The sequence below is a fragment of the Colius striatus genome, chromosome 3 (assembly GCF_028858725.1).
Source record: "Colius striatus isolate bColStr4 chromosome 3, bColStr4.1.hap1, whole genome shotgun sequence".
NCBI classification, from domain to species: domain Eukaryota; kingdom Metazoa; phylum Chordata; class Aves; order Coliiformes; family Coliidae; genus Colius; species Colius striatus.
In genome coordinates this window covers 93,552,662-93,621,905 of record NC_084761.1, presented here as the reverse complement: position 1 = coordinate 93,621,905, position 69,244 = coordinate 93,552,662, and the positions used below count along the sequence as shown (strand labels likewise).

The window sequence follows — 69,244 nt, the reverse complement described above, 5'->3', positions numbered from 1 at the left end:
CAGTTTCACCTGTGATTTGGAGGAGACCCTCACTAGCTCTGTGGAGCGTGGGCCATGGTTCCTCGTCAGGGTGTTTTGAGAGTCCTGGTGAGCACCACCAAACAGGTGACAAAGTGATGGTAAACATTATAGTGAACTTTTTTCCTCTCAGCTACTTTTCCAAACCTGAACATTTTGATGGAAGGTTGAGGCAGCTTAAGGCAAATCTAGCATCTATAGTTGTATGCCTGTATTTGCCTACATGCCTAGCACAGTGGTACCTACACGTTCATAAGAAGGTGGGATATGGGACTAGAAAGGATCACCTGGATGCAAGCTGTGACTCTTTGTGTTTCAAGCTGCAGTGATGTACAGCTTCAGTAATTGAGTCAGAGTCATCTGACAGAAAATGCACTTTGTGTCCTATAGTCCTTAGTGGAAGGTTGTTCCAGGCTAGAGCTTCTCACAGGGTTGTCTTCTCTCTCTAATTTATTCCTGGCCTCTTCATGCCCGTTTGTTCCTGTGCCAACATTGTCTCTTAGGTTCAATAGCTCACCTGCTTCCCTGGTGCTTGCCCCTGATGTATTTCTAGACAGCAAGCATGTCTTCTCTCAGCTTTCAGTCAGTGGCCTAAATGAGCTTTTTTAGGAGATGACTACCTAGGGAATGGAGATGTGTAAGACACATCTCAGCTGGTCTGACAGTGGCTGTCACCTGTGTCAGCCCTGGGTTTCAGGGCAGAGTGGGCTGTGCAGTCACAATGAAGAGCTGCTGGGCAATGTGGGCAGCTGATGTGCCTACCAGCATGTGGCAGCACATGGGTGTGATGATGCCCAAGGCATCGAGCCTGTGTGATGTTACCTGGTGCAGTCACGCTGCCTTTGTGCTACATCCAAAAGGATGCTGAGAAACTGCTAACAACTCAGGAAGGAGCTGTGACAGTGCTTCAGGAACAGCACATAACCCATTGCTGAGAGGCCCCAAAGTCAATTGTTTCACTTTTTCCCTGAGAAGTTTAAGAAGTGGTGCGAGCACGAGTTCAAACTGTGACCTTTCCATTCAGAGATGCCTCTTTCTACCCCCAGTCACTCAGCTGGAGAGGTAGTGCCTTCTCTATCTCTGGATGGCTTTAAAAATATACACTAAAGCCCATCCTACTGTCTCCAACCATCATGGAGCATATGGATAAAGATGCACATGTTGTGGGAGTGAGAGGTTGCTGCCCATCTCTGGCTCATTCTGCTGTCTACACATAGGTCTCCAGACAGTGTGTGAAGGGATGAAGAACATGGCCTTGCCATGGATGTGTTAAGTAGCCCTGTGGCAGCTATCCACCTTTCTTTACTTTCTCATCATCTCTTTGGCCTGCAAGCCATTGCAGGGACCACATGAACTCAGCACAAAGCCCATAGCACTGCAGAGTAACCTCTCAGGAGTTTCCAGGAGCTTCTCCAGCAATGCCAGCAATCACTTCCTGCGTTGTTTATTGTTCCCCTCCATCTCTGTCCCAGCTGCTCACATTGCAGCATTTACAAGGGTTGATGGTGTTCCACAGGAAGGAAGTATAGCTGCATTTTAGCTGTTATCTGTGTGATTCTCCTGCTTCACCTATGCTTAGGGCTTCTGCAGGGTCTGTCACCACTCAGCAGAAAGGAAGGAAACAGCGGGACTTTGCCTCAAAGCGATTTTTCTCTTGCAGAAACTTTTCATGGAAACAAAAGTCTTTGTGTGTCTGTCAAAACAGGACAAAAAACTGTTGCAGCTGAAAGTGGTGGTGGTAATTTTCCCAACCTTGTTTGGTTTTGACACTTGATTGCCCTTCCTGATCTGTCCTTTTTGGTTACAAGCTGTTCTCATGGCACAGTCTGTCTGTGCCTCCCAACCTTGCAGAAAGTGGAAGCCCCAGGAGAAAAGCACATCTCCTAGAACACACTGTGTTGCTCTCTTTAAGTCCTAATGGTCAAAAAAAATCCATCATAACCCCAAAGTTTTCTGGGGGAGAATGAAAACAACATCAATGGATGTAGACAAGGTAATCCCCCTTGGTTATGTGCACCCAGCACTTGCTGTTGTACTGTAAGAGTATTGGATGCCTACACTTTGTGTGATGTGCTGCTTTGGGTGTTGTCTGTGCCCAAACACAAGCTGTACATTCAGGAGATATTACAGAGTGAAGGTAGGTGCTCACACACAAGAAATATCACAGTGAGCTAAGGAATATCACAGTGAGAACGAACTATAGACAGAGCTGGCATCCAGTGCAGGGTTTTTACTAAGCAGAAGTACTTGGTGAAGATGATTTCCCCTTTTCACCCATCTCTCTTGTCTCTTGCTTTGGTAGCCAGTCCCAATATCATCACCCAATTCTCAACCAAATGAAAAGTCTTCAGTTTTGCCTTTCATGCCCTGACCAGGTTAGCAAACATCTTTCCCACAGACAAATTCAGTGAGATTCCCATTTTTTTCCTCTTTGGCAGCAGGACAAACTCCAGAAACACTTTTTACAAGTGGAGGAAGGGCAGGGATCAAGATCAGTTTGATCAGCTTGTCACAGAGATGGGGGATACGCTGATTTGGCTCATGAGGGTCTGGGAATAGACATCATTGTACCCTGAGGATGTGAGCTGCAAACAGCCACGCTGCTGGGGTCTGCTGTGACCTGTGGGGTCCTGTAGTGTCACTGCTGAGGCAAAAGCATGTGGCATCAGCTGGGAAAGGGCTGGGGACTGTGTCCCACTGCAGCCACAGGAGGGTTTCCAAGCAGAAAGCAATTTCTCCAATCGTTGTGCTTACTTTCTCTCAACCTGTGTGACTGACAGCAGATTGCTTAGGCCAGAAACCCCCACCCCACAAAGTCCTCACAAAGGGGAACTGAGATTACAGCCTTCTTGCTTGCAAGAGGGGCTGTAAAACAGCATTTGAGGGAAGCATTTGGTCCTTCCCATGGTGAAGCTGCCTATGCTCACTCAGATTTTCAGTGTCTGAAAGTATGTGCTAGAGGGAGTTGACCATCACATTTTTGTCAGCTCCTTCCTCAAAGGCAGAACTTGACGTCCTGCTTCTCTTTTTCTCTTATTTGTCTCCCCCTCTCTGCCTCCCCCATTCCCCTGTCATGGCAGTCATAAAAATATAATGGAAACAGTATGGGAATAGTCCTGGCTAGAGCAGCTTCCTTCTGGATGAGAGCCACGTGCAGAAGCCGGGGAGACTGTGAGATCCCTTTAGAAAGCCACTGAGGGTGGGTCACGGTGTCCATGTTTCCAAAACCAGTGCTGTGCTGGGACTGTACTGGTGGAGGAGGGCCAGCTGGCCACCAGGCACTGGGCATCACACTGGTGGACAGGAAACCCCAAGATGAGGTTATTATGTTTGGGTTTTATTTTGGTATCGAAAGGTTCTTTGGGGTAAGGCTGTGCAACCATCAGAGGGTGCTAAAGGCATCCTGAATCCTCTCATCATGCTTGCCCTTGGGGCTGAGCAGGAGCTGCTGTGGATGTGCCTGTTGACTGTAACCCACTGTTGCAGTCAGGAAGGACAATATGCTGATTGCAGAATCCGGTTTAATTACTCACAGCACACGCCATTCAAAGGAATTGGCTCAGCTTTCTCAGGAGCAACACGTCTGAGCCGGCTCACCTTCAGAAAACTTGGCTCACGCACTAATTAGATGGCTTGGCTTAAAAAGCTTGAGCCCTTATTCTACCACCAGCTTGCAGGACCCAGTGTTATTTAAAGATCCTGACTTTCCTTATATAAGAGTTCAATTGTTGTGTGTGGTTTCTTTTTTTCAACAGAAGTTAAAAGACCCAAAAAAGAAAAGAAAGAAGAAAAAAAACCCACCCCACCCCAGCCTTTAAACAGAATATAAATTTATACATCATTGAGTTCTTAATTTTCATGGAATTTCTCTCCCCCTCACAGACAGAAGTTGTATATACAGGATTTTAGTATTTCCTCTCCGGCTCCAGCCCCAATTTGAAGGACTGTAAAAGCTTGAACCCATTCCAATAGCGCGCGGTTTGCATGGCCTGCGCCGCGCTGCCGACTCAAAACAGCCCACACAGTCACAGACGTGCAGTAAATCTTGTGAGGAGTGTTTCCTTTCTTCACACACACACACACACACATACAGAGAGGGCTGAAATTCGATTACAGCTTTAAAATGATACTGAAATTTGGAAGCAGGAGATAAAGAAGCCGACGGGGAGCCCGGCTGGGTTTGAAGCGCGGTCGGGTTTCACCCAGCTCCTCCGGGCTGTTGATAACGTGTTCTGTGGTTTGCAAACACAAACTCATTATTACTGAATAATCACAACAGTTAATTGTCTTTGGAGAGAGATTTAGAGTCCCCTCACACTGTGGGGTTGGCTTTGTTTGCCTACCCCATGTAGTTTTTCAGCTGCTGGGAGACCTGCGTGTGCTACGAAGACACAAAATCCTTCCTTCTCCTCTGCTTTTTCTCCCTTGTACGTGTTCAAAACAAAGGAAGAGAGCAGCAGGCTGTGTGCCAAATGTACCCATGTTTCCTTTTTTGTCTTTCCTTCCATGGGGCTTTTGCCTAGTCCTATCATGGTGCCTGCAGGAGAGGGGCCGTGGCGCGGAATCCTGGTACCATCAGATGTTTCTCATGTGAGCCAGGATGGATCTGACTTCCTCCATCAAGGAGGCTGAGGTATGACTTTGGAGAGCAGAGCAGCCCTTTTCTGGGAACCTCTGCTGTTTGCCATGCAGGAATGAGCCCAGAGACCAGGTGTAAAGGCTTTCCTTTCTCTCCCAGGTGGAGAAAGGCCCTGAAAAGGACCCAGCTGCGAGATGAATGTGAGAACTGTAGGGGAGAGATTGGAGTGGGGAAGGAGAAGCAGCAAGAAGGTAAAACCAAGGAAAGGAAAACACAGAGACCTATGTATCTGAAACATTTCCCACTCTGAGCTTTGGGGTTTGAGCTTTGCCTTGGAACTGGTTTCATGATCATGTGGACAATCTGTGGGAATTACACCTTTACTCACTCACCTCTGGGCATCAGCATGGGTGTTTCAAAGGTATTTCAAGGGGCAGCTCAAGTCCTCCTTTCCCCATGGAAACATGGAGTGATTTCTTGCTTACAGGTGATCAGCTGCTCAGCAAACCCCCAAAACCCAGAGGAATTGGGCTGTGGAGACTCGAGGTGCACCCACAGAGGTTCACAAGTGCCTTTGGTTGATGCATTTCTGGAGCATCCAGAGAGTTAGCCAGGGGAAGGGAGTGGATGAGGCATAATAAGCAGCATCTCCACCCACCATGAGAGGGTTGCACTTCTGATTGAAGCAGCCTAGCTGAAATCTATGCTACCCATTATTTCCAAAGCCTGGCCCTGATTTCCAGTGCCTGTACTAACAGACATTGGGTTTGGACTTGTAGCTGAGAAAAGTTCAAGCCTACATCTCTTGAAGCTGAGATACAGCAGGTGAGAGGGTTGGTGTATGTCAGTGAATTCTCAATGAGATGTATCTCTGCCTGCAGTCTGCAATCTCAAGTCACACTTGAGACTGGTTTAACTGGTCACCAACACAAAGCCCAAGGATCTTTCCAAGTATCTTGGACATGTTTTGTTCCACCTTTGGTCCTTTCCTCAGCTGCCTCTCTGCTGTCCAGGTACCTGTGCCTGAATCACTTGAGTTTGACAAAGACAATGTGGTTTCATAGATGGTTTGTTTTTTTCAGTGCATTGGTGTAAATCCATGGGAGGGAGAAAAGGGACCTGGATTATGCCCCCAGGATGAGGCCACAGCTCCCTCACTGCTGGGCAGCACATAGGGCACCACTAGCTACATCTTTCCCAACCTGGGACAGTGTGAATATGTTGTAGGGGAAAAGCCTTCAGGAAAGCAGGCTTCATTAGATTTGCCACTCCTGTTTTTCAGTCTGTGCACTTCAAAATCCATTGTTTTGGTGCATTTAAAAACATATCTGTTTGGAGAGTTGCTTTCCTTTTTTTCATGTGCTCTGTTGAATGCTCCTTTGAAGGACTCCAAAAGGTGCCTTTCTCAATCTGCTGAGGTATAACCCAAGGTGTGACTCTCCTCTAAGTCCATGTTACCTAATACACTGCTACACTTGGGTTCACTGACTCATGACAGTGTACAGCAGCTTGTATTTGATAGCCCATATTTTGGGTGTTTGGAGGAACATCTTCTCTAACCCCACTGGAGGTGATACACAGGAGAGATGGATCTGCACCAAAATGTCTGAACTTTTACTGTTGCACCCAGCTTGCTGTCACTAACTTACCCAAACATTTAGATCATGAATACCATGATTGGAAAAACACTGACCCAAAATTTTTGCCCAGTTCATTCACCTATTTGGGAGTGAAAGTGCTTATATAGGCTGGTTTCCATGGACCCCTCATCTGTGAGAATCCCAATGGCTATGTAATTGTCTGAGCCAGTTTGGGTCACCAAACAGACAGGTTATTTCAGTCACTGCAAATTAAACTTCTGGGAGCCTCTACACTGAGGGTTTGCTGTCACGTAAAACTGGTGTGGGATGAGCTTGGGAGCCAGGATTTGGTAATATTTCATCAGAGCACTTGCAAGTAAGGACACAAAAGCCATTAGGGGTTTTTGGAACAGTCAGGAACCAGAATGATGAGGAAAACAAGTCCCTTTGCTATGAATGAGCTTTATTTTTGTTTCCTACTCAAAATGATGCCTCTAAGATGTTGCCTGGGGCCAGCAGTTCTCATCTACCACATGGACAACACAGGTGAGCAGGGCTCTGCTGTTCAAGCTCTATTTAAATATACTTTGATGCCTCACAGGGAGGGATAAAATAGCTTAATCTTGCCAGCTCTTAGTGTATTTGGTTGATTGGTTTGGTTTTTTTGACCCAGGAGGCTTTAGTGCTTGTCCACAGGTGTGATCTGGGCACTTTGGTGAGTGATTTGGGCAACTCACCTACTCCTCAGAGGGACTGTACTGGATGGCAGCTGGAGACTTATTTTCTAAAGAGAATTTATTGCCTATTAGACCCCTACAAGTGACCTGCTGGAGCTGAAGTGCAGCATCATAGCCTCTCCTTTTGCTTCCTGTCGAGTTAAAATAAGGTCTGGCTGCAGGTACAATGAGTTTCACTATTACAAATCTTGTCATAAACTGCCACTTTAAGGTGCAAAATAGATTTTTGTTCCAGAAACACGGGCTTCTTGTCATTAGGAGGAATTTCTTCTAGTAGCTTTTAAGCTAAGCAGAGGTCCAACCATGCAAACCACCAAAGGTGACATCTCATACCCACTGAAAACCAGGGGTTTGGAGAAAGATCTTTTATTGGAAGCTGAGCCATGAGAAACAGATTTTTGTTTGTTTCTTTGTTTGTGTGCCTTAGAGAACCAAACATTTGTAAAAAATGTAGGTTTTGCTCTAGCCAAGCTTAAAATTTTTAGCTTTCTTTCAATAAGCCATGAAATGAAAAAACATTCCTGTGTTGAGCCAAATGTTCTTTGGGTTTAGAGGAAAACATTTTATTTTCAGGTCTTTGTACAAAAAGCAAACAACCAAATAGCTGGGTGGGAGTGGTAGCTTTATATCCAAAGGCCCATCATTTTGGGCATTTACCCACAGTGAAGGGAAACTTAAATGCAGTTTCCTCTCCCAGTGGTGAAGGGTCCATCTCCACAACTCAGCCTTTAAGCCAACTGGTCTCACCACAAAACGATGTGATATTCAGCAGAGGATGTTCAGTAAGAGAAAATGAAGAATCCCATATAACAAAGTCTATAACAAGGTGACTCAGGTGGCACATTGCAGACCTAATCTAGACTGGAAGTACATTTTGCCCAGAGCTCCACAAATCATGATGCTTCCCACATTTCTGCAGGTGGTTTTGTGCCTCCTACAGGTCAGCTTCTCTTAGAGGGCAGCTGAAGCTGGGTGCTGCCATCCCCAGCAGCTGGAGGAGATGCATGGTCTCCAGCTGGCCCGTGGGACAGCACGCTGCTTCTGCAGAGCTGACCTCAATGACACAACCCACTGGGATTTGGTAATAATTGTGCAGCTCTGTCCTGTGGTCTGGTGGTTTGGGGTAGGAAGATGGGAGATGTCCAGATCGCCCCAGGAAGAGGAGGAAATTGAAGCAAGGTCCCTCATGGTCTCAGTGAATGTACTACCCATGAAGCTATTAGATGAAAGAAAGGGGTGTTGATGTGTGTAAAGGAGAAACAATCCTAAGTGCATTGTTTTTGGTAAATTTACTCTCCACTAAAAAGAAAGAATCTGGCCTTCTCTGCTAAGAAGTCAGTCTCCCATTCAAGTCTTTGGGTTCTCTGTTCACAGAATGACTTCTAATTGTGTTAAAGACTCTGCAAATCTGTGTTTTGGGGAGAGCAGTAGCCAGAATGGAATGGCTCCTTACATAAAGCTGAGAGACATGAAGAGTTGAAGGCAGCCACAGGGATTAATGCTTTGCAGAGCAGCTCTTTGTCTTGGGCCATGGAAAGGACTGGTATTTGGCATTGTGTTTTGTTGCATATTTTATGGTCTGGAAGAGGTCTTCACATCTTTTACAATGCAGTCACTCCACAATGGCTCACTTCAGCGGGGCTGAGAACTCATTGGTAGGGCTGAAGGAAAACGTGCTCTGTTTTACTTCTAGTCTGGGTGTATGGAACAGGATGCTCTCACCAAGGAATTCTTTCCAGGTAGAGGGTAAAGGACTCGCTTCTAGGATCTGAGGTTTCAAAGGTGCTGAGATTTGGGGTGGAGCTGTGAGTTTTGGCAAGATGACACATGTTTTTGGTTTGGTTTCTGCTTTCAGAATGGGAACATGCTGATGTAGTGAGCCATTGGCACGTGGCACTGGGGTCTGAGACCATGACCAATGCTCTGTGATGTCAGGCATGGGGATACCAAGACTACCCTTAGCAGACATGAGCTCAAGATATTCAGCAGTAAGATCTCTCACTTGTGATAAAGGAGATGATCTTGAGACTTGCAGGATGATTTCACCTGTAAGGCCAACTGCTGCTGCTAAGCCCTTGTGCTGCCTTTTAGGCTCAGACATCTTGGCCATACATCTGACCAGCAGAAACTTGCTACTGTACCAGTTATTATTCCAAAGTTCCTTCATTCTACTCCTTTCTTGCAGTGTGTTTCTTCTTTCTAACACATGTTTGCTTTCCACTCCTTTGTTACAACGGCATTTCCCTCTTCTGTCCCAACCTCTGTTTCCTAAAAGCTTGTGGCATGTCTGGCCACTGTTATGGAGTTGGAGGGACAAATCAGATGCACCCACCTTCTAGGCTGTAGGAAATCTGTAGGCATGTGGTTCCGTTTTAACATCTTGTGGAGGGGAAATGCACGTTCTGTGAGATCATCTGCTGTGATATCTGCTGGGAGGAACTAGAGATGCCATGAGCAGTGCTCAGCTTACCCAAACCCTGTCTGACAGGAAAAGGAATTCCTGTGTAATAAAAATTAAGATAATTGCCCATGAAGAAAGATTTCATTGTGGAGAGTATTTTCAACACATTAGTGGACGAGAGGTCAAAGTCACAGAACATAAGATCAAGCCCTGGGAGAGATGACTTTTTTTTTCTTCAATATTTTGACTTCTTTTTTTCCCCCAGAGATGCTGCTGGGTTCTGGGGTAAGTCCCCACTTACCTGTCTAGGGAAAGTTTGAAAGTCCTAAAAACTGTGGCAGCTCTGAGCAAACAGAGTGTCACTGTTCTCTCCACCTCTTCTGTATCTATTGAGGAAGCTGTTCCGTATATATGGAGAAAGAAAGCACCTTTTTTTTTCTGGCATCTCAAAGCACAAAGCTGAGTAGATCACCTTACCTCATCTGACCCCCTCAGAACCTGGGCAGGGTCAGATCTGCTCAATTCTGAACGTGAAGGTACTAAGAAGATGGAGTTTAAAGGAGTTACAGCTGGTTGTGGAGAAGTATCTGGTCCCTTACCCTTTAACTGTTCTGATCCTACCTGACCAAATGTCAGGTCAAGGGCAAGGAATGGTCAAAGAAAAGCATTATTTTCTTGTTAAAGACGTGAAAAATCAAGGAGAAAAATGCAGGAGGGATGAAAACTGTGATAAATGCAAGATCTTGGGTAAGGGAGAGTGGATGGAGGATGAGAACAGAGCTGTGCAGAGACTATTTTACTCTCAGTCTTCCACTTCTCTAGAAACACGTGAAAGCTCAGGACTATTTGGGTTAGATTCATAGTGAATGTTGCTAGGGGAGGTAGTAGGTCTAAGGAAGAAAAGAAAGTATGAGAAGATGATTTCAAAATATTCAGAATGAGGGGAGATGCTCTTGCTCTTGTGTTGGCTGTGGACTTGGAAGACCTTGTCTCTGTCCTGATGTCAACCATAAGGCATCATGCAAAGGTTTCAGCTCATACATTTACTTTGCAGTTGTAAGAGGCTGGGAGCATGTACACTCAGCTGTCAGCTCAAACACTAAGCCCATCACTGTGTTTGTTTATGGGTGACTGTACATCTCCATGGACTTCCAGTCCAACACCACCTCATGGTGGGGATCCACATAGGATTAGCAGAAGCCCAGATCTGAGCTTCCAGGCAACTTATTGCTGGCAAACAGGCCTCCCAAACACTTGGACTCATTCAGATTTTGATCTCTGCTTGTTTTATGTAGTAGTCCAAGAGGCTCTTGAAAGATGATGCTTCACTGCTCTGCCTTTCCAGAGAGACCTCATGTCAGTGTGATATGAAGGGGCCTTGGACCCAAGTGCTGTCTGAACAGCAGGGATTTCTTATCTGCTCATCTCCTTCAGCATCCTTCAGGATGGGTTTCTTTTTCTCTTTGTCTCCTACTTACTATTATCTCCTCCTGTTTGTCCTTGATTTTATCAGCTCAGAATGTGCCTATGTGTTGTCTACAACAAATTTTTGAAGTGCCCTTTAGGCAGCTGATACTGTTGGCACTTTGGTGCAGTCTGGTAAGAAGAAAGAAGAAGGAATTGGATTCTGGACTCCAGAAAACGAAGCTACCTCATTTTTCATCCCCTTTGATTAATTTGCTGGTTTATTTGCCTGTAACAATGACAAATGACCCCACCAGCTGATGCTATCACATTTGGCAGAATCAGCCTGGTTTTGAACTCTGCAATTAAAACTCTACATGGGACAGATTTATGGTAATGTTTCACAAGCTTTTTGGGGAAAAAATATCTTTGACAGATACAAGCTAAGTAGGAATCTGAAAGATTCTTAACAGCATGAAGAAACAGTTATTTTATGTCCTATCTGTTTATTCTGAGCTACTAATATCCACTAATGCTGCTCACTATCACGATGGTAGGACATCTGTGTTTTACTCTCATTGTTTTTTCATCTGTTTTACTGTGGGTCTAATCCTGCTCTTATTTACACCAATGTAAATTGGGAGCAATTCCATGGAAATTAACTGTGCCAGCTTTACAGTAGTACCAGCTCCAGAGAGGCTTAAAATGCCTCATCCAAGCAGCTGAGAGCAGGTGGTTGCTTGCTGAAAGAGAAATCTCTCACTTCAAATCTGCTTATCGCCTCCATGGCTTTTAGGGGAGAGTCTGTGAATGCAGAGGGCTCAGATCAAGAAAGCAAATTAAAACTCCAAATGTGTTCTTTCCCTCCTGTTACTGTTAGCTGAGAGGTGGCTGGGAAGGTGCCTTGTGGTCGGTGAGCTTTCAGGTCAGATATTGCTGTATGTCAGGGCTTTGCAAGGAAGTGGCTCCACACCACACTTGCATCTTTTACTGCCAACAACAGTTTTGTGCACGGAGATGCTCTGCATATGGGATGGACCCAAACCTATTCCTTTTCTGAATCACACATCTGATTTATTTTACAGCTGGTGAACACATCCAATCCCCCTGAACTACTTGAAGTGCTACATTAGGGGTCTATGAGTCTCACCTAGTGCTCTAAAGCCCAGTTTAATCCCTGTCATGGCTATAGCAAGTATGGTCAAACTTGGACACTGCAAGCACTGTACCCAAATCATAGAATCAATCAGTATGGTTAGAAAAGACCTTTAAGATCATCAAGTCCAACCAAGCCGAGGCCATCACTAAATTAGACCATGTTCCTCAGCATCTCATCTATGCATCTTTTGAATATCTCTAGGGATTGGGATCCAACAGCCTCCTCAGCAGCTTGTGCCTGTGTTTAACAACCCTCTCAGGGAAAAAGTTCTTCCTAATCTCCAATCTAAACCTCCCTTGGTGCAACTTGAACCCATTTCCTCTTGTCCTGTCATTCAATACCGGAGAGAAGAGATCTACCCCCACCTCACTACCCTTTGTGGTAGTTGTAGAAAGTCATCCTGAATCCTCATGCACTTATGAGCTACAACACATAGCCCAAGTCTGGGAAGATGGGAGAGGAAGAAGTCTCCAGGAGAAGCTCCAGGTGTAGGAAGGTAGAGGGTTTCCATGAAGCACTGGGAACAAGAAGATCACTGGGACATTTTCATGCCCACTCAGTCACAGAGGAGTGGAGGGTCGTTGTGTTCAGATCCACTTTGCTGGGAAACAGCACTACTAGAATAACAGAACAGAATAACAACAACAACTACCATGATAACAGTAATAGCAGGGATGTGATCACCTGTGCCTGCTGGTGTGAGGAGGATGAGTGAATACCAACATACATACATAGTGGAGTCTCCTCTGGAGATATTCCAAACCCAGCTGGATGAGTTCCTGTGTGACCTACTCTAGGTGGTGCTGCTCTGGCAGGGGGGTTGCACTGGATGAGCTTTCGAGGTCCCTTCCAGCGCTTGTGATTCTGTGATACCTGGTCCTCCCTTTGCTGTGAAGCCTAAGCTCATGGATTCCAGGCAAAGGCAGCAAAATGAGAGGCTGTGTTGCAAGCCTGACCTGTAAAATGCACTCACCCATCTCTCCCCTCCCACAGTGCTGTTAGTGATTCATCCAGCACATCTGCTAATGCTCCTTGTCTCTCTTTGCTGCCCATGGCTTTTGTTTGAACGTTAATACCGCATGTGCTACCTTTTATCTGGAGATGAAGATGGATTACTGTGTCAGCCTGGATTTAAATTCATTTTGCTGTTAAAAATTTGTAATTATATTGAAAGGTTGTACGAAGTCCAAGACCTCTCTGGGCTACTGTGGTTAATTAGCTGCTACAGATATTGTGCATTCAATCAAATCGCTCTGACTGCATTAAATTAAGTTATTAAACATTTGAAATAGTTGAGATATTAGCAATGCTTGATGGCTGGAAGGTCACACACTTCGTTACTCATCTAGGCCAAGTGCTGTCTGTCGGGCAATTTAAGTGCAAATGGATTTGCAGGTTGAAGAGCCCTCTGAGAAGGCATTTGCTAATGGTTGGCAGATTTGCACAGACACTGAGAATGTAGTTAGAGGCTGGGACCTTCCTGAAAGCAATGAGTTCTTCGTGCAGCAGATGAGTGAGATCTGTCCCTGCTTATAGGCTCCACCAAGCAAGCAGTGTTCATGAGGGACCTATTGAAAAGGTCCTGTCTGGCTGTTTGGAGGAATGCAGATGATTGCCACAAATAAATTCACATGGCAGTGAAGAGATACCTTTGGATGGTGCTATGAAATTGGAATTGGGTAGGGAACTATGAGATGTAAATGGCAATAGATGTCTTTGTACTGTTACTCTGCAGAATGCTGGGGTTTGTCCTTGTCCTTCTTTTCCAAGGACTTTGTCTCTCACACCATCCCTCATGCCAGGAGATCCAGGTGGGTCCTGTGCCCAGTCCTGGCCATTGCCATGTGCTGGATGTATGACTCATGCCGAGTTCCTCACAGACACATCTATTCCATGCTGCAATGTGCTGGGACACCTTTGTATATGAAATAGCCAGGGCAACACACTCTACATACACAGGTCAGCAGCACCTGGCAGGTAGCTCGCAGGGTGGAAGCAACTCTGTGCTACTGGTGGTGATGTATTTCCCAGCTGCACCCTCATTCCTTAACTGGTTTTTGTCCTGCTACACCACTAAATGCATTGCTGATCCATGACAAGGAGCTATTCTAGATTAACTCTAGTTCCTCTCCCACACATGCTGGCAGCCCAATTTGTTGCTTCTGGGTTTGGCTCCCAGCTCCCTCCTGTGCAGCAGCATCTCTGCTGGCAGGTAGCTCATTGCAGCTTTGGAGATGCAAATGGCCATTTGACATGCAATCAAAAGCCTTGTGACTACAGACAGGGAAAACATCTCTTGAAGGTGAATCTGGTGGCCTAGGCAGAAGAAAGCCCCCGAGCTGTGGCCTGGGCTCTGCTCACTTTGTTTGAAGGCATCACACAATGTGGCTGAGACAACAATGAGGTTGCTGACACAGATGTCATCACTTTAGAGATGGGGAAACTAAGGCAGGTTAGTCAAGGTCACGAACAAGAGACCTAATTTCAGGGAACAAACCCAAAGTTTTCCATCACTCAAAGTCCACTTCAGTGCCTTCTTGGGGATATTAAAGACAGCCCTCAGTCCCTCTCTACAGGGATGGTGCAGCAGCATGGGCTCCATATTTCAAAGCGATGTAACAGATCCTCCCTCCTCTACAGCTTCTCACTTGTCATCTCCGTGTCCCTAGGTGAGGGAGGCAGCAGTGAGTGTTCAATTCTCCCAGAGAGCCATATTGTACCCCTTACTCTTATTCCAGGTGTTCCCCAGAAATCAATATTGCTATCTGCTCCTCTGCAGGAATGTGGCGTGCTCCTCTTCATTGCTCTGTCTTTGGGAAAGAGACAGAGGAGAAGATGTAACTGTTTCTCTGTCTGCTGGACATGTGCTATCTCCCAGACCTGCAGCCTGCAGCTGGTTTTCTTTGTCAAATGATTTTGGCTTAGCTGCCATGATAATTGCACAGCTGGGCAGTGGGAAATCCCTCCCAGTAGCTGCCGCCTGCCTAATCGCCTCTGGTTGTGCTCGGAGACAGGGAGACCTGCTGTAATAACACCACTGCTTAATTAGGCTTTTCCTGAGTAATGGCTTTGGAAAGCAAAAGAATAACAGCTTCCTATATCCTCTCAACTATGTGAGTACACAATGGGGGAAAACAGTCCTGATAAAGGACCATGAAGGGAGCTTATGCAGCTAGATGTCAAACCTTAGCCCTGCCTCAGTTTCCCCTCCTTGGGTTTCTCATTGCCCGATGTTGAGAATCCAGATAACATCCATTTCTGGGGCATGGTTTATGATGGTTTATTATGGTTTAAATGTCAGAATAAATCAATGTAAATATTTCCTTCTCTCCCAGGGCTGGCATTTCACCCACCTCTGCATTTGTGAGGCTTTCATCACGGGCAGCCCCAGCTCACCTTCCAGGGTAACGGCTCCATTTAAAGGCCTCTAAAACCACACTGTGCTGGTATTTTAGCTTGTTTCTCGGTTTACATTGATGACAGAGTGTCTCTTCTTCATTTGGAGAATTCAGGTTTAACAGTGAGCTGAACTGCAGTAATTTACTGTGCCTGTGCTTTCACCCTGTAGCAACTGGGAAACCTTTTGTGGAGATTTAAACTCATTTATTCCCCTTGCCTTGCTTGCCTTGGGCTTAGGGGACGGCACTGTTAGCTATGGCTCAGCTCACAGGCAGTGTTGCACTGTGTCAAGGCTTAAATAAACTTTGCTGAAACTCAGATTAAAAATAGTGCAACTCTGTTATCCAAATGTAGAAAGAAAAAAAGAAAAGCAAAACCTCATTTGCTTCTCTTCCCTACCAACCACCCAGCCCTCTTAATCCTTCATTGCTCCCATCTTTTCACTTGCCCCATGAGAACCAACCACTCAGACCCTCATCCTTCTCCCTGACCTGTCCCCAAATCCTGACAGATACAACTGTCCTTGTAACCAAGCCCTGACCTGATTCCTCCTCACCCACCTGTTCTTTATTCCTTCTCTTCTCCAGTCCATCCCAAACCCTGTCTTGACTGACCTCTCCAAATCTCTTTGTCAAAGTCCTCCAAATTGGGATTTTTGATGCATGGTAGTGCCATTTTTAGCTAAATTTGAGACCCTTCACCTCTCCTTTCCCTCCTAACATACTCTCCCACTTGCCATTGACATGTGTGGTTGCCCTCCCTGTGTCGGCCTTCCTTCTCCTGGGCTTCCTCATGGAAGTCCTAGCTTTGGAAGGGTCATAAAATACTTAGTTTAGTGCCCCAAACAAAGAAAATATCCCAACAAACCTTGAAAGCAAGAAAAGAGGATATCTCCAGGAAAAAAAGCAGCCATAAGATGTGTCTGCTTTGTTAGAAACACTCCAATATTCCTTAGCTTTGACTGGGCAAAGAACGGCTCATTCAATGGCCATTTAATGGTCAATTGGTTAGAAGAGTGAGATTCAAAACCCAGTCCAAATTCACATTCACAGAATCTCAGCAAGTTGAGATTTGTTATTGCAGTTGGGATCTGCTTTGTGAAAGTGCAGTCTTAAACTCTGGCACTCAGACTCCAAACTTCCCTCACTTCTGCTCAGTTTTAGGTTTCAGTATTGAGTCAGATCAAAGTTATCCCCGGAGACAAGAGTGCAAACACCTTCTCAGTTCTGGGTTCACTCTTCAGCTGAGTGCAGACTTCAGCTGAGTGCACACTTCACTCTGAGTGCAGTGCAAAGGGTAGAAAAGCCTGAAAGTTCTTCATTTTCTCATTAGTTCCTAGCATGGTGTTTGTGTCAGAAGTCCATCATAGCTAATTTTCCCTGTTCATTTTCCACATCCACGTCTCCTGTGCCAAACCTTTACTAATCACGCAGAGTGTATCAGCCACATACTTTGTGGAGCTTATGGTGGACCCAGAGGGAGCAGCTTTAACAAACCTGTGGGTAAATGACATGTAGACACTTTGGAGGACAGGTAACAGCACCTTCATCTCCCAAAACCACAGGCACAAATGTAATCCAAGTACAAGAACAGCTGAATCCAGGTACCAGAACCTTATTTTCCCTTGCTACGTTTCTGAACTTCCACAGAGATGGTTGGTATTTCATAGCCAAAGCTCAAGCCATTCCCACCTCAGAGCTGTTTGTGCACAGGAGTTACAGCATGACTGCTCCCCAGCTGTAAACTTTGGCCATGTGGTGGTCAAAACCAAACCACGATCACACCCTGGGTCTTGTGGGTGAGAAAAGTGAGCTGGAAAGAAGAGATAAAAGTGAGGGTGTGTTGGTCTCATCAAGGGATCTGCTAACAGAGCTGGAGGAAATTGTTCATTCAAAACATTCTTTTGGTCAAAAATGCCTTTTTTTTTTTTAAAGAAAAAGAAAAATGCTGTGGGAAAAGTCCAGTTTCAACATCAAATTTTAGGGTTTTCATTGAGAAAGGAAAAACTTGAAAAATGTGCAGTCTTTTGGCAAAAGAAAGCTCAGGAGTTTGGCAAAACCCCAAAACAAAACCAAAACCCAGAAACCCCAAATTGTTTGGGTTTGTGGCCAAAAATGTTCAAGTTTTTGATTGCCATAAACCAAACAGCTTTCAGTTGTTGCTTTTTGAATGAAAACTCCCGAGCTTCTGCAGAAAAATGTTAAGATAAGCTTTTGTTTTCACTGATTGTTTCATAGGAACAGAAACAGTTCCTGCCTTTACCCTTTTCCCTCTGTGGATGGATATGTGTGCGACCATGGGACATGATGGCCTGTTTGGGAGCTCCCTTTGCGTGTCAACTTGAGCTGCAACAACTCCTCTTCCTGGCTTAGCTCCTCCAGGCCTGGCTGCCTTCCCATTGCTGGCTGTCTATGAGCAGGTTTGAGCATCTTCTGCAAAATACTTTGGACCTTCAGCTTCCAGGGATGTCAGTGGTATTTGAGTGGCTGGGTATCACGCAGGATCTGTCTCTCAATAAAACTACCTTAATTTTGTTGGGAAAGTCTGGATTACACAACACATCTTGGCCTCTTAATTGTCATTTTCCAGCCTTGCTTCCCACCCACTGTGCTTGGGATTACACTTGTCTTACTGTGCATGTTCTGCATCACTGTGTTCCACCTTGGATCCATTCCCTTACAAACAATTACTTCATGTGGCAGGTCTAGTTAACACCACTTTGCAGCTCTCGAGCTGCTTCTGACCCTGCAGATGCTAAGTGTTAGCAGTTGTGGTCTAGTTGCTGTAATTCTCATTACCTCACTGTAGACAAGACCTGTTTGTGCCTTGAAAGCTTCAAAATCTTTTAGAGGGATCAACTGTGGAGGGTCTGGTGGTGGTGGTGGCTGGGTTTTTTTCTTTCCAGTGACACTGAGTGCCTGTATGTGCCAATTGCTTCATTGGAGCTATGTGAGATGGGCACCCGTGGAAGCTCAGCCAACTTTTTGCCCTTTACCATCCCACTGAAGTCTTCGCCAAATATAAAGCCAGGCCTGTGTGGATTTTCTTCTCAGTTTCAGATGTGAAGGTGACCAGCTGTTGACTGAGCATTGCAGAGATCTTTGGAGAACAGTATGCATTTGGCTTGGAGAGGAAGGGAGAAGTTCAGACCTTTTGTGTTCTTGGCATTGTGCTCGTCCTCATCATCCCTGTGTTTGCTTTAGAGGTCTGACTAGCTGGCATGTCCCAGCTACTGGCTAACGTGGATTGATTCTGGCTCTCTTCAGGCTTCAAGGAAACAGATTGTGGAGGGGGTTTTCATCACAAAGGGAATTAAAGAAGCTAGCTAAGTATCTTAACCCGAAGCACATCACCTATTGCTTTCAATCAGGAAGGAGGACAGATGAGATTAACCTCAAAACCGCCTCGGCTTCCTTGTGGAGGCTGTAAACCACAGTGCCAAGGGAGAGAGGAATGCAGGAAGATGATCATTTTTATGTGGACATGTAAGGAACTGGGCTTAGACCACCAAGCCCATTCCACATTGGCCACTGAACAGTCATCAGAGGGTGTTGACTTTTGACCACTACTGTTTTTCTTAACAGGGAAAATAAAACCATATGTTGCCTAAGTAGATGCACAAAACTTTTCTCCAAATCCCTACAGACAAACTGTCAGCAGCAAAAGTATTTACTTTGGTAATGCAGCTGGGCTTAATCCCAGCCCCATTGTGTTTGTGCATGCCTTTTCACCACTGAGCTCAATAACATGCTGTTTGCGAAGAGGGTGAATGAATGCGTGCAGTATGATTTCAGTTATTAGGGCTATCGGTTACAGCCCAAGACAAAAGGCTGGAGTCAACAATGGTAGCACTACATAGGCCCTGCTCATGCTTTAAGTTAGGCTAAATGGGAATCTTAGTCATCAGTCACGTCAACTAGCCATCAGCTTGAGGTAGGCCAGCGGGACTTGGCCTGGTGGCGCGGATCCTCAGCTGGCTTAAATCAGCGTAAATCCAGTGTAGTCCAAGCAGCCACAGCTGAGGGTTCTGGCGCCTACTGTCTATTTGTGAGTTTAGTGGTTGCTGAATACTTAATTCTCCGGGCTGCAGGCTCCCGCAGCTGAGCCGTGGATGTGTTTGCAGGCTGCTTCTTCCCAGCCAGGAAGCTGCTTCTTCCCTGGCTGGGATCTCTGCAGGTACCAGCCTTCATCTGAGGGTTGGAGTCATGGGTGACTGCTCCTCCTCTCCCTCCTGCTGTCCTGGGGAAAGTGGTGTCTCTGTGCTGAACAAACTGGTTGAGATGTTGCAAGGGCTGAGGATGAGTATGGTGGTTGGGTGGGTATGGTAGCTGAGTGGGTATGGTAGTTAGGTGTGCAGGGGTTGGGTACTTGTGTTTTTGGGCTCCTCAGTTCAAGAGTAACAGAGAACTTCAGGAGGGAGTCTGGCACAGGGCTACCAAGATGCTGAGGGGACTGGAACATCTCTGCAAGGAAAGGCTGCGAGACCTGGGGCTGTTTAGCCTGGAGAAGAGACACTGAGGAGTGATCTTATCAATGCTTATAAATACCCAAAGGGCAGGTGGATGGGGCCAATCTTTCTTCTATAGTGGCCAGTGATAGGACAAGGGGTGATGGGTACAAACTGGAACACAAGAAGTTCCACTGGAACAGAAGGAGAAAGTTTCTCTGTGTAAAATTTCTCATTGTAAAGCAAATAAAAGAACTTCTTTTCTCTGGGTAAAGGCTCATAGAGAAACCAGATCTCAGCTAAGAGAAGATCTGCAGCCTCTTCCATGAAGCTGCAACTATTTTTGTCTGATGTTCTATGATAAACTTGAACAGATTGCTGATAGGCCTTTGCAACACATCATTTAGACCAGCAAACAAACCCATGACAACATGGATGAAATATCCTTTGTAGAGCTGCATAGAAAGGGAAAACACCTGATAAAATGTAAATATAGTCCCTAAAGGACACTTGTTTTAGGGCTTTCTGACACACACAATGTTGAAAAGTGTTACAATGCCACCAATTATTTCCATAACATCAGACCTTTGGGATAAGAAGTAGATGTGTTTTAGGGGAGTGACAGAGCAAGATAAGGAGCACAGGATGGTGCAGGGAAATTAAATCCCAGCACCTTTGACAAGCTCTGGTAGCACACATGTTCAGCATCTCAAAGCTATGGCTGTACCAGACTAATGCCATCTGCAATAGAATCTAATTAAAAAACTGGCCCAGAGTGTGCTGGGAGCTACATGAGAGAGAAAGCTGTCCTGTCCTGGAGAGGCTGTGCTGAAGCTTTGCAGTGAGGCAAAGGCAGGGCTGGGAGGCTCTGCAGAAGGAACAACAAAGTTGAAGACAATGAGGCAACCATTAAAAATCATATTTTAATGATTTTTTTTCCCTATTTTTCTGGGGAGTGGCAAAATGACTATTTTTTTGGTGAAAGAATTTCAGCTTTCAGCAGAGAAAATGATCCTTTTGATATTTTCCCCCCAAACCCTTTTCCCCCTCCTTTTTTTCTATTTAGGCTGGAGACTGCTTTTGACACAGAATCTTTAGTTTTTAGTCAACATTTCCTATGGGGTGGGAGATTGGGAACCATCCTAAAGAACTGCTTCTACACAGAAATTCTAAACCTCTCAACGTTGCCTCATGCTGCTGCTCCTAGTCACCCAGAAGACAGTCCCTCCTTGAGTCTTCTCCTCGAGCAAAGCCGCTTTAAGAGAATCCCTAGCCCCAAATGTTGTCCTGCTGTTGCTTGGCAGTTTGCTGTGCCAAAACAATTGCTTCTGGATTATGCTGTGAGTGGGGTCTGTGCACTTTTAAACATCTCAATTAATTTATTTCCCTCCTTGGCCTTGAATGTTTTCTTCCACTGACCTGGTTTACAGATGGTCGTATGGGTCTGAAGGATTCAGGGACCTCTCTAGCTGGCTTTGTCTCTGGAAAAGTGTCCCCTGGAAGATGTTAGAGGAGCACTCCCTGGCCGGGGCCAAGTGTTATTGAAGTGATCAGTTCGAGGTCAGCCCCTGGGGAACATGGTTTCCTCTGCTGACCTTGGTGCTGCATCTTCATATGCCAATTACCTCCAGTTAGTTAACCTCTGAGCAGCACACAACAGGGTAGGTATTGTGTGGTGTGCAGTACTGTTTGGGAAAGGACATGAACACAAGCACTCCCTGAATGGTCATGTGTTAGGTAATGTCTTCTCTTGTCCCTGGTGACCAGAGAGGGCTGTGGCAGGAGAGAGGATTGAACCACAGGAAAATGATGAGTGAGTTAAAATGTTCATGGCTTCCTCAAGCCAGCTAGGATGCTATTTAAAGGAATGTATTATTCCCCCCTGTATCTTCTGGCCTGCACAGGGAGCTTTCATTAGAACAGCTGGCAGAGAGAGAGAGAGATAGTGCCTTGGAGAGCTCACGTGGCTTTCCACAACTTCTCGGCTTGAAAGAGCCTTTGACTGTGCATCTTGCAAAGTGTTTTCCCTGAGCTGTCAAAATATGCATCAGTCAAACCAAAGGGGTCTGGAATGTGTTACGTGCACGTCCTGCACCGGTACCAGCAGAGCTGTAGCCGTGTGGGAGGGGGCCACGGCGGGTGCTCCCCAAAGCCGTGCAAAGGCATCGTGGTCCTTGGGGGATGTCTGAGGTCCTGGGGAGTACCTCTGCCTCTGTCATGGTGGGGACAGGCCTCAGATCTGTAGAGGGTGGGGTGGGCAGTTCTCCCCCAAGGAGACAGATCTTTCAAACTTCATTGGGTTTGAGAGCAAGCAAGCAACATTTTGCTACCCCATCTCTCAAAGAAGGGCAGGTCCTTTGGCTTTCTTCTCTTCCAAAGAGTGAGATCACATATATTGAGCATCTCAGCAGGGGATGGGAGAGTACATAGGAGAAACAGAGAGTCATGTGTCACAGCACATCATTACAGCCTCTACAAGGACCATCTGAGCTGGGAGGTGATGTAGCTTCCAGATTGTGTGGTCCTGTTTTGCCCCAGAAAACATGGCTTGTGGATCAGAGACCAACTAGCCCCAGTGTGTCTGACCACTGAAGCTGAGGAGCAGGAGGCCAACAATCACACAGCCTTGCAAACATGTGAGGTGCTGTCGTGATTTGGGAGTCAACTGACAGGAGCTCATTTTGTGTGTGACAGAGCTGTCAGGACTTGAAAGGTGTTGGAAAGGGCTGGAGAATAACAACATCCAAATTTTGCTAAGGAAAGTACACCACAAAGCAAACTCTGGTGACACAAAGATGGACAAGCAGGCAAGCTGCTTTTAGTGAAACTCCTGAGCATGTCTCTGGGGCCTGTGGAAAGCTGCTTGAAGGCACTTCAAGAGGAGATTTTGGTGCCTGTGTTGTCCCAAAACATCCCAGTGTGGCCTTGAGCATGGCCAGAGGGTGTCCTTCAGAGCATGTGGGATCTCATGCTCTTGGCCAGGCTTGGTGGCTCGCTGTGCTGCTGGGGCCATCCCAAGGGTGCCAGGCTGACGGCTCGGATGGTGCCAGCCACGTCCTCTGGGCAGCCCCAGGAGCAGGCTCCTCCTGGGCTGCTCGCAAAGGGGAATGCAGGCATAGTGTTTCCATGACTAAGCCTCACTTGCAGGGGTGCATGTTTGCAGGATGAGGCCATGGAGCAATTTAGTGAGCTCCCAGCCCATTGCAGAGCTGCTGAGGTACATGTGGTGTGGAGATGGCCATGTGCACGCTCGAGAGCTTTTAATTTCACGCTCCCTGAGCAAGCACACTATTCTCTGTAAAAGCTGCAAGGCTCTGAGTGCTTTAATCTCTGTATTAAATTTAGCACTTCTTTAAATGTAGAAAAGGCTAAAACTGGAGGTGAGAGCAGATTTGCCTGTGAGTTGAGGCAAGAGAATTCTTTCTGGTTTGCACTTAAAATGTGCACAAGCCAGCGTGGTCCTGTCCCGTGCACCTGAGACAGTGCGTGTCACAAAATGCTCACAGATACACAGTACAAACATTGAGGTGTTAGAGCATGTTCAGAGATGGGCAACAGAGTTGGGCAATGGTCTGGAGCACAAGTCTGATGAGGAGCAGCTGAGGGAACTTAGTGTGTTTACTCTGGAGAAGGGAAGGCTGAGAGGAGACATGATCACTCTCTACTATTCTGAAGGAATGTTGTAGTGAGGTAGGAGTTGGTCTCTCGTCCCAAGTAGCGAGTGATAGGACAAGAGGAAATGGCCTCAAGTTGCATCAGGGGAGATTTAGATTGGAGATTAAGAACTTTCTCCCTGAGAGCTTTGTCAGACACTGTCCCAGGCTGCCCAGGGAGGTTGTGGGGTCCCCAGCCCTGGAGATCTTTCAAAGCTGTGTAGCTGAGGTGTTGAGGGACGTGGGTTAGTGATGGGCTTGGCAGTGTGAGGTGAGTGGTTGGACTTGATGATCTTAAAGATCTTTTCCAACAGAAACAATTCTATGATCTTGCTTAGGTTGATCTCTGGCTGTTCCCTTCTAAGCACAGTGGATAACAGATGAGGTGTGAGGCAGGGCTGTGTTAGGTGTCCCCAAGCAAAGTCAGCAAGGATTAGTACACCCAAATGGCAGGTCGCCATTCAGATCCTGATCATAGTCTCCTGTCATGTTAACACTGCAACACCAGAGCTGATATGCCCCTGCAAGGACTAATTAGTCTTGATTTTGGAGAATCCTGCTGTGGCTAGACTATTTCCAGGTCTGAGGCCACCTCTGGGGTCTGTGCACCATGCTTTGTGTTGCTGTGCTCCCAGATGTGCACAAAGGCACTTCTTCACTATTTCATAAAGTGCAAGGAAGGAAAGACAGTAGTGAATGTAGCAAAACTGTTGGCTTTGCTTCAGCTAAATGTAATGGTTTTTTTCATTTTCCTTTTCTCTAACTCACTCCCTGCTCTATCACCCTAAACACAACCCTGGGTCTTCAAATCCTCACCAGGTTTACAGTCCTTACCTGGTTTATAATCCTTTAAACCCATTTCCCCCCATCTAGTAGATAGCAATGGAAAACTTTGGGTTCAGGATCATTCTCCCCACACGGATGTGAGTGGAGTCCAAGCAAATAAATCCTGAGTGCGAGCATTCATACATGAAGAACTTCACACTTGGAAACATGACCACACTAAATTGCTGCCAGAGTTTTAAAGGCAGCTTTTGAAAATATTGGCCCTACCTCTTGTATTTCTGGAGCAAATGATTTGATTCATTAGGGAAACATCAGCTAACTGCACATAGCACTGCATCCTGGGGATGCAGGGAGGAGAGATGTTGGGATGAAGACAGCTCTCTGCTTGGACATAAATACAACCTGGGCTGATTAGCTACCAGAGGAAAAGGAAAACTTTATGATTACTGTCTTTATTTTCCATGTCTCTGCGATTTAAAAGAGTTGATATAGAAGAGTATCTTTCAAGCATATAAAGCATACGCTCCCCAGAAACATTCAGCAGCAATGCTTTTGGCTCCTGTAACTAATGCAAGCACAAGGTTCAATTTCCTGACCGTCAGCACCAGTTTTTATTGCAAATGAACATTTGCCCTTTATTTTTCCCCCAGTTCCTAAAGCATTATTGATAGCTGATTATTACTATTTTATGTCAGGTCACTGCAATTAGGTTTGAGTTGTAGACATGCAAACGTGCTCTCTGTAAAACTCAGCTGTGTTGGAGTGCAAAGGTTGTATATACCTATAAATTGCACTGAGGCTATGAACTCCATCACAGAGAAGTTAAGAGATTCCAGAAAGGAGGTTTTATCTCCCATTTTATTTACCTTTCACGAGCCTATATCTCATGAAGCTCTCCTGACCATTAGAGAGTATTTTTTTGTGCAGTACCTTCTCCATTCAGCTCGCTGTCAAGGAACACACACTCAATATTTCACTGGCAGCCTTGTGGTTGTTCCAACATGTGCTACTGATGAGGTAGAGGTCCCAGTCCATCCCAGCTGCCCCTGCACCAGCCTTGGCTGCTCAGGGCCTTGCTCACCCCATAGTCCCACTCTGCTGAGTCCTCAATCAGGAGCTCAAACCTGTTCATGAGTCTTGCCAACTTATCTCACTTTCACCCCTCTCAGGCTTTGTCCAAAAAAGCTCCTTTGCTGTCATCTGCACAGCAACCTCAGGAGTGATTTATGGTGTAATTCATGAGTTATATACTATTATAATGTATAACATAGAGCAATGCAATCTGCTTCATTGCAAAGACCTCTATACCTAAGCCCATGTTTTACACTCTCTTACGTACACAGGACAGGGCCAAACCTAGTCTTCTCTTTTAATGCAAAGTGTCAAATGAGAGGGAACACACTCATGGGAATAGGAACTTATTTTTAATAAGTTTTAATATTTGCTACCAATATTTGAAGCTAATGTGATCTTTCTGTGCACAAATCCCATCCCTGTTGCTGAGCCACCGAGGCACCAAACTGATTGCCTGTGCTTAATGCTACGAGATATCCCCATAACTTCAGGAAGGCCACAGATGGATGCCCCCAAATCAGATATGTCAATATCAATATGAAAGGACACATTTATAAGTTGTTTGTATCTTGTGGGTCAAAACTTCTAAAACAGTGTCTTTGTCAAGCTTATTGTGTGTGTAACTTATGGTTAGATTTTATACCCCCCCCTTGCCGAGCCCTTTTGTTTTATAACACATTTTGTCTCAATCAGCATTTGCTTGAATTCACAAGGTTATATCTGACAGCAGGGTTTGTCCTTCTCTCTGTTGCTAAGCTTAGTTACACTTAACATGAAGGGATGTTAGGATTCTTGAAGGAAAAGGTACAACTAATAACAGTAAAATTCAATTCCCAAACGTTTGTCATTGAGAAAGTGTTGTGGCAACTGTTTTGATCTGGACAGAACACTTTACACAGAATGAAATATTGTCTGATATCTAGGGCTTTTCATAAGCAAGTGGAAACAAATGTTAATTATGACAGGCAGAGGGAAAAAAATTGCTTTGAAAATTAGCCTTTTTGGTGGTGTTTTTCCTGGCTGAGACAGTTTGACAACATTTTATTGACTATTTTGATCTGCTTGAAATCGTCTCTCTGCTTCTCACTCATCTTTTTTCTTTTTAACCAAAAAGATGTATTTCTGGCTGAATTTTTTTTCCTGAATCCAGAAAGGGAAATTGTTCTGTCAAGGGTATTGTGAAAAGCCCTGTGTTTCATTGCCTTTTAATGGAACCTTAATAGAAGTTGGCAGTATAGATGACGACACTGGAAGGCTGCAGCGAAATTAAAATGATCAGAAGCTGCTCTGAGGTTCATGACCATGAGAAAGCCCTCAAAGCCCAGAACTACTCACTCAGCCATAAAAATGGCTGCTCTCATTTCTTCCCATCACGTCCCATCCTTGGGAGGAACGCTCAGGACTGCAAGGAGCCCACTGGGGACCGCGATATCGTTATTGATTTTAGATGTGCAGATACTGCAGTGAGAAGGGGATGGATCAGCTTCACCAAAATAAGCGTATTGAAATCTGGAAGAGCTCTTGACTCTGGGAAGTTTTAATCAATGTCAATGTTTCCAGTCGATTTAGAAAAGCCTGACTATGAATTAAGCTGTAATGACCTCTGGCAGACTTTTAATCTGGGTGAAGGTATTATAACTTTTTCAGTGATGAACACGGCTTCTAAATCCTTTGAAACAGTTGCATCTGAATAGGTTTGTGCTCACTGGAGCTTACGTTGCACCCACTGGAGGCTCCTCAGATATTTTTGCTGGAGCATTGCTGAAATCAGAGTTAGAAGAAAACGTTCCTCAGGGACAGCACGACCTGGATTGGTACTTCTCTTGCTCCCCTGAGCTGGTAATTTCTCTCCCTAATATACCCACATGCTCTTTCATTTTCCCTATCAGTATTGCTATATATTCAGACAGCTTTTGGCTTTCAGTCTATTGATTTGTTTATTGCAGAGCCTTTAATAACGGTTATTTCCTGGTAGTGAATGCTCAGCTTGGTCTAGGGGGACCTGTTTGTAGCATAGTTTTCTGTAATTACCCAAAATTTACACAGCAATTCCAGGCCTATTACATAGGGCAGAGTATGTAATTACAGGCATAACATATTAGGTCCTAATAACAGCAAATATATCATTACACAAATCATTCATGTTGCTGTGCTGATATTTTTATATGCAATAAGTGAATACAATTACTAATAATTACAATACACATCTTACAGCTGCAGTGTAGCTGGTGCCACTGTGACATGTAATGGGAAGGGGCAGGAATAAGGAAACTCCCACTGAAATACAGTTGAGTTTGTGAAATATCACATCCAAAAATCAAGATGGAAACGCCCTCTGTATAGTTTTGTGTGTAGGCATGTGCATACATGACAACTGTATTTATCAAAGCAGCCATCTAGGAAGAGGGATCCACATTTTCTTGCTTAGATGATGGATCTCCTAGTTAGTTATGGGAGGGGGAGATGATTCTCGAGCCCCCCAGGGCTGTAAAGGGAGAGAATAAATCCTATAAAGGCAGCAGCAAGTGGAGTTGGGCCAGCAGGTCGCCAGGCAAGCTGTGCAAATGGTGTGTCTCACATTCCAGTTCGGAAGAGCTGAGCTCAGCCCAAGATTTGTAATAAAAGTGCTTTGAGACACTTTAAACCTTCACTGAAAGGTGGCTGCTGATCCCTGCCAAAAGTAGGTAGCTTGTAGGGAAAAGGTGTTAGCACTGGCATCTGTCAGGCAGTGCTGGGCATGGATTAAGGGCACAGAAAGGGTGAAGGGCCAGTCTTTACGTGCAGCTTTACGAGTGATTTGGGTTGATGCACATTGGTTAATGGGTTGACTTAGACACTGCCATCCTGGCACTCCAAGATGCATCGTCTCAGTCCTCGGCATGAAGGGCTGCAGGGAGAAGCATAGATGCAACAGGGACCTCTTTTCCCTCTACTATTATATCAAAAAGTTCAGGCAGTGACTTGTTTCAACAGCTACCTATTTATATCTACTGCATGGTTTAGGCTGAAATCTCTCTCCTTTGCTGACAGGTTAACCTGCTGTTTGGGCTCTGCCTACAGCAACTCGTTATCACCTTGATGACACTAACCTGGATATGTAAAGTTGAACCCCCTTTATCCACAGCAGCAGGATGAGAGTCAGCCATCCCTTACCCAGGGCAATGGGAATTTTGTTCACCTCTCCAGAGCACCTCAAAGTGACTATATGAGGAAAACATGTAGGCTGGGGGCTGTCCTGGGGCATATCCTCAGGGGAACCTGGTTGGAAGTTCTCAACAGGACCTGGTCTGCACGTGCTCAGGTTGGTTTCTGCCTTGCCTTGCCTGTGCCATGTTTTTTTCTTATGGTTAGAGCAGAGGTGATGAATGGGAACCATAGGGGCCAGCAGTAGCCTGACAAAGCCATTTCACCTGGCCATGGAACTACTGACAGGCCAGCCTGAGTTGGAGTATTTCTGCTGATGTGGGGCAGAGGGAGATGGAGGTGCTCACCTGACTCTGGTGAGAGTTGTTGTGCAAATGTAGTTGCATTGGTCTATGATGAGCTACTTCCAATAAAAAGGGCCAGGATGAGTTTGTATCAGGCTAAAGCCAAAATAATCCCATGTTCCTCAATTAACACACACACACACCAGAGCATGAGCCACTTCACAGTAGAACACACACAAGTGTGGTGGCCAGGGATTCCTATCCCAGGTTGACACAGCCTTTTGGAGTCCATTCTGTCTTGCTTTTGGCCTGGGTTTTGTCTAGTGATAGCTGGGATTCAAGCTGGGGCAGCACCAATGTGGGAGTCTGTGCCTGGAGGAGGCTGGTCCTTCATGCAGGGCTCTGCACTGATCAGTCACCCTGTGCTTTATCACCTCACAGAATCACAGCCTCAATGCTTAACGAGACAGAGAGGCTGGGAAGTGGGAGCTATTGATTTATGTGAAGTGGTCAGGGATGTTTTCAGAGGCCCAGGCACCTAGTGAGCTGTGTCCTTTTGCAGCGTGACTGTTCTTGTGGCATTTTCATGCTCAGCATTCCAGGGTAGAAATGGTTCTGCTGCTCTGCTGATCCCACCACCCCTGAGCAACAGAAAACTCTTGAAAGAAAGAAGAATCTGGCTTTAAGGGGCAGGTTATTACATATAGTATTTTTGAAACTGTAGAAAACCTTTCAACCCCTGGCAGCTTAAGCTGCTGTAAAACCTGGCTTGAAGATGTTTGGATTTAGAGGTGTCTGTGCAGGGCATGGCTCCTCATGCAAGAAGGGCTTGGCAGCAGTGAGGACATTAATTTGACAAGCAGGTAGATGGTGACTGCTGCTGTGAATCCTGTGCAATACTTTGAAGAAGTCTGGAGATGTTTGTAAGATGATCCTCACCTTGGTCCTCGCCAGCACTGTGCCCGGATGGCCAAGAAGGCCAATGGCATCCTGGCCTGGATCAGAAATAGTGTGGCCAGTAGAACCAGGGAAGTGATTATGTCCTAATACTCAGCACTGATGAGGCTGAATCTCGAATAGGGTGTTCAGTTTTGAGCCCCTCGCTGCAAGAGGGACACTGAGGTGCTAGAGTGTGTCCAGAGACGGGGAGCTGGGAAGATGGGCAATGAAGCACAAGTGTGATGAGGAGCAGCTGAGGAAACTGGGGGTATTCATTCTGGAGAAGAGAAGGCTGAGGGGAGACATGGTCACTCTCCACAACTACCTGAAAGGAGGCTGTAGTGAGCTGGATGCTGGTCTCCTCCCAAGTAATGACTGATAGGAGAAGAGGAAATGGGCTCAAGTTGCACCAGGGGAGATTTACATTGGAGATTAGAAAGAACTTTCTCCCTGAGAAGGCTGTCAGACACTGTACCAGGCTGCCCAGGGAGATGGAGATATTTCAAAGCCTCAGAGGTGCTGAGGAACATGAGTTAGTGATGGGCCCAGCAGTGTGAGTGGTTGGACTTGATGATCTTAAAGATCTTTTCCAACCAAGATGATTACCTGATTCTTTGGTATCTCCTTGGCTGCTAAATTCCCTCAGCAACTGTGAGATCAGCATAAGGGGAGATGTTAATGTCCTTCACCCCAGCAGCTGCCACTTGAGCAGCAGACGTGGTGTGAGCTTTATGTCCAGGCAATGTTGTTGGTTTGGTGTGTGACTTGTGGTTTAAGGCAGCTTCTGGGAAAACAAAAATAAATCCCTCTGGCCATTCAGCATCCCCTTTGCCTAATGAACATCAAATTCCCTCTGTCCCTTGGTGGGTCATGGGCAGCAGATCTCTTCCAAATCATCCTATGCAGGGGCTGTTACAAGGCCTTCTGTGCCCTCCCATCCAAGCCATGGAGATGAGGGGCTGGTGCCAACTGGGAGTAAAGGCTTTGGCTCTGCTGAGCCTGGGGAGGTGACAGCACAAGGGCAGTTTTGCTTTTCCAGAATGATAGCAAACACCATTACCTTGTTATTATCACAGGAGGGCCATCGCTTGGTGTGTTTGCTGGGGAGATGAGGCAAGGTCAGCTCCGTATCATGGCTGACATGGACTGCATGCTTGGCCAGGAAAGCTGAGTGTCACCTCTGCTAGGGCATTCAAACTCACATGTTTGCTACACTTTGGTAAAAAATTTACCCTTGTTGTCAGAATTGTCTGGTGGATCTGGGCTGGGCAGCACAGGGCAGTGGCAGGGGTAGCTATTGATGTCTCTCTAATCTCGCCTGACCTCCCTCTGGGCTGCAAAAGCATCCATGCAGCATCTTAAAACCAAAGAATGATTTTGGTTGGAAAAAGCCTTTAAGATCATCAAGTCCAACTACTCACCTAACGTTGCCAAGCCCATCACTAACCCATGTCCCTCAGCACCTCAGCTACACGGCTTTGAAACATCTCCAGGTATGGCGACTCCATCACCATCCTGGGCAGCCTGGGACAGTGTCTGACAACCCTCTTGATGAAAAAGTTTTTCCTACTATCTAATGTAAATTCTTCCTAGTCTCCAGTCTAAATCTGCCCTGATGCAACTTGAGGCCACTTCACCTTGTCCTACCATTTGTTAGGAGAAGAGACACCCACCTCATCACAACTTCTTTTCAGGTAGTTGTAGAGAGTGATCACATCTCCTCTCAGCCTCCTCTTCTCCAGGCTAAACACTCCCAGTTCCCTCAGCTGCTCCCCATTAGACTTGTGCTTCAGACCCTTCCTCAGCTCCTGTTCCTGTGTCTTTCTTGTAGTGAGGGGCCCAGAACTGCACACAGCACTCGAGGTGCAGCCTCACCAGTGTTGAGTACAGGTGGACAATCCCTGCCCTGGCCCTGCTGGTCTCAGTATCCCTGGTACAAGCCAGGATGGCATTGGCCTTCTTGGCCACCTGGGCACACTGCTGGCTCATGTTCAGCTGCTGTTGATTAACACCCCCAGGTCCTTTTCTGCCAGACAGCTTTCCAGACCCCTCTGCCCAAAGCCTGTAGCATTGCCTGGGGTTGTTGTGGCCCAAGTGCAGGACCCAGCACTTGGCCTCGTTGAACCTCATGCAATTGGCCTCAGCCCATTGCTCAGGTCTCCTTGCAGAGGCTTGTTCACTTAAACCAAGGAAAACATTAAAAAAAACCCCACTTTTAAGGGCTATCCTTCTGCCTGCACTTACTGGGGAGCAGAAGTACAATAGGAATAGCAGGGAATGTTTAAGGAAATGAAAGTTGGGAATTTGTAAATTAAGCAACTTGATTCCAAGAGTTAACATTTCCCTAATCAGGAGGACAAACAATATTGCACAACCTAAAGCCCCAGTTGTAACCTGATGATGCCACCCAGCTTGTGACTGACGTATTTTCAGCAGATTCCTTATCTATCAACAGGAATTGAAAGGAAAATAGAAAAGGTAAATAAAGAATATCATCAGCATTGTACCACCGACTTTCCCTGCAGACCTTGCTTTACTGATAATTATTAACTCTCAGAAACTAAGAGCCACTGCAGAGCTCATGACCCAAAATACAAATGCTTGGTAAATTTTGGACGCTGCTTGAAGACAGAAACATCTACAGGGCTTTCTTGGACTGTGGCTACACAGTGTAGCCTGTGTGTGCCGGGCTGGGGACAGCCCCAGATTGTCCTCATCACTCTTGCTCCAAACCCAGCTGGGAGAATTGCTGCATAGCCTTGCACAAAACCTGCAGTTCCTCTTCAGGGTCATCTTGTGACGCTGGTTTTTTGTTTGTTTTTTTGTTTTACTGCCTTCCAGTTCCCTTTCTCTCACTGTTTTCTGTGGTTGAGCCACATGCAGAAGGTCCAGCCACTTGCTGCTTCGTGAACACAAATGCACTCTAAACCAAATCCTTTAGCATGGGTGCAAACATCCCTGGAGAGTTTCCTGCTTTCCAGGACCTACCTCCTTGTCATAAGCTAAAAAGCTGGCCTTAATGTATATAATAACAGACAGGGTTAAAAAGTGTGCTTTAATAAAGAAATACAACTGACAATCTAAAAAACGTATTTTATTGGGCTACTAATAATGACCGGCGGTGAGGGCAGAGGGTTGAGCAGTGTAGTGAGCCCCTGGGAGGGGCCTTGGACACAGCTGTCCCTCATGTGTCCCACAATCAGGTAGAAGACATCTCAAGCATCCTCACCAGCAGCTTGCCCGTGCTTGCCTGGGCCAGGAGACTTGGCAGTGAGCAGATCGTCACTGTGTAGCCCAGCACCAGACCCAGACCCTGCTTAGGGAGCTCAGGTCTTGCACTCCAGCTCCCCTGTTCCATGTTCATCTGCCAGTTGCTCAGCTTGGGAAATACAGGGGCAGGCACTGAGGAGCTCAAGTCTTGTACTCAGGCAGTAAACCAGAGGCTTTTCCCTTCCCTTGCCCGCTGATGTTTGCTCACCCAGCCCCTCGCCTTCCCCAGCGCCCAGCAATGCCTGGCTGGATCCAAACTGGAGTAAGCCAGACACTTGGGAACCTCATTCACACTGACATAGCCAGGATGTGAACCTGGCCTCACAAAGAACCTTTTCCCTTCAGTGGCAAACAAAATCCATCCATTTCCTTGGTTTGCAAACCCTATTGGTGTTTTACTTGACCACAGAGCTGTGTGCCCCCATCATTCACAGATGTCTTGCATACGAACTGCATTACCTATAAAGTCTGCTTACTCCAAGAGAGTGTTTCTCAAGGTTTTTTCCTTTTTTCTCTTCTTTTTTTTTTCCTTTTTTTTTTTTACTTCAATTTGAAGTGAAAGGTACAGTATGGGATTCAAATGCCTTTTGCATTATGTGAGTTTCTGACCACTTGAACAACCCCACGGAAAGAAAACGACTTCACAAACCCGCTGAATCGTTTTGCTCCGTTTCACTCTGCCTAGCTGAACCTTCATTTGTTTTGCCTTTGTTTCTTTGCTTTACATGGCACTTAGCTTCCCCTAACTTAATCTTATTTATTTATTTAAACAAATGAACCACAAGTCCTCTTCCAACTCTTACTTGGTGTCAGTATTTCTACCCTGTGGATGTGTCGCGCAGGTGGGAACGTCAGGAAATTGCCCAAAAGGGACAAAACAAACTGGAACGCCGAAGCATGATTTGGTGTTGTCCTGGCTCTTGCCCAAACTGAATGCTGGCTCCAGGGCTGCAGGCAGGAGGAATCAAGAGGTGACTCACAGAAGGATTCAGAAATTCAGGTTTGTCACCGACAGCAGGCTCGCCACCCTCTGAATGGCACCTCTGACTTTTCTTTGGCTCAAAGATTTAACATTAAGGCAAAAATAAGACACAGTGTAGAAGCTCCATCAAATCTTTGGCACGACAGCAACAACAACAACAATGAAAAATTACTGTACACATGAGCTGAGAGGGTAACATTTCCCAGTTAAGCAAAGGGAAAAGTGCTAAACAAATTGCACGTACTAAAAGGTGGCTGGCTTAACAACAATAAGAAGCATCCCTGTCCCTTTTTTTTCCCTTTTCCTTTCTTCTTTTCTGTTCCAAAGATTAAGAAAGTTCCTTGCCCAATTGTCATCTCAAAAAGGGGTTTCTGCAAAAAAAGATGCTTGCAGTCCTCATCTGGATCGTGCAACCTTTGCCAAGAACAGATGTAACTCTGTCTGGAAGCTCTTCTGAATCCTCCCTTCCTGGTTCTTACTCCTGGAAAGAGAAAGAGGCACCATCAGAACAGCAAACACGTGGTGTCCCAGTGTCTCCTTGCATGAATCACTGTCGTTGACACATACTGGGGTGTCCTCTGGGACTGTCAGCCATGGAGATCTTTAAGAGTTGTGCTTACGGTGCAACTACATGTAGGTGCAACAATGGTGGCCAAAGCCCACACAGAACAGAGGGACTGGCAGAGAGGGGATGAGGAAGGTTTTGGGAGGAAACACAATGAGGAAATTAGGTGTTGGCTCCAGGTCCTGCCACAGAATAAATGGAAAATGGTGGCAAATACTTGCTTTTAATAAGCCCTGTGGCTTTTCTGGAGTCTATTTAAGTTTCAGAGGCTTATGTAAGAAAGCAAAGGCATTGCAACAATCTGGATTTGTGCAGGAGATGGGGTTTATTTCTGTATTTCGGTGATTGCATTTACTTTTCTGTGCACGCAGCTTCCCAGCCTGCAGGACTGCAACCTCTCCCTGGGGCCTGCACATCCCCCTGCCAGTCACGCCTGTGGCAGATGTACTCGGGTAATTGCATTTGGCTACAGAGTGTTACGGCCAAGTCCACTGGAAAACACACAGCTCCCAAAGCACAGCTGCTTCAGATGGGGGAAACCTCACCTAACCCTCCTCTGAACATTAGCATAGGCCCCAGGAATATCCCCCAACAATTGTCAGTATAGTTCAAAACAGAGTAAAGTCCTCAGGGCCTGCTCTTTCCTGAGATCACATCTCTGTTGTCCAAGCTGCCTTCATCACATGGGCTCTGAAATCCTCCTTTAAGAAACTTAGGAATTAGAAACTTGGAAATGAGATCCCATTTACTGAGTCCAACCACCGTTTCTTGCCTTTTGCTCGTGGGTTTAAGAGCCCTTCAGGGTGCAGTACGGCCTCTAAAGGTCCTTTGGACACGGTCATCAATTCCTTAGACAGATCAGCTCTCTCTCTGACAGTCCTAAAACATCAATCTCCTTAAAGCTTGGCCTGAAAAACATTTTTTCCTCAACTTGTTATGTTTCTGTACTGCCTCCCCTTTTCTGTTACTGCATATTGTAACATTAAGGTGTGAAATATTGCTAAGATACTGATGGCTTGGTTTATTTTCTTGTATTTTAATCTATTACTACGATTAGAGGAGCTACTTGTGAGACCAACCAGCTGAGCAGTCACACCAGGCTAAGGTACAGGGAGACCCAAAATTTAACCTGCCACCCTCTCCTGCACAGAAGAGACCCTGGGAAGTACAGGATTGCCCCAGCACCATCAGGATTACCCTTGAGAAGAGGATTTCACTGAAAGGACCCTCCTGCATAAGCACAACAACAAACTTCACATCTAGCACACACCAAGTCTGAAAGCAGAGCTCATTATTGCAATTCTTATCAATAAGGAGGTGCCTCTGCTGACTTTAAGACACTACCTGGTGCTGCTTTGAGCAGGGGAATGTAGAAACTATCATCCTAACTCAAGGCCTGGGGTTTGGAATTTTGGGTAAATGAGGTTTAGGTGGGGGAATGACAAATAGGCCTGTGTATCACAATGTTTCTGTTGAGAACCCCCTGAAATTATTTTCCAACGATAAATGATATATATTAATAACTTGTAATAGAAAAGGTGGATGTTTAATTTATCCCACATGGAAAGAAACTGTAAAAGAAGAAAAAGGAGGGAAGCAATGACTGCTCTCATTAATATTAAACGACAGTAGAAAGACAAATCCCCCCTGTTCCCATCTGGAACAGCAGTCTTAGCAAGCAGAAGCTTTTCCACTGCAGGAATGAATTACCCAGCAACAGCAGCCTCATGCCCTCAGCCAAAGCTGTGGAGTCACAGGGCCCACGGTCCCCTCCCTTGTGCCTCTAGTGCTCTTTAAAGTGCTGAAAAAATAGGACCTGAGATTGCAGTTAACACCTCTTGCATTTGTCAGAGAGACCCTACCCTGAAGGGTCTGCTGAAACTCAGGGTGCTTGGTGCTGATTAAAAGCATTGGTGGGTTTTGGCAAGCACGGTGGTTTTAGAAAGAGGAGCCTCAGCATCAGGTCTCTGCTCGGATGTCCTGGAGGGAGGATTAGCCTTGGGGGAGCCAGAGCAATTACGTAGAAACTAGCAAAGGGCAATTGTGCCCTACCTTCAAGGTGAAAGGAATGGATAGAGGAATGGAGAGCTCCCTCTGCAAGGTGATGGAGGTGCTCAGCAGACCTTGTTGGCAGTGTTTTTGGTCGGTCCCCAGGCGTTGATCGATGCTAGCCATGGGTTATGTTAGGTGGGAACAGGCTCCTTTCTTTCCCCTCCACCCTTTTCCACTCCAGCCAGGAGTTCTGAAGACAGATTTATTAACCAGGGTCTGCTTTAAACTAATAATATCAGAAGTCCCACGACTCTTGAATTTGACAACTGGCCCAACAACCTTGGTGAGTTTGCAGCATCCCAGAGCATTTCAATCTCTATAAATCAAAGCACTTCTGGAATTGAGTCAGCCTTTGTTCCAGGGCTTCTCTTGTCTCTTCTACTCCCATTTTCCTTTTGCTGCCATTACCTGGTATCTGTGGGGTGGACCTTACCCTATTCTTGCCCTAATACCCTCACCACAAAGGACTCAGAGCCTACACTGAGACCCTTCTATTGTGCAAACAAATCCCCAGCCCCAGCACTTGCTTGCTGCAATGTCTCTGCTCCAATACCCCTTAAAGCAAAAAGTGGGGTGCTGTCATGCAACAGCATGTCCCACATCACATTCCTTTTGCAAGGAAAGGCTTTCAGCCCTGCTCTTTGGGGTACTGATGCTCAGTCCCTGGTGGGCCAATGCAGGGTGTGCAGTACCCTCGGGCATGCACATTGCTGCTGCTGCTTCCCTGCCTGGCACTAGGTGAACCTGCCCATGAACTTGTCATGAGCCCTTTAACCTCACACCCCTGCCCCACTTGCAACTGCTGTTTTGGGTTGCAGGGACATATGAAACGCAAGCGATAAGCACAGGAATCTGCTGCGGCGCTTAAACAGCCTCATATTTAAGCGGATCTGTTCCCTGGGTGCATAATCCTGCAGTCAGCATGAGGCAGGGATAACTCATGGCCAGGCAGACCCAGGCTCCCCTCAGCCCCCAGGGATGCTGCCATCCCACAAGCAGAGGGGCAGCAGGGAACGGGTCACTGCTCTCTCCTGTGGTCCAGCTCCTCCCAGGGGCCCGCGGAGCTGGCGGCCGTGGGGAAGCAGACTGGCTGGCTGCCCGCTCTCGCCTGCAAGTCCTAGCAGGGAAACGAAGCTATTTTTAAAGAGGAACCTCTGCTAAGGCAAACTGCAGGGAAAGGGAGGTTGAACCTCATTATCAGAACCCCCCATCCTGCACAGGATGGGAAGCTGTGAGGAAGGAATGCCTCACAGATCATTGGGATTTTTACTGTGCTGGTTCCAAATGTGTTACAACAATCAATATCAGATGATCAATGACAGCAAAGCCCCAGCAGTCAGGATCATCTGTACAAACCAGGAGGTGGGAGCTGTGGCTTTATCTCGGGGCTCTGTCTAAATAAATCACAAGTCACAATATGGTGGTGTGGAAAAAAATGTGCTCCAAGCGAACGGTTTCAGTGCCATACAAATCAAACCTGCCACTACCCTTTCTGTTTTATAACATGAAACCTTAACGTGGCCACTCCTTCAAGTCAATACACCCACAGAATGCCCTCTTTGGAGTTTTTCAGTGAGAATAAGCATTACCTACAGCGGGAGCTCTGCTTTTAGCAATGAGGCGGCATCAAGGCATGGCAGAAACACCACAACAACTATTTAGTGTAATGCAACAATTACACACATCATGTGAGCCATTTCAGTGCAGCAGACTGCAACAAATAAGAGCGGCTTTTCATCCTATATACGCTCCTATATGATTTAATTATGGGAGACTACACACACAGAGAGAGAGAGAGCATTTTTAATTGTTAATCCCTTGTGTCTGTGAGCATCCGCACACACAGGCACCAAACCAAGAAACTCAAATTCCAGCCGAAAACTTTTATTGAGCTCCAACTGCTCGCCTGTTATTCATAACCCAGTTTCCTCTCTCACAAAGAGACCTTTTGCATGGTTTGGGGTGGTTTTTTAGATTTTATTTTATGTGTGTGTGTGTTTTTTGGTTGCCTTTTTTCTTCCCTTCCCTCCCCCCCTCCCTCCTCCCTTCCCCTCTGCCTCGCTAACAGCTGCTCGTAGTGTTGTATCCTGAGTGATGATGAGGTTCTGAAAGTGTTTTTTTGGAACAGATGGCCAGGAGAGAGCTGGGGAATGTGCCAACAGCGAGCTGGGGAATGCGCCAAGTCCTGCAGTGAGTGAGGACTCCGGGTTCCAGCTCGCGTGCCTTTCCCCTGCCCTCTGCCCCAAGTGGCGCCAGCAGGACTTCCCAGCTCGCGCTCCGAACATCTGGAGTCTGCGGCTGCCAGAAGAGCCGGGACGGGGAAAGGGAGGGGGGGAGGAAAGGAGGATGAAGCTGAAAAAGAAAAATACAAGATCCCTCACCCCATCCCTCTCCCTGCTCCGGCTCAGCTCCCATGGCTGTGGCGATGTTGCCGCCTAGCACGAGGGCTGAGTGAAAGCAAAGAGGGGAAGGGATGGAAAACTGAACTGAACCTTGTCATGGGAGTTTGGGGTGGTTTGGTTTTAGCCCTTGGGGGTTTTCTGGTGGGTGCTGGGTGTGTGGTACAGTGGTTGGATCCTGCTCTGTGTAGAGCGAAAAGCTGTGGTTGGGCTGCTGCGGCGTAGGGGATAAAGTCTGCCCCAATAGCCCTGGGGGTCAGACCTTGTGGGGCTGGGGGATGTGGGGGGCTGTGGAGCACAGGTCAGCAGCCATAAAAGCACCAGTATCCAGACAGAGCACCCTGAAGCCCTAACCCTACCCTGAGCCAGAATGCCGCCTGCCAGCAGTGCACCAGAATTTGGCCCTTGTGAGGGGAAGGCTATAAAAAGAGACTGTGCAAAGGGCATCCTGGACCCAAAACCCTACAAGATCCATGTGAGGCTTTCAGACAGCCTCTGGCCACCAGCTATAACGTCCTGCACAGAAACAGGGTACACTAGGGTCAAGGAAGCTTGGAATCCCCTTTCTGATCCACCTCCTTTTGCTGCCAGGGGATGCTCTTGGCTGGAAATGAGAGGAGATTCCCCCCTTTTTCCCAGGACATCAATGTGACCCCAGCAGGACTCGGGGCTCTGCTGAGGGTGTTGCAACCCGAATCTCTGACGTGGTGCGACTCCTGCGTGCATGGTGAAAGGCAAGGCTTAGTCCAGAACACTTGTACAAGCAAAAAGCAGCTATAAAAAAATGAAGACTATAATCAGAATTCACATGTAGTTTTTTGTTTTGAGGGGTTTTTTTAAAGGAAAAGGCAATTGAAGGCCTTCAATTAACCCCTCTGCTGCTTATAAATGAGATCTCCCATTACCAAACACCCTCGGACAAGTCTCGACTGCAGCAACTAAAACCACCATGTAACTGTAGCTAGGACTGGAAAGGGGATTTTTTTTTCCCCTACCCAAGTTTGAAAGGCTAAAGCCAACTTTTCTAATTAACAAAACGGAGTGGGAAGCGGAGAAAACCCACCCATTAAATTTCCTATTGCAACAGCAAAGTCTGAACAACAACCTAATGTTAGGGACAGCAGATAATTTGCCCTCAAAAACAAAGCAAAAGGCAATGCACAATCCAGCAAATGCAACATCTGGAGCTCCTGCCTGCCAAAACAAACTCCAACCAGCTACTTTTTTGTGTGAAAAGCTCACGGTGCCATAGCACATTGCAATCAGAGCTGAGAGTGAATGATAGAGAAAGAGACACAATGAAATGGAGATGATGGGAGATAGAGGTGCTGTGGACACAGTGGTTCAACTCAAGGAGGAGAGGTCTGTGCTTGGGCTTGCTGTGGTTTTGTTTTAAGAGAGAATAAAAAAGGAAATCCCCAAAACAATAACAAAACTATAACAGCCACCTCAAAGTTCCTAATTCAGAGGAACTGCTCAGTGAGCAGCGGTTCTGGAGACATGATTAAAAACACATACAGCTTAGAAAAAGGTGCTGATTTCAAAATTAATAAGGGCATGGTGATTTTGGGCCAAGCCATTGTATCCTCATCCAGCTGCCCGTGTGAGACCCCCTAGGAGAGACATCCCTTTACACCACCTGACACCCAGAGCTCAGATCTTCCCTGCACAGCCATCTCTAATTTCCCTCTGATAGTGGCATTTCCCTTCCTCTTGCTCCCAATGCCATCAATTTGCAAAGCTCAAGAAAAAAAGTTGCTGCCAAGGTGAGTCTTTCTGACCCAGACCTTGCATCTCCATTCCCATCTACTGGGAATTACAGGTGTGGTACCTACTGGCTTTAGCTTCATCATCAGCTGAATGTTCTCTTGCCATCATCTGAGGAAATACTGCTGGAAATCAAATGATATCTATCAGAGGAATCCATAGCCTCTTGAGCTGCCCTAAACTTGGGCTTTCCCAAAGAGCAGAACTGCATTTGCAAGACACTTCCCAGAAAGCAAAGGAAAGCAGAGCAGGGACCGAGACCCTGCCTCAGGTATGAATCCCAGCTTTCTTTTTGGAGAGGGCCTTTGGAGAAGAATTAGAGTAGGTGTCCTGTTGGGAGGTGGGACGTGCCAGTGCCCTGTGAGAGTTTCACTGTTCACGTGCTCTCGATGGGCCCCAGGCTTTTCTCCACATGTCTGCTCCACAGTGAACTTTAGACAACAAATGCCAGAAATAGGCTTTTAATTCTTCATTTCTTTTTTTAATTAAGGAGGGGCCCAGCCCTAACCCTCAGATGTGAACACCCTGGGATTTGGAGCTGTTTGAAATCTGGCTCTGTGTTTTCTGTCTTTAAGCTCATGTTGGTCTACATATGCCAAGGCAATGGGTCTCAGATTGGGCACCCAAAGCCTGAACAACAGCTCAGAAATCTGCTGAAGGCCCAAAAATGATTCTCCTCGTCCTCCTTCTTCACTTGGGAAGCGGACCCAAGACCCAACTAGTAATCTGCCAAAGCCACCCAAAAGATGCTCAGTCCTCTTCTCCCCCATCTTGACTTGCAGAGGGGACCCACGACTCAACTCTCACGTTGCCCCAGGGTTGGTGGCATCTCATGGGTGACTCTGGGACACCACTGCCCGTGGCACTATGGACCTCACAACCACCCCTCAATTTCAGGCCGTGCCCAGGAGCCCCCTCCACACCTCACAGTTCCAGCCGGTGCTGCCGGCTGTGGGCAAGCAGTGCCGTGTCTCCGCCTGGCACAGCTGCTCCAGGGGCATAAATACAGCCCATGACAGCGAGAGGAAGCGACAGGGAGTGTGCTATTGTGTTTATTTATAAACTGAGCTTCTGCAGGATGATTTGTTGGGCTGAAGAGGAGGAAAAGTGAGGAAACCTGCTCAAATCAGAGGCAGATCTTAGCGACACCGGGGAAGGAGCCCGCTCCCCGGCTTAGCTGCCCATTCATCCATTAAAACCCTGCTGATTTATTATCCCGCCTGACAAGCGAGCCCAGAAAGCAGGGGGAAGTTCAATTCAAGTTTACAAAACTCTTTTTGTCATAAAAGCCCGAACAAAGACATCAATCACTCCTTTAATTCACCCATGTCACTCTCCAAGAGGAAAACTGGCAGAACGCTCTGCTTCCTCCTCCGGCCGCTTGACGATGATTTCACCTAATTGGTTCAGTGTTAAGTAACCTAAAGGAATGTGGGGCGTAATTAGATTTAACGTCGTTTCCTCAAGATACCCACATGTCCTTCAGGTCATACATCTTACTAATGTGTTTATACATACAAGGTCCCCATCAGCTACTTTTGTGTTGTTGTCGGGTGATTTTTCTCGGAGATAAGTGTTAGATTAAACAAACCAGAAAACACAGGCGGGTGACTGTGGCTTTATGTGGGCTCCAAAAAGGCGACTCGGGGTTGCTTTGGTTTATCAAATAACAGCCCTGAGATGACTCTAATAGGATCACTGTCGTGCTAAAACACACGGACGGGTGACTAAGGAGAGGAAGAGCCCCAGCGCAGAGCACAGGGAGGAGAGAAAAGCTTTTGATTAGAGAGGAATGCGCTTATTACGAGATCAGACGGATGGAGGAGAAAGAGAGAGAAGGAAAGGCAAGGGGTAAAAAACAACCCAGGAAAACTTGCAGAGGTTGAGAAAGGAAGGAAACCACTTTGTGTTTTTTTCCCCTTTTCCCCCCCTTTTTGCAACTTTTACCGTTCTTTGCAGGAGAGGAGGCTGTAACATACCTTCCTTTTTTTAGATCTTCCTTCTGCTTGTAAGGTCCTAGTGCACTGCTCCACGCATTCAGAGAAGCTCATGTTACTGTGGTCAGCACTGTAATCCAGGTCTGCTAGTCTGGCCAGGGAAAGGATATAGTTACAGGCTATCCTCAAGATGGCCAGTTTGGACAACTTTTGACCATAAGAATAGCAGGGAACCTAGAAAGGGTAACGGGGGGAAAAAAAAAGGAAAGAATTAAAATGTAGACCAGATAAACAAAATCTCTTGCTTGAAGCATGGCAAAACAACTGTAGGTTATTTTCTTAGCAGTTTTTAACATAAATAGGAACTCTAGTGATTAAAGGCCATATGGTCCCAACAGAGTTTTAAGAAGAACTCCCCCACTGATCTCCACGGGGATGAAAGCAGCACGAAGCCTCTTGATTTCAGCAGGGCAGTTGTACTTAAAACACGATGGCAGGATACAGCCTGGGATGTCAGCCTGCTGTTCAGTTTGATTCTCAGAGGCCCTGTTCTTCTCAGAAACCTGCAGCCCTCATGCCACATCTCAAGGAACTTACTCCCTGTGAGTAGTGATCAGCTCTAGTGCCATCATATGTCTGGCAGAATAAGGCAATAAGTGGGGTGTGAGCAAATACATCATAACCTGGTGGTTTGTTCCTCAAACAGCATCAGTCGTGACTTCCAGACTGTGCAAAAGCCATGATGCCGCTCTAGGAGCGGGACCTGGAGGCAGTAATTCCTGCCTGCTGAAACACCCCATCGTGGTACCTCCTCTCCCAGAAAAGACCAAACCAGAGCCTGGTTGTATCTTATGCAATTTATCTCTTTAGCCTTGAAGATTTCTAGTATAATGTGAAACATTCAAACAATTCAAACTAAACAGTATGTGTCTAAATATCTGAACAGAGTATGTTTCCTGCTGCAGGAGGTTTAACTGCTTCTCGATCCTGATCCAGCAAAACACTACACACACGCTCAACTTCAGGCACACAACTTTTGACATGTCCAGCTTAAAGGGAGATCTTCTGAGTTCAACAGGCTTGGGGCCCTGTTTGCTAGTTTGCAAAATTGCTAAAGGTCATTCAGCCTTCAATGCACCAGAGTCTATCGCCCACAGGAAACCGGAGCCGGGCATTTATCTGAAATCCATCCCAGCCACTCAGGTTGTCTGACCGCCCATCGATCTAAGCTTTCATACTACATCAATCACTGGAATGCCTCAATGTCCCTCTATCATCTGCCTCCGTACCAGTCTCCATCCTCCTCATCCCTCTAGGGTGTCATACTCCAGGGTGTGGAGAGTTTTTAATGCTTCTTGCCTTGCTCATGTCTCAGCTTAAATTTTCTCCACACAGATACAAAGCCAGGCTCATCCCTGGAGTGATGTCCCTGACTTTACATAAGGTAGGATGGGACCTCCCCTTCCTCAAACCCCACAGCAGCCATACGCAGGTGCCAAGGGAGGAGGAGAACAGCTCAGGCATATATAAGATTTCCCTAAGTATTTTGCCAGGCTCCAACTCACATCAGCTCCATGACCTCAGCTAGATGTGCTTTCCCTGTATTTAGCAACCCACGATAGATCTTTTTTGTCCATGAAATTGATCTGGTAAGCTGAAGCCCTGTCAATTTCGAGCACCCACAACATCCTTTTGCAAAATGTTGACCCCAGTCTATATAACACTACCCTCCTTTTGCTTGTTTTGAGCTTGGCTCCTACTGTCCTCACTTGAGGTCCACCATTTCCTGTATTAGAAGAGAGGACAATGGATTTTTATTTACCAGCTCTGTGACACTCATCCTCTTTTCCAGAAGGGAAAGAGCAAACCTCGGAAGCTCCTTAGCAGACAGCTGTGTGGGAGCCATCGCATACCTTTGATTAACCTTGTCAAGCTTCCCTGAACCTTTCCTAGTCCTTTTGGAGCTGAGAGGATCAGAACAACACAGGGTATTTATTCATGCCGTGGCTGCTCTTTGTATTTATCTAACAGATGCTTATGTTCTCTGTTTCACTTAATATTCCTTTTCTCATAGCTCCTGATTTGATTTGTGACCACTACCAGGCACTGACCTGAGGCTTCCAGTGAACCCTGGGACATCTCTTCTCTGAGAAAACGGTCAGCTCAGGGTCTATCATTTCATTTGTGGAAGCTGGTATGTTTTTTTCCCATATGCATCATTTCACTTTATCTGTGTTGTATTTATTTCATCTGCCATATTATTACCCAGTCACTCCAAGTCATGAAGGCACCTCTGTAATTCTCCTTTGCTACATTTAGCAAATACTAGTACCTTTTGCTGGAGTACTGCCAGTAAACTTCCTATCACACTGCTCACCCATCTTTCCAGGTCACTTATAAATATGATGAGCAACGCAGCTCACAGCATCACAATGTCAGCTGGTAGGGACTTTGAGGTCTCCAACTCAGATGGAAGCTGAGCTAAGCTCAGAGCCGGACCCTGGTTTGTCCCCATGTGACATCCCTCCCCTAAGGAACCTGCCCTTTTTCCCTACCCACCATTCCCTGCCCGTCCACTGACCACTAATCCACACTTCTGTCCAAGCTGCTCAGTTGCTTCAAACTCTCCTAGGCAGGAGCTCTGCCCATAATGCTTATGGAAATCCAAACCAGCTACCATGGGCTGGATCACCCTTATCCACAGCACGTGGATGCTAATGCTGTTTACCTCATGGGACATTTGGTTTGTATGATACAGTTGAAGTACCCAGCAGTATCCAGACTCTCTGGGAGCAAGCCAGTGGGCTTCAAAGGGCCTTTTTTTATACACACCATCTGCTGCTGACACCCCCGAGGAGGAAAGGAATCACAGAATCTTAAGGGTTGGAAGAGACCTCGTATCATAGAATGGTTTGGGTTTGGAAGGGACCTTTAAAGGTAACCTAGTCCAAACCATCTGCAATGAGCTGTGACATTGCAGAGAATCTATTTTTTCTCTGGGAATACTCAGTGTCACTCCTGCATTGACCTCAGCTGGCAGTTGCACAGAGCAGAAACTTCTCTGTTGGTAACACCAATACAAAAAGGACAGAGCCACTTCCACGTCCCTCCTACTAGACAGAGCATAAGGTGTGCCATGGGATTCAAGATACACCCTGTGAGACCCTTTTTGTAAAGTTGGCAGTCAAGGAAAAGGCAAGGCTAAGTGTTGTCCCCCTCACTTCAGAGTGAAGCCAAGGAATAGCTGGAAAGGGCTGAAGTCTGGTGGCACAAAGGGCCTCTTTTTACTCAACAAAATCTCTCTGTAAACCCTTGCCTTCACTTCTTTGCCAGCATTATGAACCTACCAAGTGCCCTCAGATCCTAATACCTGGCACCCAGATACAATAAGCTCAGAGTTATTTTGAAAGCAAGAGCTCCGGGCAGCAGAAACACTCGAGTGTCTTTTGATGCCAATGTAACAAGAACAGTGGAGATCCCAGATCAAACAGCAGCGTGAAAGACCAAAGCAAGATGGAAACTAAAATGGAAGGATTCAGGGAAATGTGGGAGTAATTTCAGAATTAGAGCAAGATGGAAGTTAAATTGAGTGGAAGGAAAATAGACCACGAAATCCTTGAGGCTGACACACAGACCCTGTCCAGTTACAACACAAGAAGCCAGGCTAAAGTCTTTTCCCCTCATCTGTTTTGCTGCCTTTCTTTTGTGTTTTGTTTTGATTTCAAAAAAGAAAAAGGAGAAACAAAATAAAACCCCAAACTGTTTTGTAGGGTATGTTTGCTACGCAAATTCCAAGAAAGATCTCAGTGCTAACACAGTTGACAAAAGCCTCGACTGGGATTACACAACACGTCTCCCACATGCTGCAACAAAGTCCAAGCTGGAGCTGCCCCGTATGTCCATGGAAAAGGTTCACCTTGAGCAGCTCAGATACCACCGTGGTGGGTGCCAGGCATCAGCATTAGGAGATAAGAGTGTTTGCCATGGTAACAGTGTTAGAATAACTATTTCATAGGAACCCTCCCTGTCTTGGCTCAGCTCCTGCCATTTTAATGTTTCCTTTTGAATTAAACATGGGAAATTGAGAGAGGAATGAGGCACTTAGTTCAGATTCAGATCCAAAGCTTCCCCAAGAAGGAGGTGGGAGGTAAGAAAGTGAATTTTGGGTTTATCCCTGCTTTAACATAAAGCCAATGAGGAAAAGGGAAGAGCTTTGCAGAGCTGGAGTGAAGGGTGTCAGTGACACACCTGGATGTCAAGGAATCTTCAAAATCCAACCCAAAACAGAGTGAGTGTCTTAGAAATGGGAAAAATGCGTGATGCTGGTGTGGCCATGCAGGTGTAACCCTCCCAAGCTCCCATGGGGCCCATGCTGCACACGTTTTCAGCAGGAGGTAACGTGAGCAGGCACCCATCACGCTCCCGGTGAGCACCAAGCCCTTTCCTTCTGCCACCTTCTTACTCATCACGCGTGAGCCAAACTGACATGAGTGCTTTGATGGTAAGACTGTGAAAACAGGAGCTGAACAGGTCCAGAGGCAAGGGAGCCAGTGGAGAGCTCAAGTTCCCATGCAGTAATGAAAATATTTCCTTTATCTGACCTCCCTGATTTCTGCCGAGCAGCAGCACAGCTCATCATCTTCCCTGCAATATTTGCAATGATTAAAAGGAATTAGGGAGGAACTGCAACTGAAATTTCACACTGATCCGAAGGAATGCAGCTGTCTGCTGGAAAGGAAAGGAAAGGACACTGGCACCATCTTTGGCTTCAGGAGATCAGCACGGCAGTGGGCTGGGACCAGCAGGAACCACAGCTCCAGGCAGAGCACATTTGTTGGTTGAGTCTACGAAGGGCTCTGCAGAGTCTCCATGGGTCTTATCAGCAATCCCCAGGCTGGCAGGGGCTGAAGCAACTCCAGACGAATGCTCTTGAGACATATTCCTGTGCAGAAGAGCCCTTCTTTGGCAGGAAGATAGGACGGGATGTGACTTAACAGGTCTTTTCCATCCTTGACGTCTGCAATTCAGAAACAGACTAAAGATGCTCCCTTTGAAGTCCATGGGAAGTCTGCTGCACACTTGATGGGAGCAGTGCTTGGCCTGCCTCCAGCCATCCTGATGAAGCTCTCCCCAGAGAGCTGTCATTCACCAAAGACATAATCTTGGAGTTGATTCTCACCCAGGGCACAGGAGAGGAGACTAGAGGATGAGGTTGGGGAACAACTAGAGAAAAGGAAGGTTGAGAGGGTACAACATCCCCACCTGCCATATGAGGGTACAGGGTACGTTCACCATGATGGATCTGTGGGGAATAACCAGGAACATCCCATGGACCTTAGGAACATTAGGCCAGTTCATACCATTGAGCTTCTGTCCAGGTAGTTCTGTCCTCATCAATAAAACAACACTTCTATAAAACACCCTCTGGACCTGTCTGGGTAATGTCTATAAAGCCAAGCCCACTCTGCTTTTTTGCTGCATGAAAATGCTGGAAGAATATTGGGTGCTGGGGGTACAGACATCTCTGTTGTCATCCTAGGAATGGGACTTAACACAGACTAGCACTGATCCTTTTCCCATGAAGGTCACACGGGGCAGAATTAGGTCCCCTGGGTACAGCAGGGATGACGGGGTAGCTCCAAGGCAGATAAATGTCCATGTTTGTGATGCAGTGTAAGCTAAGCCCTCCTGACAGCTAGCTCCTCCACAACTTGCCATAATAAGCTGCTGAATTTACCTGTCTGCTAATTCATCTGGTTTATTTTTATACTGAGAATTAAAACACACCAGCCCCCGCCCCCAGGAGAGCATTCGGCTGCCCCTTCCTCATGTTCAGACACACAACACAACTGCTCTGTCTCACTGTTTGTGCTGAGCCTCCTGCCAAAAATATTTCCAGAAGGTTCATATAAATGTCCAGTGGCTTTTGTACATCCCTCCTTCCAGTCTGGGGCAAGTCATATGTTTCCTGGGGTTAGGGCACCTCAGGGGAAAGGCGTCAGGTTGGAGCAGCAGAACTGCTGGTGTTCCTTGCTTGTCATCCCCGAGCACAGGGGAAACATCTGTCCCTCAGCATCACAAAGTATCTTCAGGGCTGGTGTCTGCAGAGCTACCGGGAGGATGAGGGGGAAGAGGAGAGAAGTTGTGGCTGTCTCATCACTGGAAGTGTGCAAGGTCAGGCTGGATAGGGTTCTGAACAACCTGAACTACTGAAAGATGTCCCTGGCCATAGTGGGGAGAGGACCCAGAAGAACCAGAGTGTGTGGTTCAGAGCCACCAAGCAACTTACAGCTACCAGATGGGCAACTTTGCTAACTGCAAGACTACTCGTATGTGCAGCTGCATGGCCCTAGTCCCCTCATACCCCTCCTCCAGCACACAGTGCAGCAGCAGCCAGTTTCACCGATGGATCCTCCATGGCACTGGTGCTCACTACACTGAGCTGGACATCATGGGTTTGAACGCAGCAAGACCAGATACTGCTTTGTGGATACATGGCATGGTTCTCTTTGGAAAAGGGCCCCATAGAATGATAGTTTGGGTTGGAAGAGACCTTTAAAGGTCATCTAGCAGGGACATCATCAACTAGATCAAGTTGCTCAGAGCCCCATCCAACCTGACCCTGAATGTTTCCAGGGATGGAGCATCTACCACCTCTCTGGGAAACCTGTTCTACTGTTTCACCACCCTGATCATAAACAAAAGTCTTCCTTATATGTAGTCTAAATCTACCCCCTTTTATTTTGAAACCATCCTCCTTTGCAAGAAGTATTGCAAGGAGCCCTGCTAAAAAGCCTGTGCCTATCCTTCTCACCCTTTAAGTACTGGAAGGCTGCAATAAGGTCTCCTCAAAGCCTTCTTCTCTCCTCCAGGCTGAACAAACCCAACTCTCTCAGCCTGTCTCCAAAGCAGAAGTGCTCCAGCCCTCTGATCATCTCTGTGGCCTCCGCTGGACTTGCTCCAACAGCTTCATGTCTTTCCTATGCTGAGAGCTCCAGAGCTGGAGACAGCACTGCAGGTGAGCTCTCACCGAGCAGAGGTTCAGAGTGATCCCCCTCAGCCATCTGTGGGCTTCACATGGTCAGATGCTCTGCAAAGCTCTGTTCTGGCCAGTGATGGGCAGCTATTCCATACCATGGGTTTGGGAGGCTTCTGTTTCTCTACCACCAGATTAGAGAGTTGGGGAATAAGAAGCCCCGTGTTAGCGAAGCAAACACTGCAGCTTGAAAGAAAGCCTCATCCCTGCCTCGCCACAGGCAGCAAAGCAGCCAGCCAGGGACCAAACCTAGCTGAAAAATGCCAACAAGAACAAAAGCAGAAAGGCTCAGATGGGAGCACTGGTCCTGACCAAGACGCCTTCACAACAACCCAGTTCCCTCCCAGCTCCTGGCTCCCCCATCACTCGCATTGCAGAAACATGACTTCACTGCTTGGAGCAAGTGAATTGGCTTCCTCTAAACAAAACCTAGGTGTGGTGCTGGGTGAGTTCACCCCAGGGATCTCTTCCAAATGGCAGTCTGGTTAACGCTGCCCCAGGCCTGGCTCCACTTGCTTTTGGACAGTCTTCCTGTGCTATCCCCAGATGTTTTGCACCCTCAAAGACTCCTGCACATCCTCAGGGCATGCAACACACACCTCCAGTATCAGCATGACATTGCTGGACTGCAGCAAAGCTCTTACCTTATTGCAGGCTCTTTGGACCACCTCTCAAAACAGTAACTACACAGAAGACTACTGGGATATCACAGGAGAAATGCCAGGGTCATTATTTCTCTAGAAGGAGATAGCCTCAAGCACTAGAGTTGGGAAACACTGTTTTGGGTGATATTTTAGTACTGGTCATCTCCATCTTTGAAGTCCAATAGGTCTAATTCACCTGTGAAATAGGAGAATGAACTCCACCAGAGTTAAAGGGATCAGTCCTAGCTTGGCCTTGGTCATTGTTTAGTCATTGGCCACTGCTGGATACTGGGGGTTTTCATAGAATCATCAAATCTTGGTTGGAAAAGACCTTTAAGATCATCAAGTCCAACCACTCGCCTCACACTGCCCAACCCACCACTAACTCATGGCCCTCAGCTACACAGCTTTGAAATAGCTCCAGGGATGGACACTCCCCCACCTCCCTGAGCAGCCTGGGACAGGGACTGACAAGCCTCTCAGGGAAACAGTTCTACCTGATCTCCAATCTAAACCTCCCTTGGCACAACTTGAGCCCATTTTTTCTTTTCCTATCACTCATTACTTGGGAGGAGAGATTGATGCCCACCTCACTACAATCTCCTGTCAGGTAGTTGTAGAGAGTGATCATGTCTTCTCTCAGCCCCCTCCTCTTCAGACTAAACACCCCCAGTTCCCTCAGCTGCTCCTCATCAGACTTGTGCTCCAGACCCTTCACCAGCTCTGGTGCCTGTCTCTGGACACGCTCCAGCACCTTAATATCATTCTTGCAGTGAGGGGCCCAGAACTGAACACAGCAGCTGAGGTGCAGCCTCACCAGCACTGAGAGCAGGGGGACAATCACTTCCACTCCCTTGCTACCACTGCTTAGACTCAGGAGCTGCCCTGAGCCTGTGGCCAGCTGCAAGGAGCCCAACTCTGCTGCAGCACACGTGTGGCTCTGCTTGCATCCCTTCTTGAATGGTGCAAACTGGGACTGGAGTGGGATATATCACTTTGTGAACACACATGGCATGAACTGTAGAAGATGCAGGTTGGGAATAAAGAACCCCAGGCACAAGGTACCATAAAGCATCTGACCTCCCCAGCATGGGGACTGCAGCCCAGAGAGGAATTTGAGGGCGGATTAAGGCGGGAGCAGAGCCTGGATCCAAAGCCCGGCAGAGGAAGGCAGACTCTTTCCTCCGATTTCAGCAGGCGCCATAAGAAAACACAGAGGTTAACAGGGGGTGGCTACAGCAAGCAGAGCAAATGCCTCCCAACAGGAGCAGGATTTGTAGCAGAGGATAAAATCAGTTAGACAGCAACCAAAGGAGCAAACAAGCCCTATTCTTGGTGACACACAGTCATTGTTTTCGGGAGTTTTGTCCTTTTGTCTGGATTTTCCTTTATTTTCCCTCCCCTTGTGTTGCTTCAGGCCTGTATTTTGTCATCTTCTTTAGCTGTTAAACCACAGTGCTGCCCTGCTCTGTCTCAGACGGGCTCTAAATAACCATAAGCGTCACTCTGGACTGCCCCAAACCACCGAGATGCTCCGGTTAACGCTGTGCTCTTCGATGACAACACTCAGCGGTGGTACCACACGTTGTGAGCAACGTGTGGAGAGTGCCCTGGCTCTCCTGAAGCCCAGCAGTGTCTCACCAACTGCCACTGGAGCAAAGCCAAACCCTCCCACCCAGCTGGTACCCCCAGGGAGGGTAATGGGAGTTTTGTCTTCAGGAGCTGGGTTTTAAGGCATCTTAGGATTTCCTGCTGGTGGGATCTTGGGGGGATGAATCACTGGGAACAGGGCTGGGAGATGTCAGCAGGTGACAGAGGAAAGCTCTCAGCCTCCCCACCATGCCGCAAGGAAACGCCAACGACACTGGTCACATACGGTGTCCCTCCTGCAGAGGTGACAAACCACAGCTCCTTGACACACAAAGAGGACGAGCACGTAACGATGCATCCCCAGAATAGCCTCAGCCTCCACCGGCTTGTGGCTTGCAGCTGTGGGCCCTGCCTGCATTTACTGCCTGGCTTGTCCCTTCACAGCCCTGCAGACAGCTTGCCCCCGTGCCACCCCAGAGCAACCCAACCTCCTCCCCTGGCCTGGAGGCTGCTGCTCCCCATGTCCCACCACGCTCCTGATGGGAGCGAGAGGGGTCTTTTCTGCACCGATTTAACAACAAGCCACAGCGGCCACGTGCATGCCAGCAGCAAAAAAACTAGTGGGGGGAAAAAAGCCCTCTACTCCAGCAGCTAAAAAGCCCTATAAAACCCTAAAATATCTCCAGAAGCCACATGAGTGTAGAGAGTGAGGCTGTCAGCTGCTCAAGGCAGAGACCGCCCTGGTAATGCAGTGGTGAAAAGACTTAGAAAAATGCCAATATACTTCAAGGGGAAATAAAAGTCTGTAGACACATTTGCTCCCGGCGCAGACTCGAGCTCGCTGTGGCTCCATGCGTTGCTTTCTCCAAGAGGAGCTGGACAGCAGTGTTCCAGAGAGAAACCAGATGTGCAAGGCTAGGCGGGCTCCAGATCAGGAAGGCAGCTGTGGTTGTCTCCATCCACGGAGGGAGATTTTGCTGCCACCTTAGGGTCTGTGAGAACAGCTGAAAAGCTTGATCACAACTCCTGTGAGTGCAATATACTGGTGGGAGTTGTTTGTTGCAGTGCCCACTGCAGCCCCACAGTGGAGAGCACTATCTCCCCCTGGCCAAGGCCTCCTGGAGCAAAGCTGGTAGCTAAGTCCATGCTGTAATAAATGTTAACACGGTTCAGTTTCACACTTGAGATGTGCTGGAGCAAAAGACTCTTGTTGCCAAAAGGAATTTGCAGACAAAAAAGGGAGCCAGTGTTGCACCCGTGGCCTGGCCTGCATAGCAGTTGCTCTGAAGGTGTGCAGTGGTGGTGTGGCATCTTGTCACCTCCAAATGGTTGCACTGCTTCATTGATGGGAACACTCACCAGCACAAGGACACTTCAGATGGAGATGACTTTGGGTTCTTGGGAACTCAGTGCTGTATCTCCATCTGCATCAGAGATGTTTGGGTTCACTGACCACCCGTAACAGCAGAGAGAGGGAGAGAAAAGGGATGGAAGTGACAACCCACTATGTCACCTATGACATGTGTCCTGAAGCAGATGGGACAGTGCAAGAGACCTATTGACCAGCACCTGCCAGGCCTTACAAGGATGGGAGACAAGTGCTACAGGTAGGAGTTGTCCATCCATGGGAACAGGAAGGACACTCAGAGGGGCAGCAGCTGAGGGAGAGCAAAGTACAGGAGAAGTACCTTCACCATCTTCAAGTGTTTTAGAGCAGGTGAGTGGTTGTGGGTAGGTGAGGGTTTTCCATGGGCAACTATGCTGTAAGCCTCACGAGTCCACTGTCAATGGAAGGATCACTTGGACAACTGATGAGTGGGGGACTGTGGGGAGCGAAATCTCTTCCAGAACAAGTAGCTGAAGATCATAGGTGCCAAGATAAGGGGGAACGAGATGTATCTCAGGAGCATCTACCCTTCAGTCTTGCCTCAGTGATATGGACCCACAATGAAGGCAGCAGCTGAACAAAAAGAGATCCTTCTTCATGGTGGTCATTACCCCAAGGGGCGAGCACAATGGCAACGACATCTCTTCCCAATGGCTGGTAGCTCCCAGAGCCAGCAGCTGCCCGTCTGCTTCCCACCTGGTCTCGGAGGTGAGCCAGGGACAGCTAAGTGCTGAGGGACATGGCTGGATTAGCCTCTCCTTGTGTGAAATGACTGTGGTTGGTTCTTCCTCCTCCAAGCACTGGGAAAAAAACCCTTCCTGCCATCTGGAGAGCTGGCCTACACAAGCCAAAACATGTGTGCCATATGTACACAGCTGCAGAGCGCAGGGAGGCCGCTGTCAGCCCATCTGCCCAGCATGCTGCATGCCAGTCACTCGCCCTCAGGTGGGTTAACCAAGATGAGAAGGGTGTCCTGCAGAGAGTCACGGCTTCCCCTTCCTTCTCCTCCCCAGACATGGATGAACTCCCCATGGCGTGGCCGTGATGGGCCAGACCCTTTGAGTATTGGGGTTTTCTCTCACGCGAGGCAGAGAGGATAAGTATCTCCAGCCCCACGCATCTGAACAGTGTGAGGAAGGGGATGGCACCTCTGTGGGTGCTGAGTGGGGTCCCTGCTTCCAGCAGCTTTGCATCCAGCACCCAAACCCTTCCCAAAAGGGCAGGGGGCCGGGGCCAGCTGTGTGCAAGTGTGGCAACTCTCCTATGCACCTTGCCCGCCCGTCTGCAATGAGGTATCGGTTTCAGTGCCTCAGGAAAAGCCTCCCAGCTGCTTAAGAGCCTGATACATGATGACAAGGAAGAGACGAAGGTCTAGCCGAAGAATGAGAAGGTCTGTGGCTCACCACACACAGGAATTGCCTCCTGCACAGGGCTGGTGGCCCTATATATGCTCAGGGAAGTGAAAAGACAGTACTTACACAAGCCTCCCTACTGAATTCACCTCTACAAACGCTTCTCTCTACACTCCTGGCTACTCAGCTCTGCTGATCAAGACATAACAGAAAGCAACATCTTCTCTTCTGACCCAAACTGCTCCTCACACTCTCTCTGCCAGCACCGGTGTGAATGATTTGAGTGACAAGTCAGGGCCACGCATTTGTGCCATGAAGCCGCCTGTCACCTGATGTCACGTACGGCACCAAGCACGCCGTTGGCAGCCCAACAAGAAATGAATCCAAATGTCATCCAATGATGGTCAGGACAGCCAGCCCACCCCTCAGCAAATTGCTAGGAAAACCTCTCAGCAGACAGTTCCCAGAGGATGATTTCTTTCTCTCTGCAGAGCGAATACAGCTCTGTCAGTACGCTCCCATGCCGACCCTAGAGACCGGCTTTCATGGGAAGGGAGGATAGCAACTTGTTCTCCAGGCTCTTTGGGCTCCCAGCTGAGTCCAGGGCTGAAATGATTTATGGAGACAGGGCCAAGGCCAGGAATCTGAGGCTTTTCAAGAGTTGCCCATTTCCCCAAAGAGTGCGGCTTTAATTTGTTGCTTGCCTGACTTCTGCTTGAGGCTCAGCCTAGAACAAGATTGCCAGTGATTTGGGAAATCAGTGCTACTTCCCCTTGCGGTTTTGGTGGTGTAGATGTCTGTCCACGGAGAATTAGACTGACACTTCCAAGCGTGTTACACACAGTTGCCAAACAACTGAGATATAGAAACAAAATACATCAAGTCTGGAGTTAGCATCTACAAGGGGCGGCCTCAGCACTGGAGGGACAGCATCCAACACACACCGATGGCTGCGATTCTAACAGAAGCTGTCAGATCCCACCACTGCACCGGGGTTAGAAATGCTCTAATTTAGGTGTTCATCGCCAATTCTTTCCTGACATACAGCCCCAGGTTCGACCTGGGTTTCCCACCGAGGTCAGGGCTGGAAGTCTCTTTACAGAAGTAGATGATGGGGAAGGATTAACCCTTGGGGTGCAGGTATCCAACACACAGTGGCTGCAGGCATCGTGCACGAGATGAGAACAAGCAGAGCTCCTCTAAGCATGAAAGAGGATTGAGTCTTACAGCAAGCACACTGGGGGAATGGCTTGGGCAAGCAATGTCTGAAAGATGGTAGCCAAAAGTCTGGGTATACGTGCCCCCCTGCAAGCAGAGTGTGCTGGTCCTACCAAGCTGGAGGGACTGTCCTGGGAGAGGTGATGCTCAGCATGTCTCAGATCAGATTCATCCACAGTGCGTAGCCCTCCAAGCCCTGTGCATCTCCTCCCTCCTACACACCTGGAATAGCCCTGTCAGCATTTACCAGGGAGTCTGCAAAGCTGAGCCAGCTGGGCTTGCAAAGGGTGACAGCATGTCTTTTGTCTATCGGTGAGCTGTCACTCCACTCTGTGCCTACACACAGAAAAGAGCACAGGGCTGAATATAGGGACCAGGGCACTGCTTGATCCGTGTGGGGAAGAGACATGAACATTGTCGCTTCTCTGGATCCCTCCTTGCCTTCTACATGTAGGGGAAGTGATGGAGGGATTTTGCCCAAAACTTCACTTGCCTTTCAGAAGCAGCACCTTGCCACTGAGCACACATCTATTATCCTTCATAGACGATCTTCAGGATTTTCAAGACGTCCCCACAAGAAATCCCAGCACCATTCACACTGCAAGCACACACTATGGTAACAATCCTGTGAAACTAACTGGCAGGGGACCACAACTTAGCTATCCTGGGCAGCCACGGAGCACACAAAGCTGCAGAGGTGGCTGCAGGAACCTCAAGGGCTCTCAGGGGTCAGGCACCACAAAAGTCAATGGGAGTATATTGCTGTCCAGACTCCACGAGATCCTTTTGGGGTAGCCCATCCCAGCAGGACAGTTAGCAAATACATGTGCTCTTGGTACAGGAGCATCACCCCAGCTCACAACTTGGCCAAGTACCCCCCTCCACTCTGTTTTCATTCGGAGGGCTTTCTCAGTTTTGTTTTGCTCTTTTCCCCTCTATGCTACTCATTTCGGGGGGGGGGGGGGGTTAGCCCCAAAAGTTTCTAGGTGCAAGCAAATTAAAAGTCCGTATTTATTTATCTTGACTGTTAGCATAGTTCTAGGGTTGGTACTTCCAGGCATTTTGAACTGACTTCCCCTCCTGTCAGGCTCCGGGCTCCTGCCTTTGACCTCCCGCAGCCTCAGCCGTGCGGCAGAGCGGGGGCTTCCCCCGTGCGCTGCGCACCCCCCAGCACCCGGCGCCCGTCCCCGCGATGGAGCCCGCTGCGGGGGTGGGGGGACGCGAGGAATCTGCGAGGCCATGCCCGCGGCCACCCCCCGCCCCGCTCTCCGCAGACCTCCCCCGGGTCCCCCCCCTCGGGATGGCGGCGGGGAACCGGTCCGGTGCCCGTCGGTCGGCAGGTACCTGCTTCCTCAGCGCCTCGAAGGCAGCGCTGATGGTGTGGACGCGGGTCCTTTCGCGGGCGTTGGCCAACAGCCGCCGCGTCTGCTGCAGGGCTTTGATCTCCGGCGAGACGCCGGCCGCCTCGCCCGGCCCCGGCCCCGGCCCCGGGCGCGGGCGCGGGGAGGAGGCGGCGGGCGGCGGCGGCGGCGGCGGGCGGGCGGCGGGAGGCGGCGGCGCGGCGGCGAAGGCGGCGGCTCGCGGCTCCCAGGCGGGCGGCGGCGCGGCGGCGGCGGCGGGAGAGGGGGGGACGTGTGCGGCGTGCGGGGCAGCGCGGAGCCCCGTCCGCCTCCCGCTCAGCACTTTCAGCTCCAGGCGGAAACTTTTGCAGCCGTGCTTGCGCCGCAGCCGCCGCAGCCCCCCGAGCTCGGCAGCGCAGAGCCGCGGCCAGGGCTCGCCCTCCGCCAGCGGCGAGCTCCGCATGGCTCAGCAGCGGCTGCTCCGCCGCTCCGATCCCTTGCCCGCTGCTGCTGCTGCTGCCGCTGCCGTCCCGCTGCCGCCCATCTGCGCCCGCTCGCTCACGGCGGGCAGCGGAGCCCCGGCGGGACGGCTCTGTCCGTCCGTGTGTCGGTGCGTCTGTCCGTGCGCCCGCGGCTCCCCGCAGCCGGCTCCCCGCAGCCGGCTCCCCGCAGCCGGCTCCCCGCAGCCTGCCTCCCGCCGCCGCCGGCAGCCGGCCCGCTGCGCAGATGAGCGGCTTTAAAGAAACAGGAAGGCTGGCTTTTCTTTTTTTTTTCTTCCCAAAACAGCTGTGCTGCCAATCTCCTTTGTTCATCCCCCCCACCCCCCTTCCCTTCCCTCCCACCCCACTCCCACTTTCTTCTTTAATCTCGCTCTTCCATGCGATGGGAGAGAAATCCTGCCCCCCGGAGACTCGCCGCGACCCACTGTCTACGCTCCCCCCAGCCCCCGCCTTGCCTCCCCGGGGAAATCCGTGATTCGCTTTGACTTCCAACCCCCCCTTCAGCCCATTTCTCTACCGCCATCACTTGTTTCCCTCATCAAGATCCTGGTCTGCGAAGTGGGGAGAGCCTGACTTCACGTTGCCTTCCTAAATGTGCTCGAGAGCACTGAGGGCACCCCGGCGGGCTGGGGAGCCGGGGCAGCTCCGGCACCTCGCGGATATCCCTCCCGTCACGGCTCCTCGCTGCCTTCACTTGCTGTTCTGCTACCGACTTCGGATCCACTTGGAAAAATTATTCTGCAGCAAAGGGCTACCCAGTTTTTCGCAGAGGTAACAAGGGAGCCCGGACACATGGGTTGCTGCTACCAGCCGCGGGCTTTCTTCTGCTAGCACCCCAAAACCCCTGAACTCTCCTTACCCCAAAGCAGCAGGGCCGGGGAGGGATGGAGGGATGGAGAGATGCAGGGACTTGCCTAAGGTCAGGGTCAGAGCTGTGGCACAGCTGGGAATGAACTGCATTTCACAGGACTGTAGGAAAATTCAGGACAGAGGGACCTCAGGAGATACTCTGTTATTTATAAAAGTATCTCTGTTATTTAGGCACCTGGCTTCTGTTTTCAAGCAACTTAAACCCCTTAGTTGTGTTGGGGATCAATGGGATTTAAGATGTGAGGTGCTTCAGTTCACTTCAGAGAAAGGGATATTAGTTCCTAACTCTCTTCATCTTGTGGCATGTCAACCTGGCAGCCATCAGCACCACATGGGGCAAGCAGAGGGAGCTTCTGTTTGGATCCACAATGCAAGACCAGCTCTGCCTAGTGGCTAATGTCCTCTGCTTCATGCTACTGTGGCCAGGCTGCACCAGAGCAGACATCATAAGAGTTTCTTCAAGTAGAGAAACTAGAGGTGCTGGTGATAGTACTAGAGAAGATATGCTGAGTCCTGGTTCAGCACCATATCTGTGGCCACCATGCTCTCTCCTCCATTTAATCCTCTGTCCCAGGTGTCACTACAGTTTGATTTTCTTTTGCAGAAAGACTTTAGGTGAGTCAATTGAACTCTTGAGGTGCCTGACTTCCCAGTGTGGGTAGCATCACCTCCCTGCCTTGTGGTGGTGCTGGCAGATTGCACTGATATCCTCGCTAGAGCCTGTGAATTATTGCTACTAATGCCAGGACATGCCCTGATGACCATTTTCTCCATCGATTGTCTTTGACTTCTTCTAACTCTCAAAAATGAGACCTAACAAAGGGTTTTTCAGTTGCCCTGATTTCTCCCAGATGTCCCAAGGAGGGACATCAGCACCAGCAAGCTCTACCTTTGAGTGGAACCCCAAAGTTAAACATTTGGTGGCTCTTCTCACAGGACAAGGAAGATTTAACCCAAGATCTTGGCCAAATTTCAGTTTTAGCCATTAAATTCTGCCTACCTGAAATACTCCTCCTGTTCTTCTGTGAGGGGTTAAATAGATGAGGCCATTAAAACCAAAGGCATTTGAAGCCATCTACACAATTTGTTATTCACATCTTGCCCTTAAGGCACGTGGATTTTCTGGGTGCTGGTTGTGTCGCTGCTTCCTTGGCGGGAGCTGCATTACAGAGTGCTTCCAAGAAGAAACCTAAACCTGAGTGCCCCTAGTCACATATCTGCCTGTCAGACCTTCCCCTTATCTCATTTTAGTATCCTTGTGGTTATGGGTATCACGGGAGAGCTGGGGATGCCCGAATTAGGGCCGAGTCACGATGGTCCTTGTCCCTCTGGGTGACGCACTGTGTGGTTCATAGAGCCTGTCCAGGTCAGTGCCCCGTTGGCAGAGGATCCATCTGACAGCCGCAGAGCACAGACACTGTGGACGTCCAAACCTGCTCTGAGAGCATTAACCTGCTTTCACTTCATTAGTTAAAGCAGGGCTAACTGCTGACAGGCTCTCTTGCTGTCATCTGATTGGGTTGCTCCTGTATACCTTAAAGGTGGTTGAAACTAAAGCTTGCTTGGAACTCAACTGAAGGGAGAGTCCTCTGCAAGTGCAGAGTCTTGCACCTGGGGAGGAACAACCCCATGCACCAGTACAGGCTGGGGATTGACCTGCTGGAGAGCAGCCCTACAGAGAGAGACCTGGGAGTGCTGGTTGATAATAAACTAACCATGAGCCAGCAATGTGCCCTCATGACAAGAAGCCAATGGCATCCTGGGGGCATCAAGAAGAGTGTGAGCAGCAGGTCAAGGGAGGTTCTCCTGCTACTCTCCTCTGCCCTGGTGAGAACTCATCTGGAGTCCTGTGTCCAGTTCTGGGCTTCTCAGCTCAAGAGGGACAGGGAACTGCTGGAGAGAGTCCAGCACAGGGCCACCAAGATGATCAGGGGACTGGAACATCTTCCTTATGAGGAAAGGCTGTGGGAACTGGGGCTGTTTAGTCTGGAGAAGAGACTGAGGTGGGATCTCATCAACACTTGTAAGTACCTAAAGGCTTGGTGTTGGGAGGATGGGGTGACAATTTTTTCTGTAGTGCCCAGTGACAGGACAAGGAGTAATGGACACAAGCCAGAACACAGGAAATTCCACTTGAACACATGAAAACACTCCTTTGATGATGAGATGAGGGAGCCCTGACCCAGGCTACCTGGGGAAGATGTAGAGTCTCCTTCTCTGGAGGTTTCCAAATCCACCTGGACATGTTCCTATGCCCCCTGATCAAGGGGAACCTGCTTTAGCAGGGGGCTGGATGATCTCTAGAGGTCCCTTCCAATCCCAACCATTCTATGATTCTATGAGAGAGATTTAAACTGCAATGAAAGAGTCCACACAACCTCTTCTACCAGCTTAAGTTATTTAGCTGAAAGTTACTCTTTAAATTGAGCAAGGATGAGTTCCTTGCAGAGTAAACCCTTTGGTGCAAGCTGTGGTTGCCCCAGAGCCATTGGCATACATGCAGTGGAGATGAGCAGCAGTACCTGAGCTCAGAGAGACCACCTTGCCTCTGGAAATCAAAGCAGCAGGGCTGTGCTTGGGCTGGGAGTGTTTGGGCTGGGAGCAGCATGGCCTCGTGCCATGCCACCAGAGCAACACAGCTTTTGGGACTGAATGCAAGAAAATCTCTGGGTGGTGCTGGCTACTCTGTGCCATATGGATGTGGCAGCTCATTCTGCTCTGAGGTATCTGCCTGACAAAATGATGGTGTGAGGTGAAAGACAGATGGAATGAATTACCTACCTAGGGCAGAAGTGCAGAGTAGCAGGACTGTGGCTATGAGTTGAGGCAAAACTTCAGACCTTTCCTATCTGCAGACAATGCCAGCTTTGTCTGCACTCAGAGTTACATCATTTTAGCAGTCCTGCAGTGTCCTGTGGGGAAGGTATTCACAGAAAGGGATAAGGCAGGTACTTGAAGGGCAAAGGCATGCACAGAGGGAGGTTTCATCTGTGTCAGAACCAAGCTGATGAGTCCAGTGCCACTGTCCTATCTCATTGCTCTACCTCCTACTCCCTGTACTCCCCTTGCCTCCCTTGGTCAGTTCTGGGGTCTTTACTTGGAGTAAGCAAAGCTAACCCAACCCAGTCGTGTTTCATATGCCTGGCATTTTGGGATGGGGTGGTATGGCCATGGCTGCAACACTAGTGAGGTGGGAAAGGGGTCAGTCCTCTGCTTTGAGACCCATCAAGAAAATAACTTCAGCAGAAGCACCAACCATGCAACTCTGCTACTTCTGTCTTCAAGGGTAAATAAATAAGGCAGTAAACCCTTTGGCAGTCCCCTGTGAAGGACAGAAGAACCCTGAATAAAAATCTAATCAAAGTGTCACTGGAGAAGTGTTAACCTTTCATGTGTCATTGCTTTACTCAAAGTCATGGATTAACTCCATCCAGTGTAGGGTTGAGTTCTTTCTGTTACCGTGCCCTAAACTTGTCTCTGCCTCCTGCCAGTGGGTGAAATACCTTGTTGGGCAGCTCTCTGCTCTGCTAAAAATTGCTGTGGCTAAAAGAAATGACTGAAAGCCCAGAATGTGTCTCCAGACAATATATATATTTTTTTAAAGGATAAATAAGTAGAAAGGAAAAGGAGATGGAAACAATCTGCTAAGTGGCAAGATTTAGCTGTAGGTCCAGTTTGGGGTGTTTGAAGTGACTGAGTTTGTCTTCAGTACGCAGGATAGGTGATGGGGGGAAGATGTGCTGCAGGTGAGTGCCATGGAGATGCCTCTGAAGCAGAGTCTGAAGGACAGGACATCTTCCCCAGGAGAGCACCCCGAGTATTTCTTAAAGGTGATTCAGCTGGGGGCAGCTTTGTGATTTCTGATAACCAGAACACTTTCAAATCCTGCTAAAAACCAGAGCTCTGCACTTGTTAAAAAGGGACATCTACTCCCATGTACATTTTCCAGCATCCTCCTCAGGCAGGAGGAATGATTTTAAAACACTGTTGAAGAGCAAAACCAGGAGTCTCATCACAAGTGTCACGCTGAGTACATCAGTGTAAAGCTGAGTCATCAAAGCAAGATTGAGATCCAGCCTTAATTCCTTCTTCTTTCAACATTTAAATGTGTCATGTACTCTGACATTTTCATTAATAGTTTGACAGCATTTGAGCAGCTGCCTTTCTTAGGAAATTACAGAACTTCAGTGTGTGTTTTTAAGAGTGTCACATGTAAAAAAGAAGGTGAACTTTTTCTTTCTTGCAATAAAAATTCCATCAGGAGCACATTCTTTTATTGTGAAGTATTCAAACAACAACAACAACAAAGAAATAAGAAAAACCTTGGCAGGATTAAAGTTTGTCCAGTCTTCAATCTGGGGGAAAAAAAAGAAAGAAGAAGAAGAAAAGCAAAAAAACCCCAAGTACTGTTTTTATAGTTCTGTGAAAAATACATCTTAAAAGTCAGCAATTTGAGAGTACAGGCAGGAAAGGATTGGAAAGAAAAGAGAAAAGGCTTCTGAAACACATGTCTATTATTAGGGAAGAGAAAAGAAATTTCTCCAGCTTTAGGAAAACCCTGTAGCATTGCTAAATACCCATAAAATGTACAGTGGGAGTTGCAAGAACCCGTAAAGTTGGTGGTCTCTCATCAGTGGGGGTTTTTAAAGCTATTTGGAGACTTGGCAAATGTGCATGGGCAGGATTATGGGATAGTCCTCTTGGATAATATGAAACTGAGGATAGTGAAATGAGGTAAGAAATGAGAATTATTCACCCCCAATGAATATTGGAGTCATATCTGTCATTGACTTCAAAATGTTTTTCATTTTAAATGCTTGTTTTTCACTTGACACAGTCAATATGCACTCAGAGGCAGAAGTGCTTGCGACAGTCTGCAGCTTAATTTTATTCTCTTAGACTGAATGATGACATTTTATTCTCATCTCCTCTCCTCAGCTTAACGAGGGGCTGTAACAGTGGTTCAAGGTCTGAAAAAATCTGTTTTGTCAGTGTATCTCAGCAAAGAGCAAAGGGTGAGATGCTTGTTGCCCATTCACATCTCCATGAGGAGGACGTTGCTGCTGCCCAGCAGCTTTCTAGTTTATCAGAAAGAAATGCAATGGTTTCCAGAGGCAGAGCAAATGAGGCTTGTGATAAGGGCTGTGGAGTTATGCTGAGCATAACAATCTTTGCAGTATATTACTTAGAGGAATAGTGAAGCTTACACTGCTTGAATTGTATAAAATAAAGGTGGACATCTTTTAAAATACCTGTTGTGGGTTAAGCCATGAGCTTGATGCAGGACTTACTGTATGAATTTGTTTTATGTGGAAAGCTGGACTAAGTACATGTACAGGACTGCCCTGGTTAATATCTTTGAATCCTAATCAGGTATCTGACTTTCTGAAACATCAGTGTACACCTTGGTGAAAACCACTGGGTGCTTGGCAGTCTGGCAGATGAGTTTGGATACACTCTGCCACAGATTGAGGGTCAGTTCTATAAAAAACATTCTTTTCCCCTCAAATTTCAAAAAGCCTGAGACTCCCAGCCTGGCCCCAGGGGAAGCACTGCTTTACTCAGACCAATACCTCAATGCCTCCCTCCTGCTAAGGCAAGGAAAAAATGTGTCCCTGCTAACCTGCCAGGAGTCTTAGCCATACCATAGCAGTCTCCCTGGAGCCCTCAGGGCCAAAGACAACTCTTCCATTGACCTCAGCAAGAGCAGGTACAGGCTCCTGCATTGCAGGGATGTGAGATGTATGGGAAGCTGAATAGCTGGGTTAGGACCTGCAAAAACCTCGACTCTTTCTCCATCTGTGAGCCAATCCACTGATTTATGCACAGTTCCACTGGCAGCTGCTCTGGCTTCAGCCCGATCTGACCTCATCCATCACTGAAACCAGTAAAAATCACCCCATTTGTTTGTTTAGGACCTGTCTGAGGCTGGGAGGTTGTTCATGCGGTCGGGAGAGGGGTTTTGTGTGCAGATGGATGTGAGGTGCAGTCCCAGCTCTGCCAAAACTTCTCTTGTGGGTGGTTCCCCGTAGTGCTCCTGGTGTCCTGTGGATCCTGGAAAGCAGCAGTTCTCTGTCTTTCCTTGCTCCAACCCACTCCCTCACTGTGGTCTCTGCACAAAGATGCCCAGTATCAACGTTAGCTCAAGCTCTTCCTCCTTTAGCCAGTCAAGGTGGTGAGAGCTGAAGAGCATAGTGTTTTCTAGGTTTTCTAAACAATTACTCTTTACATCTAGATAACAGACACACAAGCACACACAAGCAGCCTCAGGTTTCCCTCTGCCTTAGTTCCCCACATCCTTTGGACTTTGCTGATTTTGTTTTTTGAGTTTTGGGTCCCCTTTCTCAGCTTCTCTCCTTCCAGCATTGCTGCATCTCTCTGGTCAGTGAGACCAAGCTTGTCCCTTTACAGTTGTGTCTCCCCTGGCCCCATCAGCTGATTTTCTTGGTCAGACTCAAACCTTGCACCGCCTCTTTCACTGTGAAGCTCTTGGCCAACTCTGAAATGCAGATGGACAGGAGGTTATGACTTTGGATAAAGCTGTCTTCAGTGACAGTGTATGCCTGGTGACAAATGCCATGGCAAAACCAGAAGACTCAAAGTCTCTGCAGAGAAATTATGTGAGAAAAAGAATGGTTGAGGTGTGAGGATGCTTTTCACTCAATATTCTTTTGGTGTAGAAAAGCCCAGTGGACCTGAAATAGAACATGGGTATGAGACAGTCTCCTTTTTAGTTCAGACCTATGTGTTTTGGATGGAAGTTTACTTTTCCAGGTGAGGGCAAAGCAAACACTTGTTTGCCAGATTTTTTTGATATAAATAAACCAGGTAAAGACCATTTTCTAGCTGTGAGATCAATGTCATAGCATAATATAGGTCTGAATGGCTAAATGCTCCTCACATGCACCCAAGGGAAAAAGAAAAATAAGAAAAAAGGTAAAAATGCCATATTGACCACATGCAAATTGCCCACTGGGAAGCATGCTATCCCAGGCTATCCCCAAACTGTGCCTGGGTATTGTCTGAGGAAACTCACTTGCCCCAGACCAAATCCATCCAAAGGAGCACATTTGTAGGAACAGCTCTGTCCTCAGATGTGGTGTGCACCTCTGGGTGCAGACTGGAGGATGGCTCTGGTCTGGGAATCTCTCTGCCCTCCTGGAAATAGCTTCCAGGGTGGAGAGGAAAGGCCTGGCTAGTGCATTGACACAGTCCTGCTATGAGTGTCTTCATCCGTCTGATGGGACAGACGTGAATTCAACAACAAATGACAAACCAATCCATCTTCAGTCAGCTGAGAGTCCATCACTCCTATGACTACCCATGAGAGAAAGCGACAAACTGTAGACCTGGCAGTTGAAAATCAACTTCTTTACACTGTCCCCATGTCACCCAGGTGGATGTGTCCAGTTCTCAGCACCAAATGATTCATTTCCAAGATAAGCAGGATACCCAAACCCAACCCTGAAGGCAAATTCCCATTGTAAGGCAGCTTCCTAATTGACAATGGATCCACAAATTCTGCCCAAAGCCCAGTTCTTAAGCAGCTCAAACATTCTGGGCTTTATAGAGAGATTTGTATCATGAGTGGACTGTTGCACTTCAGATCATCACTAATTTCTCTTTCCCTGTTTCTTTTTGCTACACTCTTCACCAGGACCACAATCACTGTAGAACTAAGAAGTTCATAGACCAAACTGTCAGAAAGTTGATAATATGTCCACAGAGTATTCATTTATGTGCTGTGAAACATGTTAGGAGGCCAAGGTGGAGAAATTGTATTGCAGAACTGGCTTGAATCTTGGCAGCAGTAATATTTTATATCATATTAAACCCAGGGAGACATTTGCTGACTAGTACTAAACCAAGTCCTGCAGTAAACTCATGTGTAGGTTACTAGTCACGTCTTTCATATGTTAAGTAATGGAGCTTTTTACTCAAGTGTAAAATGTTGAGAGGCAGTAACACAAAAGTGAAGAGTTGTACTGAAAGGAACTTAGATGGGAAAGTGAGGAGTCAAAAGATTTCAGGACTCACAGACTTTGTTTAAACATCATATTTTCAATGCTAAATGTTAATAGAATGAACAACAGAATTGAGTCTCCTAGAAGTAAAATATGGGAATGAAGTTTAAAAAGAGAATGTAGAAAAAACATGCAAATAGGTAAGCCAATGTTAAAAGTTGATATAAATCTATGAAAAAGCATTCTGAAGAGCCATTCCATAAAGCTAGCAATAAAAACTGCTCCAAAGAATTCCAAAGCAAGTAGTTTGCCAGAGCTGTTGAGATTAACAGATGATCAACGTGTGATAGGTGAGCACTCAAGACACATTATCTCATGATAGCAAAGTCAAATAAATACCAAGGATGCATCCCACGCCACAGCCTCTCCTCACTGGGAGCACAGCTGAAGACATATCTCAAACTGAAGCATCAGTAGAAAAGGTTTTCAAACAAACCGATAAAGTGAATAAGACAAATCTGCAAGAGCAGATGGTGTTCACCCAAGAGCTCCATGGAAATCCAAAGAGGAAATTGCTAAACAGTTACCCATGGTACAGAGCCAACCTGCTGTTTAAATCAGCCTATGTCAGAAGAATGGAAGCAGTAAGCACGATGCAAAATGAAATAGCACTTTCCAGAGATGGCTCATTGAAGAAATGCATACAGACAAGTGTGATTCTGTGTAAGGCAAATTGATACATATTCTAAAAAAAAGAATATTAGACACATCAGGGAGCAAGATATAACAGGGAAGCATCAATTATTGCATCATAGAATGGTAGGGGTTGGAAGGGACCTTTAGAGATCATCTAGTCCAACGTCCCTGTGGGAGCAGGTCAATGTAGATCAGGTCATATAGGAACATGTCCAGGAGGGTCTTGAAGACCTCTAAGGAAGGATACTCCACAACCCCTCTGGGCAGCCTGTGCCAGGGCTCCCTCACCTCACAGTGAAGTAGCTTTTTCTTAAGTGGAACTTTTTGTGTTCCAGCTTCATCCCATCACCCCTTGTCCTGTTGCTAGATACCATAGAAAAGAGGGATGTCCCAACCTCCTGACACCCACCATTTAGATATTTGTAAATGTTAATAAGATCACCCCTCAGTCTCCTCTATCTAGACTAAACAGCCCCAGTTCCTGCAGACTTTCATCATAAGGAAGATGCTCCAGCCCCCTGATCATCTTGGTGGCCCTGTGCTGGACTCTCTCCAGCACTTCCCTGTCCCTCTTGAGCTGAGGAGCCCAGAACTGAACACAGAACTCCAGATGAGTTCTCACCAGGGCAGAGGAGAGGGGGAGGAGAACCTCCCTTGACCTGCTAGCCACACTCTTCTTGACACATCCCGGGATGCCATTGGCCGCCTTGGCCATGAGGGCACATTGCTGGCTCATGGTTAGTTTATTGTCAATCAGGGCTCTCAAGTCTCTCTCTGCAGAGCTGCTCTTCAGCAATTTGACCCCCAGCCTGTCCTGGTGCATGGGGTTGTTCCCAGATGTAGGACTCTGCACTTGTCCTTGTTGAACCTCATATTGCATCTATACATGGAAATCATGTCTCACAAATCAAGTTCTTTGAGGGTGACACTGAGTTTTGGGGGATGGTGATCTGAGTAATACAGTTCACTTGCATTTTCAGATGTGGGAACCTATGAAAAAAAGAAGCCATTCTTGCACAAGGGAAAAAGGTCCTTTTGTGTTTCTACAACTGGTTAAATCTAGGAGACCAAACAAGGAATAAATGATGAGGTTTCATAACAAAGGGAGCCAACCTGTGGGACTGGATGAAGTTCTGTGCTGCTAAGACCTCTGGAGCTCAACACACATTTATTCTAGATAAGGCATAAGAAGTGAAAAGCAGAGCACTGACATTTTCTGACAATACTGAGTCACCTAAAATGGTCAAAATGTAAAGCTGTGAACAAAGAAATCCTGAAGGACTTAAAATGCTGAGTGACTGCTCAACAAAAAGGAAGACAACATTCAGAGTAATATAAATAATGAGAAAAAGCCAGTCCTAAAGACACACACACAATAACGAGCACTGAGCGAGCTTCTACTGTTGGAAATGAGATCCTGGAGCTAGTTTGTGGATGGTTTTCTAAATATGAGAACTTAGTGTTCTCTGGGGATTAAAAAGGCAAAAAGAAAGTTGAAAACTAGTAGGAAAAGATTTCAGAGCAACATAAAGAATTTTTGTCTATAGCTCTAGTGCACCCATCTCATACAGGATAAAACAGAACCACAAAAGGCAAGAAAGGGCAAGAAGGCACCAGAGACAGGAACAGCCTCCAGACAAGAAGAGCCAAACCAGGCTAAAATACTTCATCTTGGGAGAAGAGAAGAAAAGAGGGGATCTGAGAGAGGTCTGTGAGTCATAAATTGCATGGAGAAGGTGAACAGGAAATAAGTCTGCACTATTTCTCAGAACATCAAGGGCCAGAGAGCAACTAATTAAATGATTAGGGGGAGAATTTAGAACTGAAAGGACATTTCTATCAGAAATGAGTTACAGGACTCATTGCCATGGACAGAAAAAATACAAATGAGTACAAATGGGCTTTAAATAATGTCTAGCTCCAGCAGGGCTACTAAACACCAAACTCAACCTTTAGTTTAGGATTTCTCTTAGCTGTTGCCTGCCAGAAGCTGGGATGGTGTGCCATGGGTAAGACCACTCTGCACTCAACCTGCTGCTTACATGTTTGTGTTGTTTCTTACAGTCTTTTT

The 69,244-nt window shown here is 47.4% G+C and overlaps 1 protein-coding gene across 1 annotated transcript; it reads right to left on the bottom strand.

The window, feature by feature from the left end:
* Positions 1-32,677: 32,677 nt before the first annotated feature.
* ATOH8 (atonal bHLH transcription factor 8) lies at positions 32,678-57,903 on the bottom strand. The gene is made up of 3 exons (XM_061992881.1): positions 57,148-57,903; positions 42,619-42,810; positions 32,678-34,337 (listed from the first exon to the last, which is right to left on the bottom strand). Exons 1-3 carry the CDS (start codon positions 57,604-57,606, stop codon positions 34,332-34,334), a joined length of 657 nt encoding a protein of 218 aa, XP_061848865.1. The 5' UTR covers positions 57,607-57,903; the 3' UTR covers positions 32,678-34,331.
* Between the last annotated feature and the right edge of the window lie 11,341 nt (positions 57,904-69,244).

What these genes read in the sequence shown, in the direction of transcription:
- ATOH8 (XM_061992881.1), bottom strand. Translation starts at nt 57,606, where the DNA reads ATGCGGAGCTCGCCGCTGGCGGAGGGCGAGCCCTGGCCGCGGCTCTGC. An exon ending in TCGAGGCGCTGAGGAAGCAG is followed by an intron (nt 42,811 to 57,147) that starts GTACCTGCCGAC and finishes TACCCTTTCTAG; the next exon opens with GTTCCCTGCTATTCTTATGG.